Below are 72,089 nucleotides of genomic sequence, written 5' to 3'. Positions count from 1 at the left end.
AAAACCAAAGTCTATTATCCATTAACTTATACTCGTTATATTCCTATAACTTAAATAGTGTAAAGTCTATAAGGTCTTTACTAGTTGCCGTTTATATATTAATCCCGTTCCTCTATTATTCTATTTCTACCTTCTAGTCTATAGGTATAGCCATCTTAAAAGAAATAAGGAAGATGCGTAGAATAGTTTAGGGGACGGTTTAAGTGGTCGTTTAAGGGATAGTTTAAGTGGTAGTTAGGGTAGTCGCGTTTTTAGTATGGTCGCGTTCTTAACGTAGTTACGTTGTCACGGCACTGACCTGACGCATACTGTTTCATACTGTCTCGTACTATTCCCTACTGTTGGCTAGCCCACCACTAGCGACTTGGCGGCCGGCCCTACTATTTATATATAATACCCCCTTTCCACCTTCTTCCCCTCTTTATACTATAACGTAGTTATTCAGTCTACTTTATTGCAGCACTGTGATAGTTTGTGGTATCTTTAATTTGCGCCCCATCGTAATCACTAATTCCCTATACCCTAGCCAATTAACCTCCGCCCTAGAGCAATTGCGACCTATACGCGCCTCTGCTAAAACCAACACGTCCCTAGTATAGTCCTAGAACAATCCTTAGTTTTTACCTAGCGCCTAGATAGGCGACACTAATAACGCTGAAATGGCCGAAACCTAGAACCCCCGCGACGTTTTCGTAGACCTATTTATAGAGATATACCCCAATATCGCGTGGACAATCCGCCGCTTCCCACCGTACCCTAAAACCTTTAAGCCTAGCAAAGCTTACCTTACCCTTATTAACTATACCAATGAGTTCCTTAACAATATTAAAGTAGGACTATAGTGTATATATAACACAAACACCGCTAATAAGAAAGCTAACGAAAACCTTAGTGCCTTTATTGCTTCCTAGATAGGAACTATTAACTCCTAGGCAGAGACTATTACCATTCTAAAATAATTAACCCCTATAATAACGGTAGTAACCTAGCAGAAAAAACGGAGATCTAAAGACCCGCTAATATTTAGCGGAAAAGGCACCCTACTAAAATGATAAGCTAATTTTAAGACCTGGTATATTAAGATTAAGGGAGTCTTTAACTAGGACTAGGATTACTTTAACACAGTTTAGTCCTAGATCCTTTATATCTCGGATATACTAGAGGATAAGGCCTATAAGTTTATTAAGTAGGGCCTAGAGCTTATATACGAGAACCTAAATAACACATCTACGTGGAAATAGCCTACTAAGGAAGATATGCTTAAAGACCTTACTGCCTACTACGAGGTCCTTAACATAACCCAGGTCGCAAAGAATAAGCTTAACTATTTCCCCTAAGGCGAGCGTAATTACTAGTCCTAAAAGGGAGAGCTTAATAAGTTAATAGTCTGCGCTAAGAAGACAGACGAATAGAAGGTGGACCTACTTTAAAAGTTTATCTCTCCAAAGATGGAAGAGCTGGTACTTAAACTGGCCTATAAAATTAACGACAGCGACTATACAGGTTGGAGTAAGTAGATGGATATGTTTGCTAAGAACCTCGCGAACTATATACACCAAGCTAACCTTAAAAAGAACGCTAACCACTACCTACCTACCTAAGCCCCTGCCCCTATGTTAACCCCGACCCTAGTAGTAACTAAAGAACCTATAAACCTTAATAGAATCTTAAACACGGAGCGTAAGCGCCGCGTTAATAATAGACTGTGCCTTACCTGTGGCCTACCTGGCCACTAGAAGGATGCCTATAACCCTACTAAGATAGCAAACCTAGTCCTAATACTACCCTGTTAAATAACGCGAATAAATAACCGTAGACGCGGCGACCGTGGAGTCTATTATAGACGCGGTAACCGCGGAGCCTATTATAGCCGCGGCGGATAACCCCCCCCCTTTAACCCTACGGCTTAGTTACTCCAAACTATACCCTATATAGGAGCCTAACCCGTTAATAACACCTAGTATTAGCGACTTCGCGCTAGCGAATATAAATACGGCTACGTTGTTAGTGAGGTATCGTCTTCTTATACCCTAACTAAAATAGAGATAGATACCGCTAGCTAGATGGATACTAGACCACCCTACCAAGACAGCCCTGTACCCCAGTCGTTAAAAGGCAGACCCTTAGACTAAGTTGCGCCTAAGGGTCTAAACTATATAAGGAGGAAGATGAGAAGATTAGGTCCCTGTTACTAGATTAATCAGTTCTTTCTATTAGTAAACTACTACTTAATCTTAGATTAGTAAACAGTAATAAGAAATTAATCCTTATTTAAACCTAACTCTCCTTATTACGTAACCTATACCCCTAAGTTTATATTAATATAGTAAGCCTAGTAGACTCTAGTAGTACTGTAATAGTATTTACCGACGCAGAGTCTATTATAAGAAAGTATAATGTTATAACTAAGAAGCTGCTAGTACCTAGGCCACTACGCCTCGCAGACAGCATCCTAACTTTGCTTATTATAGACTACTTTACCGCCTAAATGTTAATCAGCCTCCATACTAAAGCTATACTCTTTTTTATTACTAAACTCTCGCCTACTACCCTAATTATCCTAGGTATACCCTAGCTTTAGAAGTATAAGCCCCGTCCTAGCTTTAGGAAACTTAAGATCCGCTTTAACTTAGACTACTACTCTAGGCACTACCTCCTATAGGGGATAGCTAACATTAGCAGGGACGCCCTATATGGATACTTAGCACTACTAAGCCTAATGCCTAGGACTATATATAAAGCCCTAATAATAGAAGACGTTCCTAATAAAGGGGAGCCTATATAGCTGTAAAGAAACGAGATAGTAGAAGACTAGACTAACCTAGCACTTAAGACCAAAACGACGGGCTAGCCAGCCCTGCCGAGACCAAGGAAGAAGGTCCGCTTCACGCCGCCACTACTAAAAAACTAACCCTAACCTAGGCACCATTTAAACCCCAGCCGCCTAGCCCGACATCTAGAACTAAGCTATATGCTATATACGCATACTACAGCTCGCGTTATAGCAAGGACTAGCTATAAAACTACCGAGACCTAGATAATAGAAACCGCGCCACCGTAACGCCTAACCTTATACCCGTCTCCCGCGCGTACTATATAGGGCCGCCGCCTCGTTTCCGCCCCCCTGGGCCAACTAAGCTATATTAGCCTAGCTATAGCACTGGAGAGCTAGACACGCCCTAACCTAGACGATATTAAATATACCTATGCTATTAATTTTACCTAGTTCTGTAAATAAAAAGACGTAAAGGTAATAAGGATCTATATAGCGAAGCTAGTAGAACTAGTTAAATAAGATAAGCACTAATAGCTGCTTAAAGAGCTGCCTATAGGCCTAATAGAAGTACCGAACCTATTAGAAAGGTCTTTCCGCTGGCTAGTAGAAGGCGACTATATAATAAAGGAAGCCTATAAAGCGCTCCCCCCCTATTTCTATAACTTCCTTAAGACAAATCTAAAAACTAAACCCGAGCTTTTACGTTGGAAGATAGTTAACACTAATGTTAAAAAATTCCTAAAAGGTAAACCAGGATTAACCTGCGAAGATATTCTATAACGCCTACTAAAGGAGTTTAGTAAATATATTAAGCACTTCCTCCTTAAGAATATAGATAAGCTGCCTCCTTACCAACCATAGGACTATAAAATTAAGATTACCCCTAGAAACTAGGCCCCGTACTATAAAAATAGACCACTTTTATCTGCTAAACTTAGGTATATAAAGAAGTAGATTAATAAGATGCTAGATAAGGGTTTTATCCGCGAATTAACCTTACTAGCTACTGTACTACTCCTCCTCGCTACTAAGCCTAGCGGTAGTATATAAATCTGCTATAACTACTAAGGCCTAAATATAGTTACTATTAAGAATTAATACCCACTACCACTAATTCGTAAGACATTTAACGCACTTTATAGCGCTAAGTACTTTATTAAACTTAATATAATTATTACGTTTAACTAGATCCGGATTGCGGAGGGCTATAAGTGGCTTATAGTATTTATTACCCAGTTTGGACTCTATAAGATACTAGTTATACTATTCGGCCTCTATAACGCACCCGCTACGTTTTAAAACTATATTAACTATATTCTATATAACGCCCTTAATAACTACTGCACTGCCTACCTTAATAACGTCCTTATCTTTTTTAAAACACGCGCTAAGTACACTAAGTATATAAATAAAGTTATCTAAAGACTTGGTAATGCTAGACTTTAGATTAATATTAATAAGTCTAAGTTCTACTCTACTAAAACAAAATACCTTAGCTTAATTATCTCGACTAATAGTATAACTATAAACCCTAAGAAGATATAGGCCTTATAGGAATGGAAGGACCCAATATTAATTAAAGAACTATAACAATTTCTTGGCTTCGCGAACTTCTACTAACAATTTATCCAAGGCTACTCTGCTATTGCTATACCTATAACAAAACTTCTAAAGAAGGATATTGGATGGCTATAGGGACTAGAATAAGCTAAATCGTTTAAGGCCCTTAAGGGAGCCTTTACTTCAGCACTAGTACTAGCATACTATAACTATATAAAGAAAACAGTGGTAGAGATAGATGTATTAAATTAGGCTTCCGGCGAAGTCCTTTCCCAATATAATAATAATAGAAAATCAAGATTGGTTGTATTCTTCTCTATAAAGCACTCTACGCTAGAATATAACTATAAGATCTACGATAAAGAACTCCTAGCTATTATTAAGGCTTTAGAGGAATGGCGTCCTAAGCTGTAAGGGACTAAGGAGCTATTTGAAATTATCACCAACTATAAAAACCTATAGATATTTATAACTACTAAGTAGCTAAACCAGCGCTAAGTTTAGTAGGTAGAGTTTCTTTTATAGTTTAACTTTGTAATTATATACAGACCCAGCAGCAAAGCTATACTCCCTAATACCCTAAGCCAGCTACTAGGAATAAGGCCTAAGGACGCTAATAATAAACGCCTCCGCTACTGAGCCTAAGTCGTTATACCGCCCTAGAAAGTTAACCCTATAATCTTAAAAGAATTACTATATAAGTCCCGTAACTCTAATAACGTGGAGTTTATAGCCGCTCTAGACCCTAAAATAGCCGAAAAGTTACTAGATAAGTTAATCTGGCTAGGATACTAGGAGAACGAACTTGTAAGAGATATAGTAGCAGCCCTACGTAATTAGAAAGCTCGCTATTAGCTAAAGAAAATTAGGAAATTACTCCGTTATAATAAGTTAGAATGCAGTATTATTAATAAACAGATCTACTTCCGCCAACGTCTCTTTGTCCCTAATACCCTAGACCTCTACCTAGAAGTTACCTATCGCTCTTATAGCAGCGGCCCTACTAGTTACCCCGGCTGGGTTAAGACTCTTAACCTCTTAAACTAAACATACTAGTAGCCAAAAATCTCCTAGTTTACGGCTACCTTCGTTAAAGACTGTGCCCTATACTTTTGCACTAAGACCCCCCGTTCTACCCCGCCTGGTTTCCTAAAGCTACTAGAATTACCTACCTACCTATAGACCGATATCTTAATTAACTATATCACAACGCTGCTAGTATGCTAACGCTACGGCAAGGTATATAAATATATCTTTATTATTATAGACCGCCTAACTAAAATGCGATACCTTATTTTAGTAACAGGACTCTTAATAGAGGAGTTAGTTAATGGCTTTGTTAATAATATATATAAGCTCTACGGTGCACTAAGTACGATTATCTCTAATTACGGCACATAATTTATTAGCGACTTCTGGCGATAACTAAGTAAACGCCTTAAGATAACCTTATAACTAAGCTTAGCCTAGTACCTAGAAATAGACGGCCAAACTAAAATTATTAACGCCGCCATAAATAAATACCTTTATGCTTTTGTTAGCTTTATATAGGATAACTAGGTTAACTACCTACCGCTTACTAAGTTTGCTATAAATAACCAAGTTAACGAGAGCACAGGTATCTCCCTATTTTTTATAAACTATAGCTTTAACCCTTGCCTCAGAATTAAGCCTGCTGGCCCCTACCTACTAATACTATTAGTATAAGTAAAGAAGGAGTTCTTCCGCGCAGACTCTATAGCCAACCGCTTTAAGCGGATATTAATATAGCTTAAGGCCCTAGCNNNNATTTTATAGNAANGCTATAAAGATAATNCTAATACCNNTAGNGANNAGAGCGCNTTATTCTANAAAGGTAATATAGTTATAGTTAGCTTAGAAAATATAAAGATAAATAGACCTAAGAAGAAATAGGACGATAAATAGAACGGCCCGTACCCTATACTTATAGTATACTAAGGGGCAGTTATAGTAGACCTTCTAGACTATATCTAAGTAAATAAATCCTTTTATATATCTAAGGTCCGCCTCTAGGCTACTAAAGAGATCCCTAGCTAAGTAAATATTAATATTATAGAGCGCCATAATATATAAGGACGAGTGGTAGAGAGAGATAATAACGGTAATATAGAAGATAAATAGGAGTTTAAGAAAATCCTTAATGTATATAACGAAGACCCCTAGGGCCTAACTTATAAGATTAAATGGAAATATTATAAGGATATAACCTAGCAGCTAGAGGAAGACCTAAAGGGTTATAAATAAGCTATATAGCGCTTCTATAAGCAATACCCTAAGAAGCTAGGACCCCTAGACTGGGTATAAGATAAGGAAAAGTCACGCTAAGGTCGCGGCCGACTACCGCATTAAAATTTGTGGTGGTTAAGATATTATAGAACTTTAACCAGCGGTTAAAGTTGTCTAATTGGCTAAATTTTCGCCAAGAAACGCTACACGGACTAATTTAGGTGGTGGTATAGAGTTCTGCCGACCTTACTTACTAAACTAACTAATTAGGATTTTCTATACCTGGCATAGAAAATCGCCATTAGCTTAGTTAAGGGCGGTAAGCGGAACTAATATCTTTACGGTAGAAAATAGGCAACCCTATATACTACCTATTTTTAAGTTATCTATTTAGTTTAGGGACTAAACCGTTTAGGGGAGAGAAGTACTATTACAGCACTGACCTAACGCATACTGTTTTATACTATCTCGTACTATTCCCTACTATTAGCTGGCCCACTACTAGCGACTTAGCGGCCGGCCCTACTATTTATATACAATACCCCCTTTCCACCTTCTTCCCCTCTTTATACCACAACGTAGTTATTTAGTCTACTTTATTGCAGCACTGTAATATACGTTAACTATTAATATAGTAGTCTGTCTCTGGTTAAGGTAGAGCATTAGACGTCTTTTAAATCTAGGGTAGATTTAAGGTATTTCCGGGTAAGATAGAGCGTTAGACGTCTTCTAAATCTAAAGTACTTTAATTCTCTTTAACTAAAATAGGGCCTTTATAAGGTAGAGCGTAAACGTCTTTTAAGCAAGTGCGTATCTCCTAATCTATGCGCGCTTACTAATTAGTATTAGTATAACTTTTATAACGTATAAAATATATATATTACAATGATATATACTATACGGTGTTATAGATAGATAATTAATTCTCTAAGATCTACGCGTCGCGAGAGGTAAGGCTTGTCGCGTGTTCTCCTGTGACCTCTATCAACCAATTACGATTTTCTATACCCGGCATGGAAAATCGCCATTAGCTCGCTTACTACTAGCGCCTTAGCCGCCCTTATGATATATCTAACACTTCTAGCTATAGTTAAAGACTATCGCAATATATATATACTAATAGGTATTAAGGAACTTAAGCCTAATCTAGAGTAAGCCTCTAAATAGGATACTTACGCCTATTAAAGGAAAGTCGGATCTATACTCTATACAGCTAATATCACTTATTTAGATATAGCGAGAATAGTAAGTAAGCTATTAGAATTCTTATAAAATCCGTTACTACAGTACTACGTCAAAAGTTTGGGTCGCTTACCTAATTCCCTACCAAAAACCACTAAACTTACCACCTTTTGGTTTAAAAGCTCAACAATAAATATTTTAAATAAGTAAAAAAACTTAAGAAATAAAAAAAACTATATATAAAAATATCCTCTATATTATTTTAACTATTTATTAAAAAGTATATATTAATTAAATGGGGTACGGCGCTGGAGCTTTTTGGTTTTCGTCGAACTTCGGCAAGATTTCGGTAAATTTACTAATAAATCCAACAAGGCGTAGGGAGGTCCTACCTTCCAGCTCTATTAGACGGTAAAAAAAATTTTTAAGAAGGAATTTTTTAGGTAAGCTAATAGAAAAGGTAATAATTTATCTTATTTAAAACTTTTATAGATTTTTATTATATAGAAGTGACTCTACTTACTTACAAAGATCGAGAGTTTTGTTGGTTTTTGGTGGTGCATTGACCAGGCGACCCAAACTTTTGACGACTGACTGTAATTTACGGAGGTCGTTGCATAAGTTCTTGCACCTTCCTAATTAGGAAATTAAGCGACTGCGCACGCGCAATCACGGGTGCGCAGCTATCAGCCTACCCCACGTAAATTTAGGCACGATCCCGCTACAAATGCGTAATTTTTAGCACTGCTACATAAGCTGTAATACCGGCTGCGTAAATTACAGCACTCATAAATTTTAATAAATTTTAAGTTATAATAACTACTTTAATACGATTAATTATATAATGGTTTTAACTTAGAATTCATATAGAGTTTATAGGATTTTATATAAAAATATAAAAATACTTATTTAATAATATACTAAGAGAGTTAGTAACTTAACTTCCTAATTAGGAAGGTGCAAGAACTTATAACAGCGACCTCCGTACAACGCAGCTGCTATAAGGGTAATTCCCTACCTTACTTAAACCAAGACTCTTACGATTAAGTACTTAAAGGAGAATATAATGGACCAGATCTTTATAAGGGTAAGCGATATATTATTTAGAGACAATCTAGTTAGTTAATAAGAGTGATTTAATGTTTCAATGTAGCATTGATTCTCTTTGAGGTTGTCTCGACTAAGATTATGCTTCATCTCTTGCATGATCGTCCTAGTGTTCTTTCCGTAGAGACCGAACAGCTGTCGCATCACATTTGCTGGCAGCGTGGTTTTTAATAAGCGAAATACCAGCCAATAAAATATTGGCATTTGCCAATATTTGCAGCGCCAATATTAAATATTGGCAATAGTTTAGACCAAATTATTATAATAGAAGTACAGTGCCTCGCCATAAGTTTGTGCACACCCGAAATCTTACCAAAATTAACAACTCCGTCTGACCACCATATAACACCGCAGCAATTAAATACAGCCAATTTGATATATGAATAATTTAATTATAGTTAATACTTTGTCTGCCAGCCATGTGCTTTTCGTACTGCGCGTAGTCGTTTTTCCATACTGTCGATTAAGCTCCATAGTAGGCCTTAATCAAGGGCCATCCACGCCTCCTTGCACGCCTTAATTAAATAATCTAAGTCTTCACGACTGCGTCCTATTTATTTAAGCTCTGGATAAAGCTTAATAACCTTCTTCTTTAGGGCCCACTAAAGGTTTTTAATTAGATTTAAATTGGGGGAGTAGGGAGGGAACTCTAAGGTCCAAACGCCGTGCGTTTTAAGCCATTTCTTTATAAGATTTAAGTTATGGATTAGAGCGTTATCCATTTAATAGATGTTAAGAGGTTCGTAGATCGGAATAAGGCCCTCCTCTAAGGCCCAGATGTAGCTTCGGGCGCTGTAGCCGTGCTTTCGCGCCAAGGGGTCCCTTTCCATAGCAATTAACTCCGATCGGCCGTCGTACCAGAAGACGGCGTAGATCATCTACGTAAGGGTCTTCCCTAGAGATACTTCCTCAATCTTATTGTGGTCCCATTTTTCTAAAGATACTTAGAAAACCTAAGTAGGCTTCTTTCCTGCTTCGCGTTTATATAAACATTCATTAGAAAACTTAACGCGTGTCTATAGAAATCCTTTAAACTTCTAAGCCCAGCGAAGCCTCTTACGGGCTACCACTGGCGTTAGCTTTGGTCTCTTCTTTGTAAGCTACTTCGTAATATAGAATTTACTAAGGAATCGTTATAAAGTCCTATATAATACGTTAATACCGGCCGCTTTGCATTTAAGAGCCGCATACTTAATACGAGGGTGCTTTCGGACAATATAAAGGACTAGACGCTTTTAGTAACGAGTAAGCTTCTCAGGCGCACCAGATCGAGGTAAGGAGTTAACTATTTAGTGGTCGTTCCAGCGTTGAATTATGTTGTAAACTACACGACAACTGCAGTGATATTTGGACGCGATTTTAGTCTTTTTTTCACCCGCTTCTACAGAGGAAAGAATTCCAGCTCGTTGCGCATCTGAAAGCTCACCACCAGGCCTTCTATTTCCACTAATTACTGTGCCAAAGGAGCGTTGCATTGATGCGTTGTAAGTGGTAGGATTTAGTAAGAATATCGCGATCGTGTTGTTTTGGTTCGCGTGTGCACGGACTTTTGGCGAGGCACTGTATACTTATTCTAAAAATAAAGATTATATAAATTATTGGCATATATTGGCAGTTTTTATAATAGTATTTTAATTTCTTGCCTGCACAAAGCTCTGCGCAAAGCTATGTGTACGAAGGCTCTGCGCGAAGCTCTACAGAAGCTCTGCACGAAGCTCTGCACGAAGCTCTGCACGAAGCTCTACAGAAGCTCTGCACGAAGCTCTGCACGAAGCTCTACAGAAGCTCTGCACGAAGCTCTGCACGAAGCTCTACAGAAGCTCTGCACGAAGCTCTGCACGAAGCTCTGCACGAAGCTCTGCACGAAGCTCTGCGTAAAGCTTTGCACGAAGCTCTGCTTACGGAGGCTCTGCACGACGGCTCTGCGTATGACGGCTCTGCGTATGACGGCTCTACTGCAGAGGCTCTATATAAAGCTTTGTGTAGATCTCCGTGTAGAGCTTCGTGCGGAGCCTCTGTACGCAGAGCTTCGTGCAGAGCTTCGTGCAAGAGCTTCGTGCAGAGCTTCGTGCAGAGCTTCGTGCAGAGCTTCGTGCAGAGCTTCGTGCAGAGCTTCGTGCAGAGCTTCGTGTAGAGCTTCGTGTAGAGCTTCGTGTAGAGCTTCGTGTAGAGCTTCGTGTAGAGCTTCGTGCAGAGCTTTATATAGTCTCCGTACGTAGGGCTTCGCAATTATAGAGCTTTTATACACGGAGCCTCTATATAGTATAATAGCGTTTAATTAAAAATATATAACTACCTAGCTAATAAATATAAATTTTAAGTATTAAATTTACCTTATTATACTTTTAAATAGAGGTTTTATCTAGCTTTAGATAGCTATACAGTTTCCCTCTTATATATATATACCTATATAGACCTACTATATAGACCCTAATAGGAGCTATAACAGTATAATTAAATATCTTATCTTATCTTATATCTCTAAATAATATATTATTTAATTATTTATATATTATTTATTGCTTAACGTCTAATTTAGATCCCTATTAGGCTTACGCGGACTACTCCTTATATATATATAGGGAGAAAACTCTATTTAAGAAAACCCTATAATCTATCTCCTCGCCTTTTAGGACTTACCTATAGGTCGCCTATAAGTCACCTATCCCTTATAACGTTAGGGTCCTTAAAGTAAGTAGTCTATATAGGAACACCACTTATTTTTAAGTATAGGTACTAAATTCAGCTAATCTAATTAGTTGGTTCTTATGGATAACCTAAGAACCCGAATTAACGTTGTAAGGGATAGTGCTCTACTACCTTACTTTTTAACCTCCTTAGGAACTACTACTGCCGTAATAAGCCTATAAACGCGCTAGCATTATATACTTTACTCTACTACTATAGAGTTATTAGGGGGCGCCTATTACTATTTCCTTTATAATCTAGAACTAGTTTAGTATTATTTAGCTAATAAGCTACTAGGTAGCCGCCTTAAGGCCTTTTTATATTAAGAGTAGTGTATTATAGTTCTCTATACTAGCTACTAAAAGTATTACTTCTTAGCTAGTGCGTAAAGGGCATAATAGTATTACGTATTTTAGTGTCTATCTTAGCTAGCTATATTTACACCTTAGGCTACCTACTAGGGCACCCACCTAGTAAAGCTAATCTTTTAGTCCTATTATTCCTATCCTTAAGAGTATTACTATTATATTTTCTACCTTTATTAGGCCTTCTTAGAGCCCTTAAATATTTATCTCCTATAGCGTTAACTATACTACAGCTTAGGTTCCTCTTACCTAAGTTAGCTTCTAGACCTTTAACTTCTATATATCTCTCTAGCGCTAGTCTAACCAGTATTATATTACGGTAGATGGTTTCCTAGTATTCTTTTATACTCTACTTTAGCTCCTTTTTCTCCCTTATTATTATCTTTACTAGCTTCTTACGCTTTAATTATTTATAAAAGCTTATTAATATTTTAGATATTAATATTTATTTATTTAATAAATAGGTATATTATTATTATTATTTATTACTTAATATCTAATTTAGATTTCTATTAGGCCTATACAGACTGCTCCTTATATATATGTAAGGAAAAAGCCCTATTTAAGAAACCCTTATAATCCATCTCCCCACCTTTTAGGACTCGCCTATAAGTCGCCTATAAGTTACCTACAGTGCTTTACTACCTTACTTTTTAATATCCTTAAGAACTACTGCTGCCGTAATAAGCCTACGGGCGCGTTAGTATTATATATTTTTAAGTTAATTAATTAAATTATATAATAACTTATTGTTTGTATTAATTTAATAATATAAGTAAGTTATATCCAGGGGCACGAAATACGTATAGTATTATATGCTCTTTTAGATTAGTGGTAACTGTTAATTTTATTAAGGTAGACTACGTAGTCTATATACTGACGCGCCCTCCCCCCTAATTAGTTATAAGCAAGTAGTTAGTGCACTAAACGCGTAGACACGCGTTTAGTATACTAGGTGCTGTAATCATACACTAGCGGCACTTAAAGATAGACCTACTTGTATATAGCCCCCGTGATTACTTTAATAGAACCGTAAAATATAAAAGAAATATATAGAAAATCCCTCCCGAGGTGCCTTCTAGGCTGCCTTCTAAACGGTGCTTTAAGCTGGCCGTAAGTCCTACTTACGGCCCGTAAAATAAACCGTACGGCTTTCCGACGGATTATAAATAAACCATTCGGCCTTCTAACGGGCCGTAAATGAACCGCAAGTGCTCCGTTAGTCTCGTTCCACCCATTTTATAACCTTTAGATTAAGCTTATTTGTATTAATTAGGGGTTTAAGAGCTTAGCATAGCTTTGCCTTAGTTATAGCGTCCGCTAGGTTATCTCCGCTGCTAATCCATTTAACCTCTATAATCTCACGTCGTTTATAAGCCTAATATAAGTATATTAGGTCGACTATAAGTCTCTTCTCTTATATCGTACCTAGTTTAACTATATAGTCGTAGAGGGACTTTAAATTGGTGTATAGAACTAGGGGTAATTGCTCTAATTATAGGATCTTCTAGATTATTAACTTAATTACGGCTCCTATATTAAAGCTATAAGCTAATATATATAGCTTAGAAGCTAGTATACTGCGGGTTACTTATTTACACTTAATTAAAGACTAGTAGATTATATTTACATCCTAATTATAGTCCATAAGTACAATTATAAAGCCAATTTGTGATAATAGGTCCCTATTATTAGCGAAGGAGGTATCTATAAATACTAGTAAGCTAAGGGAATTTAGGTCTAGTGGTACAAAAGTAAGTCCTCTTGTTACATTATTAGTTTGCCACTAAATGCATTTATTAAGCTACTTAATATTTTCCTCTTACGGATCTATTACCTAGGCCGTAAAGGATAGATTATAGGCAGATTTAGGTTGACAGACTATAGCAATATAGGCGCCTCTTGCACGCTATATAACGTATTAGTCCTTTATATTTACGGTTTTATAGGTCTCTCTATAGAAACTAGTAAGGTCTATAGGCTTTACTATAATAAGCCTTAGGTTTTAAGCTTGGCGTTCCTAAGTTAGCTAAATTAGGTTGCCCTTTTATGTAATTAAGCCTCTATTAAACTTAATTAGAGTCTATTTAGTTAACCGCTCTTACGGCTTTGCCAAGAACTTTACCTCTTATAGTTTAGTCTCTTTAATATCTACAAAAGTCCAGTCCGCTAAGAAGAGGGTATTATCTATTTAGAGTCCAATAATACTAAGGCCATTTAATAGGGTATATAGGAGGCAGGGGTTATAGGTCAACTATTCTATTTTAAGTTTACTAATATAATGCTAGTAATACGTTTTAAACCAGTAGTTTCTAGCTTCTAGTACTTCGTAAAGGGGTTTTATAACCTATAAAATTGTTCCTAGTTATAAATTAAGCTTAATGGGTAGTTATATAAAGATGTCTCTACCTAGGTAGGTATTAGACTATATATAGGCTTGCGAGATATCCCGTAAGTAGAGGGCTATAGGTTTAGTTTGCTATAGTCTAGGCGTAAGTATAAGTATAATCCGTTAACTAACCTGTTAAATTATAGGCAATTATATAAGAACTAAGTCCTTTCCCTAGTCGTTATAAGCTTATATAATAAGCCTTAATTTTTTAAAGGCTTTATTAGTACTAAGGTGCTTAATTTTGTTAATAAAGCGTAAGTTAAATATACGGACGCCTTACGGAACGTCTCTCTCCGCTACGGCTGTAAAAACACCCTTTTTAAGTAGTTTATTAATCTCCTTACGTTATAAGTCCGTAAAAAGTGTTTTCTATACTAGAACTAATATATCTATAGGTAGAAGTTGCCTTACGGATATACCTATAGAGGTTAGGTAATTTTTTATTATAGGGTTTTTAGTTACGGGGTGCTTTCAGGGGCGTCCTTAACCACGCTTTACGGCAGGTTTAGTAAGTTTAGTAGGTTTCTAAGGGACTTTTAAAGTAGGCAGGGGTGCTTCCAGTTTATTTAGTTTGGCAGATGCTTCTAGTTTATCTAGTTTAACGTTATAAGTATATTTAGACCGAAAATAGGGTTTTACGGACGTGCTTCTAAAGCTAGTTAGTCCGCTAAGAAGTTATATATAGCACGTTTTGTTTTCTACAGCTAGTAAATAATAAGGTCCAGTCCAGTTACCGCTCTTACGCTATATAAGGACTTTAGAATTAAGCGGGAGGTTATAAACTAAGGTTGTATTAGGTCCATTACGGTAATATAGGGCGCTATTAACAGCTTACTTGGCCCGTAATTTAACTATTTCGGCCATTGCCTTCTATATTACAGCTGCTTGTTCCGTAATAAATAGGGTAAAAAGGCCTAGGTTACTTATCCTTAGGTAGGCTTTATAAACTAAAAGGGTAGGTACTAGTCCGTTAGGGCCAGCGGTGTTATTAACGGCTTTTACAGTTATCTATAAAGCCAGTTCCTTTTAAATATCCTTATACTCGTCTATAATAATCTAGTAAGCTCTTTATAAAGCTAGGTAAGCTTACTTAATAAGTCTAATAAACTAGTGTGTTAGCGACTTAGTTAATCGAGACATTAGTACGGCAAAAGGGTCGCGCAAGCCTATACAATTGGATTGTCTATAAATAAGAATCTAAAGCTAGGGAAAGGAAAGGAGAAGAAGAGTAGCGCCGCTTAATGTTATATAAGATCTTCGCGTCACGTGACCGCAATATGCGGTAATCTGTAGCAACTTGCTAGTGTAAAGATCTGCTAAGTTCTGCCAACCGAGTTCTGCCAGTGCTATAACATTACCTCCCCCTTTAGTAAAGCCTACCCTTAGGCTTTATATGTCTATATTACTCCTATAGGGCGTTCTTATCTTTATATTCTTCTAGTAACCTATTATCTTTACTATACTAGCACTCTATTTACTTATCTAGGTACTTTAGGGGTCCTATATTAGCGACTTAGTCAATTAAAACATTAGTACGGTAAAAGGGTCGCGCAAGCCTATATGATTAGATTGTTTATAAACGAGAATCTAAAGCTAGGGAAAGGAAAGGAGAAGAAGAGTAGCGCCCCTCGATATTATATAAGATCTTCGCGTTACGTGACCGTAATATGCGGCAATCTGTGGCAACTTGCTAGTGCGAAGATCTACTAAGTTCTGCTAAACGAGTTCTGCCAGTGCCGTAACATTACTCCCCCCTTTAGTAAAGCCTGCCCTTAGGCTTTATGTGTCCGTATTACTCCTATAGGGCATTCTTATCTTTATATTCTTCCGGTAGCCTATTGTCTTTACTATACTAGTACTCTATTTACTTATTTAGGTACTTTAGAGGTTCTAGTTTATTAGGGTAACGGCTATAGAATTTTTAAAGCTTATAGGGACTGCTAATAAAGTTCTATGTAGAGTACCAGGGAGGGTCTAGGTTATAGCCTTTCTAACTAACGCAGTACTTTAGCGTTTTCCTTACTAGTTTATAGGCCAGTACTTCTTTAATCTCCTATTTATTGTTGCTACTGACTTAAATTAGTAGGGGAGGTTTGTTCTTTTATCTAGGTAATAAGTTGTTTATAGCTTTCCGTAGTTTATCTAATAAGAAAACGGGGTAAACCTTAATTAAATCCGGGAGCTTTACTTTATATAAGTTACCTATCTTCTTAAGGACCTTATACGGTCCCGCTATCTAATAGTCTAGCTTACGGCTAGGCCGTTCCATCTTTTAGTTCTTTATTATAACCTAGACTATATCGCCTATAGTAAAGTCAGGTTCGCGCCTATACTTATTTACCTACTATACTATTAATTTTTAGGCCTTTTTTAAATTTATACGGGCTACTATCTAGGCTTCCTCTAAGCGCTTAGCGTACTGCTAGGCTTCCTTATAAGACAGTTTCTCGCGTACGGTCCATAGTCCTTCTGGTCTATCCTAGTTAAAGCTTATCTAGGGTAAATACCCTATTTCTAGTTAGATAGGTGCAAATCCCGTAAAGTTATAGGGTAGGGTCGCCTAGGCGTAGTTTATTAGGGGTAGTAGTTCGCCCCAGTTATCTTAAAAGTAGTTAATAAAAGGCCGGAGTCTCTAATCCAAATATTAATTTATAATCTCCGTCTGGCCGTCTGTCTGGGGGTAATATACTATAAAGAGCTTTAGCCTAATACCTAAAATCCGGGTAAACTCGTTCTAAAAGGCTAATATAAATTACAGGCTGTAATCGGATACTATAGTATCTAGTAGTCCGTAAATACGGTAGATGTAGTAAATATATAGTTAGGCCGCCTTTTTAGCATTAATATTCTTATAATAGGGGATTAAGAACGGGCGCTTGCTAAAGTAGTTAACTAGAATTATAACTATATTATATCCGTCGCGGTCTATAGGTAGCTTATAAAAGTCTATAAAGATATACTACTAGGGGCGGTTGGGTATTAGGAGAGGTTTTAATAATCCTAGGGTCTTATCTTATAGAATCGTGGACCTACGGCAGTTATTACAGTTCTATACGTAACGGTTAATATCTATAACTATTCTGGGCTAGTAATAACGGTTACTAATAATCTTATAGGTCTTATTTTTTCTAGGGTAGGCTATAGAGACCTAGGTATGTGCTTTAGTAATAAGCTAGGTTTATAAGTTCCGTTCCTCTACTACTACTAGCCATTTTTAGTACTTAAGCAGTCTATTTTTAAGGGACCATAGGCTAGTAACATTCTTTACCTTTTCGCGGTATTCCTATAGAGAAGGGTCCATACGGTTTACTTATAGTAGTTTATTAATAAGGTTAAATTCCGTAGGGTTAATAGGACATATCTTAGCGCTTAAAGATTTAGTACTTAGTTCTTCCCGTATCTAGGGGTTAAGGTGCTCTAGTTATAGTAGCGTCTAGGTTTATAATAAGATCTTCACAGCCATCTGGTTATTTAGGTCCTATTTACATCTTATAAAAGCGTCCGCACGGTTAGTGGCGCCTGGCCTATATATAATTAGGAAGTTAAACTAGAATAAAACATTTACCTAGCGCGCTTACTAGGCCGTAAGGGCCTTAGTTATTATAAAGTATTCTAGGGCCTTATAATCCGAAACTACCTAAATAGGCTTAGGAGTCCCTTTTAGCTATACTCACCAGTGCTAAAAGCTAGAGATAATAGCCAACATTTCTTTATTGTGGATTAGGTAGTTTAGCTCAGCATCTATTATAGTCTTTAAGTAGTAAGCAATAGGGTGCCATTCTCCGTCCGTCTACTTCTAGGAATAAACGCCAGCAATAACACTATTTAAGGCATCCGTTTCTAGCATTAAGGGCCATTCTAAGTTAAAGTGGCTAAGTAAGGGAGCGGAGACTAGTCGTTTCTTAAGCTTACTAAAAGCCTACTTATATATAGTGTTAAAGTAAAAGGGCTAGTCCTTTATAATAAGGCGGCTAAGGGGCTAAGTAATTCTGCTATAATTTTTAATAAAGTGTCGGTAGAAGTTATAGAAGCCTAAGAATAACTATATCCCTTTTACGGTCCGTAGTAGTTCCCACTAATTAATTACAGCTGTCTTTTTCAGGTTAGCCTTAATTCCGTCCATACTAATAATAAACCCTAAGTACTTTATACACTTTATACTAAATTTTAACTTCTTAATATTAGCCTAGAGGCTAGCCTTATAGAGTCGTTATAGGACCTTATAGACGTGCTCCTTATATTCTAACTTATTCTTAGAGTAAATTATAATATTATTTAGGTAGGCCGTATAGAAGTCGTTAAGGTAGTTAAAGAGTATATTATTTATATATCGTTAGTATATAGCTAATCTGTTAGTTAGTTTAAAAGGAAGTACTTTATATTTATACAATCTATATTAAGTCTAAAATGTAGTAAAATCTATAAATCTGGGGTTTATTTTAATTCAGTAAAAAGCCTAACAGATATTAAGCTTTATAAATACCTTAGCTCTATTTATTTGGGCTAGTGTCTTATTAAGTAGGGGCAGCAAATAACGGTCTTTGCGGGTTATATTATTAAGCTTATAGTAGTTAATATAGAAATAAAGTCCTCCGTTTAGCTTTCTTATAAAGAAAATAGGGGAGGTAAATGGGGCCTAGCTAGGCTTAATAAACCCCTTTACTAGGTTATTAACAAGGTACTACTTAGTAGCCTATAACTTAGCAATAGATTATTTACGGAGGGGGGTATAGCTAAGGGCGTTTTCCTTATCTAACTTAATCTTAATTTTATAGTTATATAGTCGGTGCAGTAGAAGTATATTAAATGCTGCCTTAGAGAATACGTCCTTAAACTTTTAGTATTAATAGGGTAGTTTCTGTTCTACTAGCTCCTTATCCATAAGCTCGCTTTCCTTTTCCTTAAGTATTTAGTTAATTTTGTATAAGCTAGTCGTAAAAGTAATAGTGTTAGGCTAGACTAAGTTCTGGTAAAATCCTACGGCGCTAATATAGCAGATATTAACTAGTGGGAGGTCTATAGATTTCCTTATAGCTGTTTACTAGACCGTATTTTACGGTTTAGGGTTTATAATCTTTCTTAGCTCCTATTCTATCTTTCGCAAGTTATCCCTTTAGTTTATTAGTTTAGTATAGCGTCTAACGTTCCTTACTATTCTTTATAGCTATATAGGGCCTAAGCTCTCTATAGGGGGCTTTTTTAGTTATTACTAACTTCTTAGGTCTTTAATGCGGGTAGCGTAATATAGGTAGTCTGGGGGTGGCGTAGTATACAGATCCGTTACAAATTAAGCTATACGTCTTTCTTAAAGGCCTAGTCCCTACGCATAGCATTAGCCTAGTAAATAGTATTAATCTAGGGCCGTATGAGATTTTCTATTATAATGCTAATTTCTTTTATAAAGGAAGGAGTTAGGGGTAAGGTTTTGGGCTAAATAAGCTATCTACTCTATATACCTAGCTATAGGCCTAAATAGGCTAGCCATTTTCTCTTTAAGATTATATTATAGCTTCCTAGGTCTATAATAAGGAAGGGGACATTATACTGCCTTTATCCGTTAATATAAAGGTAAATTCATAATATAGTTATAATAGGTAGTCCTACCTATCCGTTATACCCATAAATAGGAATTAGCTTAGGCAGTTCTTCTAAAGGCGTATTTAAAAAGTTAGCTAGTTTTACAGCGTACTTTATATTAATTAAGGTAAAGGCATTTACTCCTAAGTTAGCTAAAGCAGAGGTTAAAACTTAATATTTATTACGGAATAAAGTATAAGGGATAGTGCAGCTTCTTCTACTAACTAGCTGACCTAGATTAACATATAATATATTAATTCCTTTTAACCCTAGGGAGGAGTCTTCTCCTAAAGTTCCTTTTTTTCTAACTTTATGCTATCCTCCTAAATTAATAGGACCTTGTTTATCTTTACCTTTATTAGGTAGTTCCTTATAAGGTAGCTAGGTTAACCGTATAAGAAGCAAGCTCTTTAATCGCTAAGGGCCTATATATAGGGGTCGCTGTATATAGGCTAGGTGTACACTAGACCCATAATAGGGGTAGCTATATAGCTAGCTGCTAGGTTAACTATAGGCTAAGCGGCTAGTACTATAAGGGTTACCAATTATACCAGGGCATTACAGGCCGTTCTTATAGTACTTATAGCCTGGTTTATAAGGTTTCTAGTTTTTAGCCAATTAGCGCGTGCCTTAATTTAATAGAGGCCTTAGTTAATAGCTAGGCAATAGTCCGTAAGTTCTTTTAATATCTATGCCGTAGTATAAGCTGGTAATACGGCCCGCTGTAGGTCTAGGGTAAGCTTATTAAAGAGGTCTAGCAGTAGGTCTTCTTAGGGGATCTAGGCCTATCCGGCCAGGTGTAAAAAGCGGGTCTAGAAGGCTAAAAAGGTCTCCGCTATTTTTATATTTAGACTTTTATAGCTAAGGCAGGCATTCTATACCCTAAAAGAGTCCTTATAAATAGAAAACAGGTAGTTAATTATTTCTTCCTCTAAGATAAAAGGGTTTACTAAGTCTGTAGTATATTATAGGCGTAAATACATCTAGGCGTCTCCGCTAGTACGGCCAAAGATATAGGCTATCTTAGCTCGGGGGGTAAGAAAGTAGTTAGCATTAACTTTAAGCTTATCCCGTAATTAAAGCTTCTAGTTATTAAATATTAGGTCTATTCCATTTGTAAATAGCGGGGGATCCGCGACCTTTACTAACTACTTCAGTGCTATATAGGCCTTAATGGATCCACTAAGGCGCTAAAATAGGGCCTAAAGAACTATAGCAAGTCTTTAGTTATCTAATAATGACTTATTATTAGATATAGGGGTATCTCTAGCTTTAAGCAGCTCTTATAGTTATTTAATTTCGGCATTAGCTGCCGCAAGCTCCGCCTAGGGGGTTAAAACATTAATTATTTCTTCGCCTAAGGTATTTAAGGGTCCTACAGCTGCTTTGCCTACTACTATATTTCGTGGCATAGTGGTAGGGGTATTAGGTAATTCTAAATAATTTCTTTAGTAGTTCTAGTCTATGCGTATCTTATAGGTCCTTTCCTTAGGGTCTTATTCTATGTTCTTATCCTATTTATAGTCTTATAGATATATTTAAGTTCCTTCTTAGGAAGAGAGAGTAGAAGGAGCTTTAGATAATATTAGCGACTCAGTTAATCGAGATATTAGCACGGCAAAAGGGTCGCGCAAGCCTATACGATTGGATTGTCTATAAACGAGAATCTAAAGCTAGGGAAAGGAAAGGAGAAGAAGAGCAGCGCCGCTCGATATTATATAAGATCTTCGCGTCACGTGACCGCAATATACGGCAATCTGTAGTAACTTGCTAGTGCGAAGATCTACTAAGTTCTACCAACTGAGTTCTGCTAGTGCCGTAACATAGTGCGCCTTAACTAGAACGGCTTTTATTAAAATAGCCATAGCTATAGCGTACTGTTAGAATTCCTTACTAATAAAGTTCCTACCGGCGTTATAGGTAATATACTTAGGGGGTTTAACGTATATATTAATCTAGTAGGTCCGTAAAATATCCTAAGTATATTTTATAAATATATTTTATAACTAACGGGCGGCCTAATAGCGGGTTGCCTCGTTAATTATGTATAATACTAGGCTGCCGTTAATATACATAATGTTTACGTACACTAAGTGGTTGAAATTAAGGTCTTTATAAAGAGTGAACTTAAATCAGCCTAAGGAACGTCCGTATTTCTAGCAGAAGGAGCAGTATTTAGTTTGGTAGTTAATTGCCTTCTTATTAATGTCGTTATGTCTAGAGCGTTTAAGGACTCTACATAGCTTTTCAGCTAATAGGTAGCCAAAACGGCAGTATAGGCAATGGATTTCAGTCCTAGTAAGGTAGCATAGGTTATAGTTAAAAGACTCCTAAATATAGGTCCGTAAAGTCTCTCCATATATAAGGAACGGATGTCCAAATTGTTGAATAATTAGTAGGGTAATATACTTGCTTCCTAGGGCAGTTATAGGGCCAATTAAGGTATCCGTAATATTTTTATAGTAAACCTATAACCTATCTATATCCGTAAGGCAAAGTAGAAAAGGGATATCTGCTTTTACTATATAGAAGTTAACTAGGCCAATTAGAGTCTTAACTGCGACTAATCTAATTAATGCGGTTAAGCCGATGCCAAATTAGACATTTATGGCCTAGTTTATATAATATTAATATCCATATTATTATTTATAGTGGTCTTATATACAAGGTATTATCTATAACCTATAGTAGACTTCTTAGAGGCACCTATATCGATTATAACGCTATAGAATTCTTTAGGGGTATAGCGTTCTGTAGTAATATATGCAAATAGGTCCTGTTCGCGGTCTATAACGTCCGTAATAGGTCCAACAGGTATACTTATAGGTTAGTTTTTGGGTGCGATTAAATATATAAAGGAGCGGTCGGCTAATACGGTCGTAATATTAAAGGCTTAGCCGTCTATAAAAGGTCTAAAAGTAGTTAGGAATGTCTCTAAGGTCTCCTATTCCTAAGTATTTAAGTTAAAGTTAATTATAAGGGCTTCCATTAACTTATTAAGAGACTTCTCTACTTCCTCTCCTTTATAGTCTAAAATAAACTAGTTAATCCGATTATTAAATCTCTTCTTAGACTTATTACGTTCTTCCTAGGTATGCCTTATAGACTAATATCCTTCCTTACCGCATATAAAGCACTTCTAGCCGGTTCGTCTATAGGGGTATACTTTTATACGGGAGTTACTATAGGGGTTATAGGTAGGACTTAGTCGGTGCGGGTATTACTGGCGGTAGCGGTAGTCCGTAAAGTAGGTATCTAAGTTAGTTTATAGGTTTTATAGGTCTGTAATAAAGGCTTAAGTACTACTTAGTAGGTTTAAAACTTTATATATTGTAATAGAGGACCGTAAATTATTAATAAAGCCAGTTAAGGTGTCTATAGGCTTATAATAGGTATATTTACAAAGCTCTACTTCCTAGTAAGCTATAATAAGTTTATTATGCAGAAAGTCGTCTATTTAAAGCTTAATATTAAGGCCGTACTATAGGTGCTAAAGGTCTTTAATAAGAATTTACAGGTACTCTATGTTACGGCTTAAATAAATGCCTCTAAACCGAAGCTTAAACGAATGCTATATTACGAAGATACTAAGCTAAAGAGAAGGAAAAAAGGGGTCGCTAGGACTGATGTAAATAAATATATAGGGTAAGCCGCTAAGGCGCTAGCTTTAGGCGGGCTAATTATAGGTCGGCAGAATATAGTAGAATTTAGTAGGTAACGTGCAATAGCGCCGTTATATTACCTCCCTCTTTAAAAGAAAGCCTGCCTTTAGGCTTAGTTAGAAATAGGGTAGCACTAGGCTTATAAATATAGGATTATAAAATATAAGATAAGGAGATAAAGGGGATACAAGTACGTCCAGACTAAGTATAAAGGGGAATTGTAGGCTAAGTGGAAGCACTAGGCTAGAAAGAGTAGCCGCTAAAAGTCTTAGCACGGATCTAACTAATTAGATAACTTTAACCGGCGGTTAAAGTTCTTAGATATCTGAAATTTTACGGTACTGGCAGAAAACGGCAGAATATAGCAGAATTTTGGCAGATAGCTGTATTAGGGCTTTGGGGCGTTTTTGTCCCTATATTCTTCCGGTAACTTATTATCTTTATTATACTAGCATTCTATCTATTTATCTAGGTACTTTAGGGGTCTAAGCTTTTAGGGTATTAGTTATAGAATTCTTTAAGCTTTTAGGGGTAGCCTATAAAGTTCTATATAGGGTACCAGGTTAGGTTAGGATTATAGCCCTTCTATTAGATACGGTATTTTAGTATTCCCCATACTATCTTATAGGCTAGTATTTTATTAACCTCCTATTTATTATTACCGTTTACTTAAACTAGTAGGGGAGGCTCGTTCTTTTATCTAGGCAATAGGTTGTTTATAGCTTTCTATAACTTATCTAGTAAGAAAATAGGGTAAACCCTAATTAAATCTAGGAGCTTTATCTTATACAAGTTGCCTATCTTTTTAAGAACCTTATACGGTCCTGCTATTTAGTAGTCCAGCTTATAGTTAGGTTGATCGGTCTTCTAATTCCTTATTATAACCTAGACTATATTACTAGGGGCAAAATCAGGCTCTTAACGGTGTTTGTTCGCCTACTATTCTATTAACCTCTAAGCTTTTTCCAGGTTCTCACGGGCTACCGTCTAGGCCTCCTTTAATTGTTTAGCGTACTATTAGGCCTTAGTATAGGATAGCTTCTCTTATATAGTCTAGGGTTCTTCTAGCCTTTTCCAATTAAAGCTTATATAGGGTAAGTATTCTATTTCTAGCTAAATTAGGGCAAACCCTGTGGAGTTATAAGGTAAGGTTACTTACGCGTAGTCTATTAAGGGTAGTAGTTTAGACTAGTTGTCCTGGAAATAGTTAATAAAGGGCCTAAGCCTCTAGTCTAGGTATTAATTTACAATCTTTATCTAACCGTCTGTCTAGGGGTAATAAGCCGTAAAAAGCTTTAGCTTAATGCCTAGGATTTAGGTAAACTTATTCTAAAAGGCCGATATAAACTATAGCCTGTAATTAGACATAATAGTATTTAGTAGTCTATAGATTTAGTAGACGTAATAGATATATAGCTAGGCTACCTTTTTAGTATCGATATTCTTATAATAGGGAATTAAAAACGGGCGTTTACTAAAGCGGTTAACTATAACTATAACTATATCGTATCCGTTATGGTCCCTAGGTAGTTTATAAAAGTCTATAAAGATATACTGCTAAGGGCGCTTTAGTATTAAGAGTGGCTTAAGCAGTCCTAGGGTCCTATCCCGTGGGATTATAGCTCTTTAGTAGTCTTCGCAGTTCTATATATATCGATTAATATTTACAACTATTCTCGGCTAGTAGTAATAGTAGTTAATAATTTTACAGGTCTTATTCTTGCCAGAGTATACCGTAAAGACTTAGTAATAAGCTTTATAGATTAATTTAGTCTATAGATTGTTAACGTTAGAGACTATAAGCCGCTCCTAGTATAGGAGCAATCCTTCTTCCGTCTTAAAATTAGGGTCTTTTTTTACGGCTTATTTTCGGAGGGCCCTTAGGGCGTTAGCTATACGGTTTACAGTTAAAAGGTAGTTAATTAGCCCTATTAGCTTATTTAAGGACTCCTCTATTAGTATTAGCTCGTTTTATTAGGAGTCTAGCTCCTTAAGGATCCGCGGGTTAAGCTGTTCTAGATAGAGGAGGGCACGCGTCTAATATTGGGTCTTTAGCTTATCCTAGGGTCCTATATTTTATTCCCTTTAGGTTAAGATATTAGACTTAGAGTTTTGCTTATTAGAACGATATATAATTATAAAAAAGAATTAGGAGAGTATTTTAGCCCACTAGGCTTATTATTTAGTAAGCTACTTTATAGTTATAAAGTACTTTAAGGCTTTGTAATTTATATATATCTTAATCCAGGAGTTTATACCTTTAAGCTCTGCGCGCTATTAGGAGAGTAATTAAATAATAGCTAGTATTTCTTTATTATATACTTTATAGTTACACTTAGCTAAGTCTATTATCTTTAAGAAGAAAGCTATAGGGTACCATTTACCGTCTAGATATAACTGTAATAGGATTCCCACTACGACCCTATTAGAGGCGTCCGTTTCTAGCATTAATTTAAGGTCCAGGTTATAGTAATAAAGGATTAAGAAAGAGATAAGCCGATTCTTTATCTCTTTAAAGGCTTCTATATAGCTATTATTAAAGATAAAAGACGTGTCCTTCCTAGTTAGTTATATAAGAGGTTTTACCATAATTTTATAGTTACGGATAAACTAGTAGTAGAAGTTATAAAAGCTAAGGAAGGATTAGATTTCTTTTACTATATAAGGGGGCTTCTAGTTACGGATTGCCTTTACCTTCTTAGGGTTAACCTTAATTCCTTTTATAGTTACGATAAACCCGAGATATTTTATATGTTTTACCCCAAACTTGCATTTTTTAATATTAACTTGTAAGCCTATATTTTATAGTCTCTCTAGGACCTTCTTAATATAGACTTAATACTTAAGTTTGTTGTCCGAGTATATAAGAATATCGTCTAGGTATACCGTGCAGAATTTATTAAGGTAATTAAAAAGAACGTTATTTATATACCTTTGGTATATAGCCGGTCCGTTTATTAGTTTAAAAGGAAGAATTTTATATTTATAGGAACCATAACAGGTACGGAACGTTGTTAAATCTTTAGATGTAAGGTCTATTCTAATTCGGTAAAAAGCTTAGCAGATATTAAGTTTAGTAAAGATCTTTACCTAGCTTAGACGTATAAGGGTCTCATTAATTAAAGGAATAGGATACTAGTCCTTTTAAGTAATAGCGTTTAGCTTTTAATAGTTAATATAAAAACGAAGGCCTCTATTAGGCTTTTTTATAAATAGGATAGGGGAAATAAAAGGGGCTTATTTTGGCTTAATAAACCCTTTATCCAGGTTGTTAGTTAAGTACTACTTTATTACTTTTAGCTTATCCATTAATTAATAGTAGAGGGGGCTATAGCCTAGTAAGTTATTGGCTTTTAATTAAATCTTATAATTATATGTCCGGTAGGGGGGTAACTTATCTAAGGCCGCCTTTAAGAATATATCCTTATAGTCTATATAAATAGTAAAAAGAAGGTATTTAACTAGTTCCTTATCGGTTTCCTTAGCTAGCCTTTCCTCTCTATTATTAATAATTTAGTTAATCTTATATAGGCTTATTATAAAGACCTTATTATCCTTCTAGTATATATTAAAATAGAACGCTATAGCGCTAATTGCAGCAATATCTATAGTGGGGGGGTTGCCTAATAATAGGGGCGTATGTAACTTTAGGGACTTCCAGGGTACTAGCGTTATTATTACCCCTTTTAGCTCCTATTGTATCTTTTAAAGGTCATCCCTTATATCCTATTAATACGTTCTTTTTTATACTAGTTAGATTTATGCAATTTGGACGTTATATACGTTACTATCTATCCCGCTTCTATATATAGAGTCCTCTTTAAATATAGCGCTTTAGAAGAGTATCTTTATTAATATAGAGTTCTTTCTAGCTTCGCAGCAGGCGTTTTCTTAGGCAAAGGCTAGGTTATAGGCCTGGACATCCTACTAGTAGGTAGGGTTAGCCCTTACGGCTAGTGTCTTATAGTTAATTCGGATCTCCCTAATAAAGGAGGGTAACCTTAGTCTATCCTCCGGCTAGATAAACTATCTTTATTATATATTTAACTAAATATTAAAATAGGACATCTATTTTTGTCTAAGGATTATATTATAGGACCCTAGGTTTAGGATATAAAAGGGGATACTATATTAGCGTCGTCCGTTAAGAGCAATATATAACTTTAAGATATGGGTAACAGGCTAACCGGCTTAGCCGTTATAGCCTTTTACCTAAATAGGCTTCTCTAGTTGGATGGCTTCTGTATTTAGAAACTTGGTAACATTATTTACATAGGCAGTATTTATAAAGGTAAAGCTATTTACTCTAGTATTAATAAGGGCGGTTATATTAACTCTATATCTATTTTAAAATACTATATATAAAACCGTAAAATGCTTTCCACCTATTAATTAACTAAGATTAATCTCTTTAAGATTAATAGGGTACCCTAAGGGGGAGTCTTTCCCTAGGGTTTTTCTTTTCCCGACTTATTAGACGTTTTTCCTTCCTCTATCTCTTTAATATTGCCTATATCCTTTAGCTCCGGGTAGAGTAAGGCAAAGTAACCCTACTTATTATAGTTGTAGTACGTAGCCAAGGTAGGGTTAATTAGAGTATTACGGCGAATACTAGTTAATGGCGTAGTATATAACTAATCAGGCGAGGCTTACTAGTGCGTAGTTATAACCGCCTTTAGCGTAAAAGTAGTTATAACTTATCTTCCTGCTCTAGCTCCTATAGGTATAGCTAGCGAGTTCCGATTATTATAGAGTTGCTTTTACTAATTAGGGTAGGCATTAATCCGCTTTAGTTCTAAGTCTAATAATAAGCAATAAGCTGCGAGTCTTTTATAGGTTAGTAGGTTATTTAAGGTTATAGCAATCTTTTCTTATAGGCGGATTATTAGCTTATTGTATAGGTCTAATTAGTAGTTCTTAAGGGGAACCTAGCCTTCTTCTATAAGGTATAGGAATTAAATCTAGAATTTAGCAAAGGGTTAGTTTAGTTTTATTATTAGGCGATTATAGTTATAACAGGCATCCTATACTTTGTTTGGGTTAATATAGATAGCCGCTAGGTGCCGTATTATCTTATTAACAGATATAAATCGGATAGGGGAGTCGTCCTTAAACTTGGCTTAAAGGTGCCGTTAGACGTCCCCAGTGGTTTAACCAAAGAGGTAGAGTATTTTGGCTTCTTTAGAAAGGAAATAGTTATAGTTAACGCGGAGCTTTCCTTATACTTAAATCCTCTAATTTTTAAAGGTAGGGTCTATCCCGTTAGATAGTAGTAGGGGGTTAGGGAGCTTAACGGACTTTAATTACTTTATTATTGTATCCGTACTCCCTAGTATATCGCATTTAGTAGAGTAAACAGGTTAGCTAGGGCTTTAAAAAGGGGAAGCTAGGCTATTTTATAGGGCTGTAAAGCTTTCTAGGATCTCTTATAGGGTCTCTTATATATTTCTTACTTTAAGACAATTGGCTTCCTAGCTGGCTGCGAGGGCGTAAATCTGCTCACGTATGTCTACAATATTATCATTATCTTCGATTTCTGATCCTAGTTGGATCTTAGGTTCCTCTCGGGTAGAGGCAGCTCTCTTAGATAAGCTTGCTTTAGGTGCTATTATTAGCTTCCTAAGGTTCGTCGGTATTATATGCTTTAGTTTTAATTCTGGGGGTATAGGTCTAGTCCTGTCTAGCTTATAAAGTAAAATATTATCTAGGCCTTCCCAGGCAATATAGAGTTGTTTTAGTATCTAAGTATAGCGTGTTAATGCGTCGTTGCAGATAAAGATCTTTGGGGTAGGATATTATTGAGGCCTTCCCAGGTAGGGTAGGGTAAGCGTAGTATAATATTACGGCTTAAATAAATGCCTCTAAACTAAAGCTTAAACGAATACTATATTATAAAGATACTAAGCTAAAGAGAAGGAAAAAAGGGGTTGCTAGGACTGATGTAAACAAATATATAGGGTAAGCCGCTAAGGCGCTAGCTTTAGGCGGGCTAATCATAGGTTGGTAGAATATAGCAGAATTTAGCAGGTAACGTGCAATAGCGCCGTTACACTCTATAGTCGATTTTTCGGTATTCTTATTAATTACGGTCCGTAACTTAATCGCATTCTATTATATAAGGATGTTACGCTTATATTCTAGCCCTTTAAAGTAGTTACGTATAGCTTTATATAGCTTATTAAAGGGAGCACTAAGGGGGTTGCTCTTAAGGTTAGTATAATAGTGGTTAAGGGCTAGGCCGCGTAGTATAGTAGAGTAGGCTTAGCTAAACTCCTATTTAGAAATATTAGCCTTCTAACAGAGGTCCGTAAAGATAGTCAGTTTAAAGTTAAAGTTGTTATTTTTACCGCTATACTTAGATTTATCGGTATAGAGCTTAGCTAGGTTAGCTAGCTCCTTACTATAGGTCTTTACTTAGGTAGTTTATAGATCTATAACTTAAGTAATAGAAGGGTTTTAGTCCGTATTTTAGTTTACGGGAGTATTATAGTTTGTAACTTAAGTACTAGGTATACTTTAGCCCGTAAGATTAATTCTAATATCTCTTTAGTCTATAGGACAAATTTAGTTAAATAGGTCGTCTATAAGACCGGAGATTCTATTAAGTTTAAAAGAGGCAAAGAGTCCGCTGGTTTTGATATAATCCAAGATCCACCCTTTAGTCTGTTCCATTTGGTCCTCCTTACGTAGTATATCGTACAGAAACCGTATAATAGTAACTCGCCTGTCCTTTTTAACCTATACACCTTAGTTACGCAAGAGGGTTTATAGGTTGTAGGTAGCTATAAGGTTGCAAGCATTAAAGATAGCTTCCGTAAAGTCCGTAAAGTCTTCTTTATATTATTCCCATAGATCGTCATTTAAAAGCTTAAATTTTCCGTATTTAAGGGTTTTAAAATTAATATAGTCGTTAACGGTATTTATAGACGTAAGGTCAACTCCCTAACTCCACTTCTTTTAACCCTTATTAATTTACTTACTTATATCTGCCATATTATATAGCGTAGTATATCTATATAAACTGTAACGGGTTAAAAGGAGCTTATAGCGGGTGGAGGGGGTCTTATAACGGGTCCGTAATAGTTTAAAAGGTCTTATAATAGTCCGTAAAGGCGATTAATAGGTCCGTAATGGTTCGCAGGAGGGTAAGGGGCAGGGTGGTTTTAGATAAATCTTATCGCGATAAGTCTTAGCATACCCCAAATAAATTTTCTGTCGCCTTCTTCTTCCTTATTATCGTATAAATATGGCTTTAGAAGTAGAATTAGAAGCTCTTAACTCTATTAATACCTCTAAATTAAAAAATATAAGAGGTTGCTCAGCCCTTTTAATATAGGAGCATGCCTGTCCACTAGGTAGTAATAAGCCTATATAAAATAAAAAAGCCCGTCTTTTATTCTATTATAAACATTGTATAGAGTTATACGCTACACAGTTAACTTCCAACTTCTAAAACCACTTAGCGTTAAAGTATGGTATTATAGTTAAGCCTAAAACTAGTTATATGAAAGAAGCAATACGGGATTAATTAAAAGACCTTTACCTTAAAGCGTCGTCTTAAAATAAGACAGAAGAGCTAGATTTAGAAGTACTCCAAGCGGTCCTAAATAAGGAAGTTATTAATAAGGCCCTTATTACATTAATTGTTATATAAAACTTACTATTTTAGATAGTCGAGTAGCTAGAGTTCTATATTCTTCTACAGTTAATTAATCCTAAAGTAGACGGCCATATAACTATAGCCCATTTAGTAGTTAGTAAAAAGATTTATAACTTATAGCTATTATAAAAGGATATTATATAAAAGAGGCTGCAGTCTGCACTAATAAGTATTTATCTCTCCGTTAATATCTAGACCTCTCTAAATAATTACCTTCTCCTTATAATTTGCGGCTATTTTATTAATAGCCAGGAAAAGCTTATAAACGCTCTTCTCGGCCTTTATACGGTAGCCTCTTATAGTAGGGACAAGTAATAGAATACTCTCCTTTTAGTACTTAAGGACTACGGGATTATATAAAAGCTGGGTGCCGTTATATCTAATAACCATACTATAAATAATAAGCTTTATCGTATAATAAGCGACTAGCTTCTTTAGGAAGAAGAAATTAAATAAAATCCTATTTACCAACGAATCCGCTGTTAGGGCTATATTCTTAACCTTACTATATAAGCTTTCCTCTTTAAAAACTTAATTAGTCTTAATAATATTAAGTCGTACGAAGAAGGAAAAGAGTTAGATCTAAAAGAGGAGAAAGAGAAAAGTAATATATTTTAGAAACTTGGCGCACTTAAAAAGCTTTATAACATTACTATATATACCTATAGCTTAGCTAGTTATATAAGGGAGTTTAAAGGCCTTATAGGGAGAAGAATTCCGCTTAATAATCGTACGAGATAGAATAGCTAGTATTTTATACTCAGCGTAGCAATTTAGAAAGAGTCTGCCTTTAATACGTATACTAAGCATAACCTTAATATACTTAAAAAGGACTATCTTAGTCTAAAGGACTGCGAGGCGCTTCGTATAATAAAAAGTTTTCTTTAAATATTCCACTAAGCAACCCTAAAATGTTAAGGATATAAAGCAACGCTTAAGAATGTACTCTTTATAATAGATATTATAATTAAGCACCTTAATAAATCCTAAGTTAGTTTATCTCCCCTCTCTATTTCCTAATTTAGCTAATATTATATAATAGAAGGAGTATATATCTGATAAGGAGTTCTCTAAGCGCATTATATTACGGACGCTTTAAGTACAATGTTATAACTACTTGGAGAGGAGTCGGAAGAAGCTAGTTAGTTAATGCAAGCACGGTTTAGGATGGAGCCGGTAGAACCATGTGATGAAGAATGGTAAGCGAGTTATATGATATGCTACGTATTAAACAAGAGGAATAAGAGGAACTTACGTACCTTATATATAACACGTACATTACGTATAAGAAGGATTTTATAGGAGTACGGTTATGTATTTAAGGACCCTTAGTCCCTACCTAGATAGTTCCTTTCTTGTAGTAATTCTCAGAATATAATTAGAGTTAATCTATTAGGCAACCACTCCACCAGTTATTATTACGTTATTAACTTACTTATAATACCTATATACCTAGCCTATTAATAAAACCTATTATAGTACTTACTATAAAGTTCCGTTATATAATTACTACCATAGTTACGGTTTTAAGAAGTCGAATAACATGCCACTAAAAGCAGCCACTACAACGCCATTGACGGCGGCAACTACCTCAAGATTAGGAAACGACATTAGTATGGCAGACACTGACTTACAGCAACTAGTGACGGTTAGACAGTTGCAAGAGATAGTTAATCAGTTAACGGAAAATAACGTAATACTTGAAAATAGGATTAATGGGATAGGAGCAGTAAAGATTAAGTTACCTTTAATTAAAAGATTCTTAGGGGAGAGATTGAAGTTTAAAGGATTCCTTATATAAATACATTTTAAGGTTTTATAGAAAGGAGCTAAGCTACTAATACCTATAGATTAAGTAGCGTACGCAGGATTGTTCTTATCGGGAAGAGTACTTAAATGGTTTAAGCCTTACCTTATAGAGATATAAGTAAATAGAATAACGACTATAAACTAAGAAGTACGGTTTATGTTCTTAAGCTAGAGCGGATTTATAAAGCGACTTATATAAATGTTCAGAAATCTAAAGGTAATAACTACGGCGGAAAGAAAACTCTAAAATATTACGTAATAAACCTTAGCAATTAAATATACAACGCAGTTCCAAACGCTAGCAATATAAGTTAAGTGGAATAATAAGACGCTTATGGCACAGTATAAACAGGGACTTAAGGCTAAAGTTTAGGATGTAATTATTTTAATAGAAGATGCAGACACCCTAAGGGAATTAATAGATTAAGTAATAAAGATTAATAATAGGATCTACTAAAGGGAACAGGCTAAGAAGGGTTAGGATAGAGTTCTATAGTTATATAAGGCGTAGAGTACGCAACAACCAAAGCTAAGTTAGAAACTATGGTATAGTGCAGAGCTAATAGACCTAAGCGGTACTAAAGAAACCTATAAGAGATAAAGTAAAAAACTATAAAAACCTAAAGGTTAAGGATCTAGTGATTATAGGACTAAGGAGCATAGGCTAAACCAGGGATCTTAGTAGTAGAAGACGTTTAGGCGGACTTTATAGTAAAGTTAATGGTTTAGAAACGGAGCTTATATAAATTGTAGGAAATAAGGGCATTTCGCGAGGGATTATAAAGATAGTTAGAGTTACTATATAATAAAGGGAACCTAACTAGCAGAAGACACATACGTATAAAGGGACAATAGTGTACTGCGAGGAACAAAAGAGTGTTTAATTAGAAGTTTTGCGTTTTATTATAATAACGCATGTCAAATTTATAAAGACGCTAAGTATAACGCAAGCTATTAGCCATAAGAGCTAAAGTTAAAAGGACTTAAAGGAACTAGAGAGTTAGATAAAGAATAAGATTAACTCTATAAGCTAGATTAAGATATTATAGCAACGTATAGATAGTAATTAGTAATAATAATAATGGAGTTAGAGTACTTATTAATTAGCAGCAATAAGGATAGTAAAGGAACTAACTAGGGGTATCTAAACCTTAATAACGCGATAGAAGTAGAGACTAAGACCACTATAGAGTAAGGTTTAGTAACGGGCATTATAACACCATTAGATACGGCATTTATCGCTTTATAAGATAGAAGGAGTAATATCTAAAGAAGATTAAGCAAGCAGACGACTGCTAGTGCTAGCTTACCACTTGATAAAGGTAAAAGGCTAAAGGCTTAAGATTCTTAAGACGAGATAAGAGACGACTAAGATTCTTAAAATGAGATGAGGTATACCTAAGGACCCATAATAGACGAAAACCGATAGAGTAGAGTAGTAGCTTAGTTTAAAGATATATAAATAAGCTTAGGATAGAGTTTCCTAAAGGCATAAGACTTTTAGGATAAGATAAGAACACCTTAGACGCCTAATTAGACTAAGGTGGGAGCTAAGCTTAAGTTAGAAGCGAGCTTAAGATTAAAGAATCTAAGGGACTAAAGATTTGGAGAATAAATAAGGGTACCTATAAGTAAGAGGCAAGAGGCTTCTTTATAGATTAGGGAATCTATAATATAAATAGTAGTTAGATTAGGAGACAAGTATATAAACCTAGAGGACTTATTAGAGGAATATAGTGTTTAGCCTAAAGATCGAAAAGTTAATACTAAGATTAAGAAGTATGAAGACTTTAAGGATCTACTTATAAGACGCGAAAGGAAAGAAACTATGGCAGAATTTAGAGCGAGAATTGCTATATAGCAAGAATAGAAACTAGATAAGAGATCTAGTATATTAGGACGTATAAGGGACAGAGCACCTATATAAAGAATCACTAATAGGCCTAAAGCAGGTATACTAAGAGCTAAGTAGCTTACCGAACTAGAACAAGAAGAGGATTTAGGGATTCTAACTAGGTTTAAGGAACGATATATAAAAGGCTATTACGATACAGTAATAAAGAGATATTTCCTTATAGACGAGCTATATATACTTAAAGGGCTATACTAAAAGTAGTATAAATAACGACACAATAACGAGTGGGAAGATTTCTATATATAGCTAGATAAAAAAGTTATCTAAGACCACCCGATTATAGAGAAGGCTATAATATATATTAAAGGAGCCTTAATTATAATGTTAAAGGATCTAAAGGAGCAATTAGAGGACTAAAAAAGTGAAAGATAAATCTTAGTACCTATAAATAAAGTTATAACGCTTAGATTAATATATAAAAGGTTTAAACTTAAGGATAAAGATAAGCCGAGAGTTAACCTAAGACACTAAGCATATTATATACTATCGTGGATAGTATATATAGATAATATATATAACATGCATAGAGCACCTAAGGACAAAAATTGGAAGTATTTAATAATAATGTATTAGATGACGGATAAGGCGAAATATTAAAACGTTAAGTATATATATAGTTAGTACCTAGTAGAGGTTTAAAAATAAAGGGACTTAATACTTTAACTAAAAAGATTTCTTATAGAAGAATACCTAGATGGACAATAGTGGTAGGAATGCCTAAAAAATACGTATTTATAGTATATTAAAAACAAAAAGCGAACTAAATATTAGCCTAAGTTAGATTAAGTATAAACGGGATTAAGCAGCTAATAGTTAGGAAAAGTAGAGGCCTATAGGACTAGAGGGAACTAGTAGTAGAGCCTTAGACCCTTAAAGGAATTTAAGGATAATACCTAAATTTACGAGTTAAGTAGTAAGATTAATAGTTTGAGGTATTAATAGATAGTGGAGCAATAAAGAACTATATCTCGCTAGCAGTAGTTAAAAGAATGGGATTACTATATAGGAAAAAGGAATATCCTTACCTATTAGTAATAATTTTAGGAGATCTGATAGCCTATAGAGGAGGCATTATTAATCTTAAAATAGGACCTATTTAGTTAACTATTAAAGGGAGATAGACTAAGATGTCTTTTAATATATTACCATTAGGGAATAATAAGGCAGTACTAGGAATGCCTTAGTTATAGGAATACAATCTAAAGATTAATTAGATTATAGGTTAGGTTAATATTAGGGATACTTAACGCCGCAAGATGTAATAATAAGCTAAGTTAATATAGTACTAAGCAGGAGCGACCTACGAGAAAATAGAAAAAGGACTAAGCTATATACTAAAGAGATACCATAAGTACGGTAAGAAACTATAGTTACTANGAAGTAAAAAGCTATTAGAGTATATAGTATAGGACTATAAAATAGAATTAGAACTAGGAATAAGTCTAAGGTTTTTTCTAATTTATAAGCTTATTAAAGAAGAAGGTAGAGCGCTAAAAGAGTTTATTTAAGAAAACTTATAAAAGGGATACATTAGACTATCGCAGTTATTAGCGGGTTATCTAGTACTGTTTATACTAAAGAAAAATAGTAAACTAAGGCTATGTATTAACTATAGATAGTTAAACAGCATTATAAGAAAGGATAGGTATCCTTTACCCTTAATTAGCGAAATCTAAGATAGGATAGGCAATATATAAATCTTTATAAAGATAGATTTAAGATAGGCGTACTATTAGATTAGAATTAAGGAAGGTAATAAATAGAAGGCAGCCTTTAGGTTAAAGGAAGGATTGTATAAACTATTAGTTATATAATTCAGGCTTATAAACGTACTAGTAACATTCTAAAAGCGAATTAACAATATATTAGGAGAATACTTAGATAAATTTGTTATAGTATATTTTAACGATATTATTATCTACTTAATAACTAAGGAAGAATATAGAGAACACATTAAATAGGTCTTAAAGAGACTATAAGAAGAACAGATGCTAGTAGCAATTAAGAAATGCGAGTTTTTAACTAGGAAGACCGATTTTATTAGATTTATTATTAAACTAGGCTAACTTAGCATAGATCTAAAAAAGATTAAGGCTATAGTAAATTAGTAAGAACTAGAGAACGTTATACAGTTAAGATCGTTCCTAAGGTTTTATAATTACTATAGAAGGTTTATAGCGTAATAGTTAAAGGATATTAAGCCATTTACGCAATTAACAAAGAAAGAAGAACTATAGTTATGGGGAAAGGAATAATAAGAACTATTTAAGGAAGTTAAGAGGTTATTTACCTAGGAGCCAGTTCTTAAAATCTATTAACTAAGACTAGAGACGGTTGTAGAAATAGATATATTAGACTTTATACTAGGAGCATACTTTATATAAAAGTATCTAGATAAATAGCACCTAGTAGTATACTATAGTCAGAAGATAACACTACTAGAGTTAAACTATAACATCTATAATAAGGAGTTATTAGGTATAATTGCAGCATTAAAGAAATAGAGAGCATTCTTATAAGGTATAGAAAAACTATTTATAGTTAAAACGGATTATAAGAACCTAATAGGATTTCTAATAATAAAGGAACTTAACTAAAGATAGGTTAGATAGGCGGAGATACTTATAGAATACCATTTTAAGATTTAGTATACTAAGGGTATAGATAATACGCGAGCCAATGCGTTAGGTTAAAAAGCTAAACTATAAAATAATAAAAAGCCATTAGGGGCTTTACTGCGAAAAGATATAGATGGATTAATTAGGTACAATTATCCAAAGATTATAGCAACTTAAGAAAATAAGTTAGAAAGAGTCTATAAGATACTAAAAAGCTTTTAGGTATAAAGAATTCTAAAAGTATAGCTAGAAGATCTATAAATGGATATATACAAAAACTAAGAAGTAAAGTATATCTTAAGAAGCATAGTAGAGAACTTTATGGAAGATTTCTATAAGGGACTAACTTAAGGACATAACGGAGCTATAGGCTTAGTGTTAAGACTTTAGGAGGAGTATATTATTAATAGAATCTAGAGGATAGCTAGGAAGGTTATTAAAGAGTATTTAGATTGCTAAAGGAATAAACTAATAAGGCATAAGCCATATAAAGGGCTATAACCTATTAAAATACCAGAGAGACTATAGGAGGTTATATTATAGGACTTTATTATTAAGTTACTAAAGTTAAGATATTCTATTACTAGATAAGATTATGACGCGATCTTAGTAATAGTAGATAAGCTTACGAAGTGGGGATACTTTATAGCGTATATAGAAGAAATTTTAGCGGAAGATGTCGCTAGAATCTATATTAAAGAAGTGTTTATAAGATATGGAGTATTAAATAAGATTATATTAGACAGAGATCTAAGATTCGTAGTAGCATTTTAGGAGGTATTTTTAGCGGAGTAAGGAGTTTAAGCAGCAACTTCTACTATATATTATCCGCAGATAGACGGTTAAACGGAAAGATTAAATTAGATACTAGAGCAGTATCTAAGGCATTATATCAATTATATATAGAATAATTAGGTATTACTGTTACTAGTTATATAGTTTATATATAATACAACACCACAGAAAGGAATAGGTACTTTACTATTTAAGGCGAATTATAGATATAAGCTAAGAATATTATTATTGCTATATTAAGCAAAGAAGACAAGTAGTATAGCTAAGCAGAAAATGGAGACTTTAATAAATCTTTATATAAACCTTATAGAAACAGCTAAGGTAGTATAACAGAGAATAAAAAGATACTACGACGCTAAGAGATCTAAGGGACTAGATCTTAAGGAGGGAAATAAAGTATGGCTACTATATAAGAATTTTAAGAGTTAATAACTAAGTAAAAAGTTAGACTATGTTAAACTAGGACCTTTCAAAATTACGTAAAGAATTTCATTGGTTATATTTAAGTTAAACCTACTAGCTAAAATGAAGATCTACCCTATATAGCATATTGTAATGCTAGAGCTAGTATATAGGAATGTTAAGCTACTAGTCTATAAGGTAGATATATATAGAGGATAAGAAGAAGATAAATGGTAAGTTTTGAAGATTATTAGTTATAAGGATATTAATAATAAAATATAGTACGAGGTTAAGTAAATAGGCTATAATAAGACTACCTAGGAACTACTAAAGAATTTAAAGAATGCTATAGGAAAGGTATAGGAGTATTAGAAGAGAATAGGTTAGGCAATATTAATAAAGAAGAATCGCCAAAGAATGAGTTACCTAAGGGGGACCCAGGAAGAGCGACTGCTAAACTACTTAGAGTTATTCCCCTTACTGGAAGAGAGTTGGTTCTCTTATTACTAAGTTCCTATAGACCTTATTTTATAAGTTTCTACTCCTTAAAACGGACCTTCTTATATACTTTCTTAAGACGAAGTAGCCGAGTAGATGCCGCGATACGAGCATCTAGGGCTTTCTATTCCGCATCTTAAGAACGCTTAAACTTAGCAAGGGCCTACGCCAGGTTACTATTAAGCTTCGCAGCAGCAGATTAAACATAAAACCCTATAATAAATTACTTAGGGAACTTAGAGACTATTAAGAGTTATAGGACGCGTATATTTAGCGTTAGAAGTAGAACGAACGTCACAAGAGGAACAAACGTTTACTTTAGTACACTCTAAGCAAGAGGATGGTTGCCGAGACGAAGGACTCGCCAGCGTAACGCAAACTAACCCCTCTTTTGCACAATAAGAATACAAAGATAGTATAATTTTACCAAGTAATAATATAGCAGCAATAGTACGGGTATAACGTTGCGCGTATAAAGAAGAAGACGCTTTAGGTATAATAAATAACAATATTAACTAAATTAATTAGACGGCCATTATACCTCTAGTAAACAACTTAGAGATGCTAGGAATCTTTAAGGACGAAAATAAAGAGGAGGGAGATGGTATTACGGACGCTTTAAGTACAATATTATAACTACTTAGAGAGGAGTTAAAAGAAGCTAGTTAGTTAATATAAGCACGGTCTAGGATGGAGCCAGTAGAACTATATAATAAAGAATAGTAAGCAAGTTATATAATATACTACGTATTAAACAAAAGGAATAAGAGGAACTTATATACCTTATATATAACACGTATATTATATATAAGAAGGATTTTATAGGAGTACGGTTGTATATTTAAGGACCCTTAGTCCCTACCTAAATAGTTCCTTTCTTATAGTGATTCTCAGAATATAATTGGAGTTAATCTGTTAGGCAACCACTCCACTAGTTATTATTACGTTGTTGACTTACTTGCAATACCTATATACCTAGCCCATTGACAGAACCCATTGTAGTACTTGCTATAAGGTTCCGTTACACATTAGAAATGCTTAGAATACCTTTAATAGGTATTACCATAAAATAGATAACTCGCCCCTTTACGCCGCTGCACTTATTCTTTATCTAGCCCATTATATAAGATATATTAAGCAGGTTTAGAAGAAGGAGTAGCGTAAGCCTGCACTTAACAGCGTTAAAGAGCTTTAGGAAAGATATCGGAATAGGAGTTTTACGCTTAGAAGTATATTGTTATATAAAAAGCTAGCTCTAGCTCTAGCTTAAGACCTTAATCAGTTTAATAAGATTGCCGAGGATCTTAATAGCATAATATTTCGACCAAAAAGTCAGGACGAGTATAAGGACTTTATCTCTAAGACGCCGTATAAGATTTTAATAACTGCACTTTAGTAGTGGTCTTAAGAACAGCAACAAAAGCGCTAGCTACGGCTCTCGCTTATAGCAATCGAAATTCTCTTAATTCTAGCAATAAGCAATAAGCTAGAAAGAGTCTTTTTAGGAGGACGTTATATAGTATTATAGAAGAAAATGCAGATAGATCCTAAAACTCTTAAGAAAACAAAGTGTTTAAAGAATTGGTATTAGAGAAGAACTATAAGAGAAATAAGTAATTTTTCTTTAAGTATTTAGCTATTATATAGTTAGGGGGGGAAGGTCTATAATATCCGCGATATCCGCAATATCCGTAATATCCGCAATATCTATAATATCTGCAATATCTGCAATATCCGCAATATCTGCGGTATCCGCAATATCTGCAATATCNATAATATCTACAATATCCGCAATATCTACCAAATTCTGCCTGGTTGNGGTAGAAAAGCTCCGCATAGGGCACTTTTATCCTTATCGATTGCGATATTTATGCATATTCTATTAGATAAAGGATATTTTATGCTCGCTTATTCGCATTATCCAAAACCACCCTAATAAGGGGTTCCGTAAAGATCTATATTCGCGTTTATAAACTTTTAGTAAACCGTACTAAGACTTAAATAAGTATATAGAGATGGTGATTTAGTCCGTAATCCCCAACTTCCGACCTTCTAGCAGGTCGTACTAGGATTAAACGGGTGGTCGCTATTATATACCGCTTGGGGGAGGTATTAAGTAATTGCTAATCTGTGCGCGCTTACTGATCAGTGTTTGTATTAATTTAATAATATAAGTAAGTTATATCCAGGGGCACGAAATACGTATAGTATTGTATACTCTTTTGGATTAGTAGTGACTGTCAATTCTATTAAGGTAGACTACGTAGTCTATATACTAACGCGCCCTCCCCCCTAATTAGTTATAAGTAAGTGGTTGGTGCACCAAACGCGTAGACACGCGTTTGGTATACTAGGTGCTGTAATTATATATTTATAAAGCAGTATATAAACTAATTTAGCTACTACTACCTCTACTTATTACCTATAAGCTGCCTCTATAGGTATACCTATACCTACGCCTATAGAGCTATATTTTTTATATAGTAGGCAGTAATTACTTATTAGTTTTTAAGCAGACAATTAATATTATATAGCCCTACCCTTTAATAAACTTATAGATATTATTAAAAGTAAAGCTTATATAATTATATAGCTTTAATAGAGGTAAATTAAAAGCTATAGTAGATATAGAGAAAATAGAGTAAATATAAGGTATTAATTTAGATATAGGTATATAATAGTTACTCGCGGATATATATAATATTTTAATGTAAAGAGGAAGGATCTAAGTTTATTTATATAGGCAGTATATATATATTATTTAGAGGGTGTATATATATTAATTAGGGGATATATATATATTATTTAGAGGATATACAACTAGCAGGGCCAAAACTTAAAGGGGTGCCAAGAAGATCTGCAAATATTACAAATATCGCCAATACTCGCCAATACTCGCCAATATTGATTAGTAACAATATTGATCAATATTATTGGCAGTATTGATATTGAAAACCACGCTGTTTGCTGGTTCCTTAAGATACTTCACATCTTCGAACAGAGTATAGAGGGTAGGAATCAAATACTTGATGTTTTGGAGATTTCTCCAGATCATTTGCCGGTTCGCTGGGTCTTTGATCGACTGAAAGAGTTCGCCCTTGTCGAACGGCTTCCTAAGGGCGTCCAAGTCCTCGTTACATGTACCGGGTGCTCGGCCTTGTAGAAAGTCAGCCGATGGTCGGTCCAAACCGCTGTACAACTCCGTTTTGCTTCCAAATAGTGTTGTAAGTACGTCATAGATAGTTTGAAGGTAACATAATATTAACTTGCTTACAATTAGCGGGATATATCGAATGACACTGTCTTAACATACCTCATCGCATTTGTTGATCCACTTATGGCATATCTGAAAGCCACACCAAAGGCCCGGAAACACTGCCAGAGCATCTAGCTTGGCAGCAATTGGCGCATGCTTTAGCAATTGCTTGAGATCGCTTCGTTTGTCCTTGCTCAGACGGTTCCACATACATTTCAGAGCGAATGACGTTCCAGCTGATCGAGTAGTTAGCATCAGCATCGTGTAGTATCTGATCTTCAGGTATATTTCGCCATCTGAGAAGTTCACCGAGTTTAAGTATTCGTCAGATAAAGCCTTTTGTAAGTCCTCACTCCCATCTAGAAAGATATTAATACTGCTTACATATGTTCCAGCGATCGTACTAACCTTTGAGATATAGATCGACGGCCTACCACCTGTCTTCCTGACTTAGGACTGTTTTGCCTGCCTCAGCACGAAGACGGCCGTCAAGGCATTCAATACTAAAGTTTGCATCAAATTTCAGCTCTGGCGGTCCTTTCTTCGGATTTTCTAACAGAGTTTTAGCGTTCACTCCGTTCGATATGCTTATAGCGTCGTCCAATGTCGTTTGATCTATGATGGCTGGAATGTGATTCTTCGGTTCTAGTCGACGGCAACCTCGCTCTTTGAACTTCCCTTCCAGCTCTTCTATTAGTTTACTATCATCGCGTTTTCGATCATGAACATGGACAAAGCGAAGATGCTAAAGTTTGATCTTGGCGGTTCCTCTGAAGAATACGTTCCTATTAGTACTGAGCTTGGACTCGATGTTCTGTACTTCTTGATCCATTTTGCAAAGGATAGATCAATCAAAACTTGATCCATCATCTTGCTTTCTTCTCGGACCTCCTTGATGTTTTCGACAGTAAGAGAGGGGGGGGGGTCGGTTCTAAACCCCCTTAGCTGCCTCCAGACTGGTCCCATTTCTGGGCCCCTTCCAAGAACACACCATAATAACAAAACTTCATGGCAGTTTGGCTTAAGAAGCTCTGGAAATTCAAGTTTTAAGAAGTTAAGTTTTTCGTATTTACACAATGGCCTTTATCCAAGGGAAGCGGGACACCAGATTTCCTGGCAGTGATCTTTTCAATATAAGCAAGGAGTTAGCGCTCCCACGCGATGGTAAGGTGGAAACCACGAAAGTTCTTGAAGTACCTAAACCAAATTACTCGAAATTGAACTTACGCGAGGTCCCTAGACTGAACACATTTGCTAAGTTGAACACGCCGGCTAGATCGAACACGCCTGCTACCCTTCCACCGCCTGAGGCATTTCCGCACATTAATGAAGCATCGCCATTGGTATACTATGAGAAAGCATACGGGATTGAGCTGGGCGGTTCTGTTATAAGAGTTTGTCTGGTCCCGGAAACTGAGGACATGTTTACCATGCGCAGTCTTTCAGGCCCCGATGCAAAGCAGAAGCTAAACTTGCTGCGTCGGTTGAAACACGTTAATATCCTGACACCACTCGTATTGTTCTCTCATGATAACGAGTACTCCATCATTTCCGAAGATGCAGAAGTGTCATTAGAGGAGTTGATAATCGCTCGCCCCAACGAGATCCAATTAGCGGCGATTATAACCCAGGTAGAGTTGTTTGAACTCTTAACTAACATCACGACAGTGCTAACTAAAGTCAGGTTCTTGACTTGTTAGTATACTTTCAGTCAAAGGGACTGGTTCATGGTGGTATCACCCGGTCAAATATCCTTTTGACTAAAAAAGGGGTGGGCAAAGTTGGTACGTCAATCGAGTTGAGTAGAGCTCTCTTACTAACAACGCATCCGCTTCAGCAAATCCAGAAAATTGTATTGATATGGATTTGAAGAATAGTCGAACTGATGTACGAGCATTAGGCGAAGTAATGGAACAGCTAATGGAGAATAAGGCTGGATACCCAACAAACTGGTCAGTTGAAGCAGTTGATTTCTTAACGTTGACAAAAACTAAGTCCGCAGAACAACTATCCACGGTGAGTAATCCTATTAGCAGCTCATTAGGAGATGCGCTAATGATAATGATGCAGCACCAGCTTTTGAAAAAGTCGAGAATTGCAACGCTTGTCCGGTTGGTTTCACTTGCCCAAGTTTCTGCTCGCCGGTTCTGGAATGTATAAGTGACAGGTGAAGGTACAGTACTGCAAGCAGGCTGGGCGAAGACACAGGCTCTGCCGAGCAGTTGGCCCGGTTTTGGGCCCCCCTCCCAACGGGCCTCGTTTTGGGCACCCTACTCTTCCGTGCCCACGTTCGGTCAATTTGCCATATGGATTAACTAAAGACTTGTTTAGATAGTTCCTACGGTTTCGCACGTTCTATGATATGCCTCCGAAGCACTATGCGGATTGGATTGAATCTATTACCCTAATGAATCTCTACCTAACTCGTTGTGTAGAATTGAAAGTTACATGGTTCTCTTTTGCGTCCTCTGCTACAGCTTGCCAGTTTGTACGGAGAATGCAAGCTCCCTCAAGTACCGCTATCCTACATCAACGGTTAGTGAACCAATGTCTATACAACAAGGGCATGAAACTCGTCTTACATGAGTAACGCAATGACTGACCCGGTCCAAAGACCATGGAGGCCCCATCCTAGCAAAAAACAGGCCCCAAGTGAAACAGGCATTGCAATTGCGTAATAGGCAAAGATATTGATGTATCCGCCAACCAATTGTCTGCCGCCCTAAGCCGCGCAGAATACCATTACACATTGTTGCCAAAGAATCAACTAACTGAAGAGCAATGCATATGGGTAGAACCGCTACAGTCAATACAATGACGTCTAGTTCCGATGTGAATAAACCTGGGATGTATGACTTAAACGAGAGAAGTAATGTGAAGTTATGATGCCTGTGGTGAAACCAGCACCGATGGCCACGACCGTAGCTACCCTAGCGGCCGGTATGAGTGACGCACCAATTAGTGTTGCGATACGAGTAGACGCAGCAATGCTAATTGGGAATGGTAGGTGGAACGCTAGGGTACATAAAGTAGAGAGAAGGCTTTGAGCAGCAAGGTGAGTCGTCGAAACAAGAACTCGGCTAGTATCATGACAAGGCCTGGCAATGCAAGTCGGATCATTGGAGCCCAGTTGTAGAAAGCGGCAGATGAGAACCCTCCCCAACACTCAAGGCCATTGACATAGTAAACATAGAGGAAAAGAAGAAGTGGCAGGAGAGTATCTGTGATCGCAACCGCAATTGGTGCTCCAATAAAACCCAACTTGAAGTACTAGAGAGATCAGGTTAAGCGGAGCTTTGCATGAACAAGGGCGGAACAAAGGACTAACCCATACAAGTAGCCAATTCAAAAAGAGGTTGAAAGGAGCGCCGATGAGAAGTACGTAGAGCGAAGCATTGAACAAACCCTGAGCTTGAACATAACGCTTCCCACTTTCGAAAATCGCATAACCTGGTGCTCCCCAAACTATTACTTTGAGGTAGAGCCCCGCAAGAAGAACTGTCTCATCATCTGGAACTATTTTCCTCAAGATTGCTGTCCCATTGAGCCATATGCCGCCGATTGGAATTGTTACCAACATTAAAAAGCAGATCATACGTTGGAGATGCACTCCTACCAGGTGCTTTCGCCCAGCCCCGTATGCTTGTCCGCAAAGTGTATCCAAGCTCGTCGCTAGTCCTTGGTACACTGAATATCCAGTGATTTTTGCGGTCACTAACGGTTGTTAGGTGCCAGTTTCTACGAGAGATTGCCCACGTACTTGACGCTAAGCTAACAGCTGCCAGTTCCACTTCCCCAATATGCCCTACAACAAATATACTGGCGACTGTAAGAGAGTACTGAAGGAGAAATGCCAGTATTAACGGCGCCGAAGTTTGTACTAGTATTCTCGCTTCCTGCTGTACGGTTGACTGCCGGTCCCAAGTGATGGATTCATCCAGCTCAAGGAAAACGAATTCCTGGCTGATTAGCGTAGCCACGCTCGAGCTGAGCCACAGCTAAGAGATCTAATGAGACTGTGACTGAATTTGGGTCATTGGTCCAGCTCCAAGTATCGAACGAACGACAGACGGACGTAAGAGGGAATCTCGAGCGAATAGTTGACTACTCCATAAGACTGACATGCGGTTTTGGAAAAATAATGTGCAGATCGGGAAATGACTTTTCCGACTCGGAGTGCGGCAAAACATTTGTCAACGTCAATCTTCACGTCACAATGTCGTCGCAGCCATCATAATAAGCATCCCAAACGCATCACAGCTTACCATCCATGCGCTCAGATCTTTCATCCTCCCACCAGTTACCTTTCCCTTCCCAAGATCCCTCAAATCCTCGTACCTCAAATAGCTCCTCACTTCCCTTGCTCCCAACATCTTATCATACCCCTGCCTCCACTCTTCTTCTCCGTCAGCTTGCCAAAGCTGTTTGTGCGCCGGTAGTGGGAGGACCGAAAGCCCGACGTGAGATTTGGCTCTTTGCTCCGGCTTGATGTCAAATAGTAGGAAAAGAAGGAAGAGTAGCGTCACCGTCCTGTCCTCTTATCGTCAAAATTGGCTTTAGAAATGGTGGAACAGAAAGAAGCAACCTTCGCTTTGACTCTAGCAACACCCATTCCTTCCAATCCGGTCGCCAGCCTTCCACCTCAGCCGGGCAAAGAAATTGCCGTTGCTCGGCTTTGATCGCAATTTTCTGCAAATATCAATTCATTTTCGCGATCATTCATGCGTTCTCGAGGCTGGGATATCTTACCGTCATCGCATGAACAAGTTCGTGGTCGAATTCGACGGAAAATGAGTCCTGATCGAAGATTCTGAGGAGAATGTACAGGGTGATCGCTTGGAGCATTGAAAGCGTAGTCCAATCATCCGCATCTTCAAGTTTTTTCATGGATTGGTCTATTTCCATCGTTATAGCGCGCCAGATGAACGGGCTTGTTGCGGCTGTCTTGCTGGCATATAGAGAAATGATTGATTTGCAAATTTCCAGTGGAGCAGAAGAAGGGAGGGAGGGACCTTGAGGTGGTAGAAAGACGAGGTGGATGAAAGGAGGTAAGCTGGAAGTTGCGAGAAGTGTGGCGTAGGATTGTATGTTCTGCAAGAGGAAGGTTCGGCCAATTTGGGAGCCGCTCGAGAGGTGAGAGTGAATGAAAGGGCTCCGAGGCGTGAGAAGGGAGGTGGATTGAGATCGATAGTCAAAATCTAGCGGTCGGAGGACCAGATAGGGAGTGTGGAACATGCAGTCTGCCGGTATTGAGAGCGTTGACTCGAGGGTTAGGCCTGGTAAAGGAGCAGACGAGAACCAGTCGTGCGAAAACTCGTTTCCAGCGCCGTTGGAATATAAATTGACACCAACGTCCGAGCCTTCAAGTTCATCTACACCCCCAGCATCAGGCTCCCACCCGAATACGGTGTTCTGATACAAAAGTTCCGCTTCCACGGTCAAGTCTCTCGATTGGTCGACATTTGAGTTGAGCAAAGCCTGACTGTTACGACTCGGAGAGGCGTCCCATAAAATGTCGTTTTGACCTCCTAGTTTCGAAGTCTCGACAAGCATAGCATCAGCAGACCTTCGCTCATTCAGCGGTGGAGATGCAAGCTGCAAGGCCAAGTTCTCACTCCGCCGAGTCAACTCGTACACACAAACCAGACCTTTGTCTACGCAGCGACAACATTGTGGGAATTCCGAATTGCATTTTACCTTTGCTTTTCGACACGCTGCGCATGACTTTCTTACCATTGGAAGATTGTCCCCTATTTTCTTACGGCAATACAGCACGTGGCGGTTACGTGATGGCCCTAGAAGGTTGTCAGCCTTGGAGCAAGACGGAATACCTAACAAAAGTCAGGGGTAAACGAGGAAGAAGCTAACGTTTCGTGAACGCCTTGGAGCAGATCTTGCAGCGGAACGGCTCGGATTCAGTGACATTCTGCTGGCCGGGAATTATAGCGGTTACTTCCGGGGCTGGATCCATTTTGACTTAACATGGGGGCTTTTCGACACTTTGGTTATAGCACCAGGCCGGAACAGTCCGGCCATTGAAGATACTACGACTTTCGGAAAGACTGTCGTACTGTACATGGAGATGCAGCGGAGTGATGTGATGGTAAATCGCGGTGCACAATGCTACGCCATATCCGTGCCAAGGCTGATGATGTATTATGTAATCACCAGCCTTGGCACGGACATGTTCTCTTCCATCATCTCGCCAGAACCGACAAGTATCCAGTCTCAACCGTTTTGAACAAGGTGCTTCTTCTCTTCTTAAATACTTCAACTTAATAGAATGTGGCGTTGCGATGTAGCGAGTAGCTCTAAGGCGCCGATTCAGGGCCTCGTTATCTCCGATCGTCTACGGTGATATTTTGTCTTTTTCCGTGTCGTTTTTCCGCCGACATCCACTTCCGACGGTGAAGTGCCTCACGCATCACTAGTGTACAGTACAATTCGGATTTCATTGTATAGTTCGAGTTAAATTTGCGGAAATTTTTGGTCTTGTTCAAATGTTCTTTCAACTGTATTTAAGATGGCATTCAATCCTCCTTCTAGTTCTATCATTCAATTCATCATTACAGATTCCATTCGTCTTATTCCTACCAAGCTCGTCAATTATTTGGGAATACTACCGTCGATACTTCTTCATCACAATTTATCATGGCAGGAGATCTCATCCTCGTAAGGGCCACTCTCAAGCGGCGTTGAAGAAGGATTGCTCACATCTCGCAGGTCACCGGTGTATCTGGATATATTGGATTTAAGACGCTGATTCTATCTCTTGAAAGTGGATTCAAAGTACGCGCTGTTATCCGGAAAGCTGAACAGGCGAAGAAACTCGAGTCACACGGTCGTGTCGCACCCCACGTCAATAATCTCCAATGGGTCGTCATTCCGGATCTTTCAGAAACAGACTTCTACGATCCTCACCTTAAAGGCGGTGTCACTGGCATTCTTCACGTGGCGTCCCCACTTGCAAAGGAGGTGAACGAACCTCTGTCATCTACCCGATCAAAAACAAGCTAATCTGCCCCAGACCGATGATTACGACCGCGATATCATCTCACCTGCCATAAAAATAACCATCGCGGTCCTCAACGCCGCCCACCGCACTCCCTCAGTCAAACGGGTAGTGATTACTTCCTCGGCTGTCACCCTCGTCTCCTTTGCCTGGATGTTCGGTCCTGCGCCTCCCAGCCCAGACCTCACACTCTTCACCGCAGCCGACATCAGCTCCGTACCTGCAGAAGCATCCTCGGCAATGGAAGCTTATTTTGCATCCAAAACTCTCTCGCGCATGGCTACAAAGGAATTTATGGAGAAGGAGAAGCCGAGCTTTGAATTCGTGAACCTGCTGCCCACAATGGTTTTTGGGCCGGATGAACTGGCTACTAATGTTCAGGAATTGATGACAAACGCTTCCGGACTCGTGCTGCGAGCACTCATGGACGTCAAATTGCCTCCGATGATTGGTGCAACAGTACATGTGGACGATGTGGCGAGGGCGCACATCGACGGCTTGAAATCCTCTGTCCCGGGGAACAGAGACTATATTTTGAGCTCGGATGTTCCGGAGGGCATCTGCTGGGATGACGCGGAAAGGGCTGTAAAGAGCCACTTTCCGGAAGCCGTGGAGAAAGGGATCTTGAAGTTGGAAGGCAGCATGCCTTTGAAACCTTGGAGATTGGATACTAAGGAGACGGAAGACGCGTTTGGCTGGAAGCCTATATCCTATGAGGAGACGGTGAAGGAGCTAGTTGAGCAGTACTTAGGGCTTGTCGAAGCGGAGAAAAAGTGACCATGGCCTATTTCTTTTCTTCCTAGCCAACTGTGCGTCGAGTTCTTTGTATGTTAGAATTATCAATGTACCCCAGTATGGATTTCCTCCTCGACTTGAGGAGTCTCGAGTCCATCTTCTTGAGAAGGGGTAGCTTCGTTGTCAGAACATTCTTGTCCAACAACTACTGCCCTTGGCTCCATCGGACTTTACCCCTGAAGTTGGTTTGGTATCAAAGATATCCAATCTGAGCTTCGGATGTTCAATTTCTGATATTTCCAATAATGTAAGAAGCTCTCCGGGATCCGTGATGGGGTACTCTCGATCAGCTCGTTGCTAATGACCCGCTCTAAGGGCCTTATGAGCTAACCGTTGAAGCTGCATGATGCAACGCTGGTTTGTCGAGAGTGCCTTGGAGGATGATGTTTTCCCATGCGGGGATCTCGAAAATAGAGAGAATTCCCCAGCGCAAACAACTTGGAAGTACTCCATGTGCCCATGTTCGCCATCCAGTAGAGACCTGGCAGAGGGGCATCGCGCATCACGGATCAGCGGAGTTGTTGCGTACTGCGACGCTTTAGGGGAGACGACGAGACGAGATCTTTCTTCCAGCCTGCCCAGATACTACTCCAAGGCCTGGGCTAGCTAGCTATGGGCCGTATGAAGGGAATAGAAGAAGGCGGTTTAAATTGCAAAGCCCAATTTTATTGTGGCTGTGAACTAAGGAATGTGACCGTGTCGCCGCGCGCCGGGTGTGATCCTGCGGTTAGGCAGCTGTACTAATCAGCGCTCGAGAACGCCGCAAAGGCTGGGATGGATTGGCTGTGAATGGCCAGCAATTTGACGGTTGGCGTGGTTGCCTTGCGGAATGCGGAATTTTTTTCAGCATTTAAACCTCCTTCGGAACGCAAATACTGAGTACTTTCCGGAAATCCATTTCATTATGTGGTACACTCTATTTCACCCGGGAAAAGTGAAATTGGCCGTACCAGTGACTTGAGTTCCGGCTACCACGTACCGTCCGGAGATGGGTCCATTGAACACTGCGCCGCTGGACGAAGCAGCTCTACGATTGCTTACTTCAGGCGAGGATGCTTCCGATGTATCAACATCCGAATCGCGACTCTCATACTCTACAATCCATCTCTGTAGTACGCCTCGAACATGGCCATAGCCTGCATCTGCTCTGATCTATTTTTCCAATTTTTGGATGGACGAGGTGATATGGTGGCGTTGTAGGGCGGTAATGCTGTTGCGACGTCAAATCTGCACTCCACGCGGTCCGCAGAAAACAGAGAGTCAGCAGCGAGCCTTTTGTAATATGTTAATGATATGCCTATCCGGGTGTTTACGAGTAGCTACAGAACCGAACCTTGATACAACTGATGAATGTTATCAACGCGTGCAGTCTCCAGGTCAGTGCGAAGTCAAAGTACCTCGGATTCGTTCCAGCACGGCGGGTGTTCCATCACGGAGGGGGGGAGGTTAATCTCACTAATTCTGACCTGAAAATAGTGGAATGATCCTGAGTGGCTGATCTTCTTCCTCTTGGTAATTCTGGCAGATCTCGCAAGGAATGTGCTTTGAGGCCTTGATCCGAGAGAAGCTGGCCCACTTGTCCTTCAACCATGATCGCTTTTGCTCCCTCCGTTTGCACTCACCACAGATCTCTAATACCATCTTTGGGTTCCGTTCATCGATGGTGTGGGTTATTTGAACGTATCCACCTTGGTTAGGCCGCAACTGGTACAGGACGGGACAGGGTTGGGAATATACTCCGCCGTGGTTTGTGCAGCAAGAAGGGCAGTGGTTTTCAGCAGCCGTACACATCTTGTCTTGATTGCGGTGTTTCGTTATGCGGAGGCGACAAGAACGTAATTCCGAGTCGGGAGGGTCCTGCGTTCAGGAAGAGCCACAGCACACAGAATCTCTATGTGTGTCCGGAGGTTTGGGTTGAGGTACTGTTGCATAGTGTTGACACGACCTTGGGGTGTGTCGCAGGCGGACGTCTCTTGGGAAAATACAGCAAAATCACCCATAGAGAAATTGCGATTTGAGCAGTTGAACGTAGTATCGTGTTCAATCTGCCAACTTCTTCTCTAGAGACAAATCAAGTTTCGAATCTGACACGTGAATTTTGCTATGGGATAACCAGCCTTTTGCGAAGTGTTTCTGCATACGGAAATTGAAATAAGATTTCAATAGTCGAGCCTTTCGGCCTCCAGTAATTCATGTGCCTAGGACACTCCGTAATTACTTGCATTTTGCAACGTCTCTTCATAGCAATATTCGATTTGTTTTAAAGCTCTCTGCTGTTCATCTCTTTCCTCTTCCATCATCTCAATCATCCTTGTCTTTGGAGATGGTGGCAGGGTCTTCTGAATTGTGATACCAGTATTGGCATCCTGCATATCCTTTTGGTGGGGTTCTTCGTCATCTCCTTGCTCCAGCATACCTGAGGTATCGGAATCAGATTGAGCTGCATCGAATCGATCGCCCGTCACTTCTATGGTCAGCTACTGTTTTGTAAATTCTCACTTAAGAATTCTTACAATGCAACTGATTCAGGAATTTCGTAAGGCCAAAGATTTCACTCGGTGGTTTGGCTGCATCATCACGCGTGGCACGCTCGATTTGTCTTTCGCGTTGTGCATAGGCGTGGACGTCGTGCATCATGTCGGTAAATTGCCTATGCTCGGGAACATGTTCTGACGTTGTCCTATAGCATTCAAGGGTACGATCTGACACAAGGGTACCTGCTAATCATTAGGATGAGAATCTGAGAGCCAGGACCGCTTCTTACCCCAGCAATTGTCTTTGAAGGCCTCGAGAATCTTAGGCTCCAAGCGATATCGAGGTTTAAGGGACAACAGGGTCATCATAATTACAGGACGAGTGTTAATATGGAGAAAACAGCCAGCAGAAATCCTCTCTGCGATCTTAACTTCTTCATCAGTAGGTTCTGTTGGTGTATTCGTAAATGTCTTGCGGAGCTGAAGAACACGGAGACAGAGACCGCGTCTCTCCGAATCTTCGGCAAATGGAGGATACAACTCATACAAACCATACTCAATTAACTTGTCCAGCGTAGTAGTTATGATCGTGTCACTGGATAGCCTGCCCTGTGACAGATATTCGCCGTAGTAGTAATCGTGTCCCAATTTGCCCGTACTTTCAATGTTGTACGCTTGAAGTAAAGCGACAGCAGGCAGGAATGTTCCTCGAGGGACTTTTCGAGTATCCAGAATTGAGATGTATATTGACTCTGGTGTGGAAGCTGGCCGATCAGTTGCCTCTCGACGGATAGCGTGCTGGGCCGCAAAGAGAAACGAGTTCGTCCATGACGTCAAGTTATCGTCCGTACGATTCTGCCATAACAAATGACTTTTGAGCATCTCGACAGCCTCTTTCCAGTATCGACCTAAGATATCACTCTGATCTAAGTGATTTTTCACCGCAGCCGATGCGATAAAAGTCCTGGTGGTGGTGCCGCTGGATCGAGGTGAAGAGGTGCGGAATAAGTAATGGGGAATGCAATCAAAATATTCTGAAAGACCCCCTAGCCTACCACAAGGCATGAAAACGGTCGCGTCCAAGTGCTCACTATCTTGTGCCATTGTTGCTGCAAGGTGGTGTTACGCAGACTCTCACTGTACACTTGGTAAGTGCTATCGAGCTTTCACCGGAGACGATTGCCCCACATCATATCACGCAGGTCTTCGCCTCAAGTTAGACCGGTTCAGCCACATCGAAGATGCCCAGCAACATTTCGAGTACGAGCCACATCCTACGCCGAGAGTACCCGAGCCTAGAATACGCCGCTAGTTTACATAAGGCTGCATCCGGGCTTGTCGCGCTAGCCGGGTAAGTTCGTCGTCTGATTGGAGGTACCGTCCTTTGTGGCGAAACATCCCGCGTAGCCTTATGCACCACAGATGGAAGGCTGTCGACATCGTAGTGACACTAAAGGACTTCGGCGAGATGCTTTTCAAAGCTTCAAATCCTGGCAGACGACAATCGTGGCGTTGTGGGGAAGCAGGCCGATGGCGACATGGAAGTTGACGAGCCGCAAGTCCGGCAACAACATGGGCAGAAGAAGGTAATTTTTGGGAGAAAAGAGACTCCCGGATTCAGTAGTAGCTAAAGATTGAGACACACTACAAATTGGATGAATGATAGGATTTTTACCAACTTGACGTGTCTGCGAAGTCTAAGTACCCATGGTCATGGCCCTTCATTCAGGGAGGCCCTTCACTCAGGGATGGAGGTTACCATTTCAGATATTAAACTGCACTATCCAGGGATACCTGTTTTCCAGTTGAAAAGAACCAATCATCTGTGACACCAACACGAACTCTTTAGCTCGAGACTGGGACCTTCGGAAACTTCATCGCCCGGAAGGCAGTGGCTGGTAGAAATTAAGCTTATGACAGCGCTAGAGCGAGCGGAACTGTGCAAATCCGCGCCTATTACACCAGTGAAGAACAACCAACACGATTGAGTTATAAACCAATTAGGTTGCGGCTCCATATCATTGCGTCATTTAAAGTTTTGTGGCTGAAGGTTCCAAATGCTCGGATACCGGGGACCCTTGTCACCCGGCGATAAATTTAGCGCAGACATATTAGGGTCCCAAAACTGGCCTCCCCCCAAGAAGTATACAGAAGCGCCTAATGTCCTGGAATTGGGTCTTTGGGGGGGAGGGGGGGCCCGGAATTGGATCCCTCAAGAAACGAACATAATAGATGGCACCTCTATTCTTAGATTCTAGGAATTCGTGTTTTTCGTTATCCCTAGCTCAATCGATTTGGCACATATCGTTATACACTTTTGCTTTTACCTTTGGGAACAAGATCCTTAATTAATAACACTTTTGCATCATGCCCCCAAGAACTCTTAGAAAGAAGCCCAGATCCCAAGCAGGTATCCCTAAGGAGAGATGGCGCCCCAGTGAAGATGCCAAACTCTTGGAACTTGTTAAAACTGACATAACATAGAAAGAGATCGGTGCTGAAGTAGGACGGAGTGAACAAGCATGCACAAAGCGCTATTATAGTACTCTTATCACAAAGTCTGTGGATGACTTGACGAGAACGAGGATAGTGCGATTATACAAACATGCGGAACGTTGATCCCCCAACGTAAATTTTGACCCGAGTTTATAAGTAATAAGCCAATCAATTTTAGAGCTTTATTATATAGACTTTAATTAATATATATAGAGATAAGGTTTTCTAGGGGGAGACCCCCTAGGACCCCCCTATATAGAGCTTTTGCTTAATTTAGAAGTAGTAATAAGATTAAGGCGCCTTAGTCACTGCTAGGTAAGGATCTACTATAGTAACTAAGGCGCCCTACTTAAGCTGGGCTTAAGGATTATATTGGTCACGAATTGTAAGGGGATCTTGTAGACAGGGGGCTATAAGGACACGATTGTGGAACAGGATAGATTGGTGAGAGAGACGAATCCTTAAGGAGGTAAGGCCTCTGGGATCGTGGAGACTATATACTACGGGCACGTGCCTCCGGCACGTGACCGGCGACCATCCAAGGGGCGTCCGGGGGTTGTCCTGAGGGCAACCCGAGGTATCCGCAATAATATCCCTTATATTACCCCCCCCCTTCTTACGGTCGGCCCCCGATTGCCATTACCTTGCGGTAGGGAGATTATAAGGGCTCGTCCTAGAAGAGGTTCGGAGGGATATTAGAGAGGTGTCGGCATGCCGCTATATATCATCTATCTATCTAACCCCTGCTTTAAACTCCTAAAAAACCTTAATAAGGAAAAAATATAACTAGAGAAAAGACGTAAGGATTACTAGGAGACCTATTGGAAGCCTACTAGAAGCATACTAGTAACTACCTAGGCTAACATAGGGATTTTTATGCAACTTTACTTCTAAGCCTTTATACCAGTCTATAATTAATCACGAGTATTATAGGTAATTTAGTGTTCTAGTATAGTTCCGTAGAACCTTTTAGTATAGGATTTAATATACAGAGCCTTAGCTTGCCGTCGTCTTTAACTGCTGAGATATAGTCTATAATTCTTTCTTATAATCCTTTTTTTATAATCCTCTGCGTTACTAACGTATTGCTCCCACATTTGCCCTTAGGCTATTAGATGCGGTTAAGGTATTAATTAGTTAGTTAAAGAGACTTATCTCTTAAGATTTGGTATATATACTTTTAAATCTGGTGGTCCTGTGCTATATATTTGGCGTAGCTTTACTGCCTAGCAAACAGGGACATTTCGCGATAGCAATTGTAGCTATTATACGATTATTAAGAACGTCTATAACGTTGTTCTTTAATACTATAGTATCATTTTAGGTCTAATTTAACCTATATACGTCTTTAATTTAACGTCTTAATTGCCTTCCCCCGGCCGCGTAGTTAGTTTTTGTAAGGAAGTAATAGTTAAATAACTTATACGCGTGTTTCCTTTTTTCTAAATAACGCTATTATAACGGAGTTATATTGGCAAGGTTGCGGCTATTTACTAGAAGGGTATTAGACGGTAAAGTATAAGGACACCTTTGCTTATTAAGCTGCTCCTTTTCCTTAATACCTTACTTTCCCATTATTAACCTTCGTCTAATTTTAGACGTATCTTTAATATATTATTAAGATTTTCTTCTTTTCCATTAATAATTTAATATGCCTCTTTGTTCTCCTGCTAACTATTCTTTTAAGTAGATTCTATAGTGTATCCTAGTCTTACCTTTGCATATAGAACCCTAACCTCCGCTAACTCGCAACTGGTACTGGTCCTACCTAAATAATTTTGCCTATATGTCTTTAAAAGACCAGAAATCTAATAATAGGATTCTGGAGGCTTGTAATAAGACGCACTGCGTTAGATCTAATACCTTTAGTCCTTATAATTAATGTATGCGTACTAAGAGCGGCAGTTACGTTAAGGTGAGCTTTTCTATCTTTAATAGATTTCTATTACTGACTTTAAGCTTTAATAGCCTGGGCCTAAGTAGCGATGTTCCTTTAATGTCCTTAACTACTATATTGCCTGGGCTCTCTCTTATTCTAGCGTAAATGCTAAATAACTTAGCCGAATTTAAGACTATGCTACGGCCATCTATACTGCCTATAATTCTTAGTAAGCTAGCCAGTAACGCCTAATGCGAGAGTAAGGTTGGTATACTAAGGATAGGGTAAGGGATAGGGGTAATGAGAAGAAGGTTGCCATCTATTATAGGAAGGAGTTTGTGCATACGCGTTAAGTTTCAAAAGAGCATAATATAATAAGGTATTAGGTAGGTTACCCTTTAGGTACCTAGCGGATAGGTAACTAATAGTTGCCATAGCAAGGTCTCAGTAGTTCTAGACTATGCTAGCCAGCTAACGTCTCTGTTTATTCTAGGCTTAAGCGTATCTTTATTAACTATAAGCTTACGCCGTAAGAGCTTCGTTAGTATTAGTTTAGACCTAATATTGGTGTTAAGCGTTTAAGAGTCTCTACTCTAGCTACACCTTATCGTCCTGCCCCTATTTTTATGCCTACTTATACGCCTACTAAGGCATCTAGATCCCATTCTTGTTAGCCATCACTTAGTAGCCCGATGGATACTAATCCTACTCCTAATAATAATAAGGCGTAGTAGCTTTTCAGATTAGGCATTTATAGTTTGGACTTTTAGGATTCGTTCTTATATATAGTAGTAATTAAGGACCTTAATTAGGTGCTTGGGAAGGCCTTATAAGGCTTTTGGAAAGGGCTTAGAAGCCCTAGGAATAATATTCCTAGTATAGATTAATAAATGGGAATGTAATTCTAGCAAAATGCCCTATTAACTCTATGCTATATACGTAAAAAGGCTAAGGACCCGTCCTGCCTTGGGCCGTAGCCCTATCCCTATGGTTTCCGGAGCCTATCCGTTCCATATCCGATTTAACCTATTTACTCTTTTCGCAAGCTTTCTTCCTAGGTTGCGATAATACCGTAGTATTAGAGCGCTTTCTGCGACTTATAGATTGTGGACCTTAGTCCTAATATTCTTTTAGAATATCTTTGTAATAATTAAAGTAATCCTCTGGTTCCTATATAGAGTCCTTAGTGGGCTAGCCTAGCCATTTAACTTTAAATTAAAGCTTATTCTTAATAGACTTATGGCGTAGTATAGCTTTAACCTTATACCGCTCGCCTACTACCTTAGGGTGTTTAATTGGGCCTAGACGGAAGTTCTTTTCTAGTAGTAGTCTATGCTATAGCTCTAGTAGGTTTATGTAAAACACTAGATATATACGGGCTATAGATAGGGGTAGCTAGAGACAATAGGCTAGCTTACTAATTTATTCCTTAACTTAGAAGGGACCTAGGTATCTTATATTAAGCTTCTTTAATAGTTAATGGGTCTTAATATTCGTTAAACGTAATAGAACCTTATTGCCTATTCTAAAATGCTTATCCTAGTGCTTGCGGTTATACTAAAGTCTCTATTGCTCTTGGGCATTTTATAGGCTCTGCTTCGTATACTTCTATTACTTTTCCTATTCCTAGAGGTATCCTTATACTCTCTAGTAGATGTCCTTAGACTTCCTAGTAGGATCCCATAACTAATTATACGGCCTTAGCTAGTAATTGTCGGGTATACTATTAAACCTAAATAGTCGAACGCTATAGGTAATCTAGATTGGTGCATACTTATATAATGCATATTACTTTAAATTATAAGCGTACTCCGCGTACGGAAGTAGCTCGCACCAGTTATCTTACTAGTAGTTTAAATACATCTGTAGGTAAGACTCCAGTTCCTGGTTCTAGTGTTCCGTTTACCTATCCGTCTATAGGTGGAAAGCCGTACTATACCAGTGGTCTATCTTTAAATGGAAGCATAGGTCTGACTAGTATTGGCTTATAAAGACGCTACCCCTATTAGTAATAATGGAGTATAGCTAATCTACTTTAAGAAAGTATTTTTCCTTAATTAGGTTGGTGAGCTCTTATGCGTTAATCGTCTTATTAATAGGAAGGTATTAGACGTACTTTAAAAACCTATTAATAAGTACGAGAACCGAATTATATATTCGTCCTTAGCTATCTTTAGATGGCGGGAGATCCGTAATAAAGTCTATGGCGTAATATTACTATAGCTTACTAGCGGGGGGAACTGATTTAAGTAGACCCTATAGCTTGTGCCTGCGGATCTTATATACTTAATACTTCTTATAATGGCTAATATACTCCTTTACTTCCTAATTAAGCCTTAGCTAATAGTATTTGCGTTAAAGTAATTCTACTGTCTTTATTTGACCATAGTGGCCGCCTAGAGGATCATTATAATTCTTTATAAGAATCTTCTGTCGTAGATTTACTTCTTATGGTACCTAAACCTTGCCACCTTTATATAGTAGGCCCATCGGGTCTAGTTCCTAATGGTGGCGCCTAGTAGCTTCCTTTTTGTTACGTTTCCAGTTTACTTCCGTATTAAGGATAGTATAGAAAGCATCCCTCCGTTATACCTCACAGATGAGATCCGTTAACCTTTTGGATGGTTCCTAGGTAAAAGCTGTTTTATCCTATACTGCTTTAAGTATAAAACTAGATGGTACTATAGATCTTACAACTCTTTAATGCGTATACGTTAGGAAGGCCGCTATAAGGTTAAAGTCCTTTAGTTATTATAGGGCTCCGAGTTCCGATTGCTCTATAGCTTTGCTATTAGCTTAAGGGGATAGCTTAGTAATTAGGGATAGTATATTACTAGGTTCCAAGAATGTATTAGGGACGTCCTGTCTAGGTATATTTGGACCCTTATTAGTAACGGACCGGGTACTAGCCGGAACGTTAGTGGAAACCAATAGGGTTTATACCGCCTAAGACTTAGTGTATAGAGCTGTGGGTGCTTAAGTATCCTACACCTGGAGCTTATTCTATAATATAGGGAGTAAGATATCTATTATCTGTTTTCCTTCTCCTGTTTTAAAGCCTTTAGTATAATCTAGCCGTCGTGACGGTCTATTAGCAGGGTTGTTTTCCCCTAGCTTATATTTAATCTCAAAATTAAATCGCGTAAGCTCTTCTACCTATCTGGCTTATTAAGGTGTAAGCTTCTTTATAGTTATAAAGTAGCGTAGATTATAGTGATCTGAGAGTATATAAGTGGTATAGCTCGCGTGCTTAAGGCAGTGTCGCCACTATTTAAAGCAGTTAACTATAGCTAGCAGTTCCTTATCGTGGGTATAATACCTAACTTTAGGTCCCTGGAATTTTCTGTTATAAAATACTACTGGTCTCTAATAGAGCTGGGTAGTGTTTAGATACCTGTTGGGTTATAATAGGATACCGGCGAGGGCAAAATTCGATATATTAGTGATTATTATTAATAGCTAATCTAGGTTAAAATGCCGCAGCAATAGAGCTTCTATAAACTTTATATAAAGTTCCTAAAAGGCCTTCTAGACCTTTCTAGGCCATAACTATAGCTTATACCATTTAGTTAGTTCCTTCTTAGTTTTCTTCCTTACCGCCTTTAAGCTTTTTGCTTCTTAGGTTAAGTCTTAGGAAGCTTTTATAATATAGTCGGATAGGTATTAGGCGACGTCTGAGTAGTTATAGATAAAGCGCCTATAGAAATTAGTAAAGCCTAGGAACACTTAAATATCCTAGTAGCTCTTTAGCTCTAGCTACTCCTAAATTATCTATACCTATATTGGGTCCATAACTACACCTATAGGCGTTACAATATAACCTAGGAACTTAACCTACTTAGTATTAAAGATATACTTTAACGCCTTGGCGTAGAGGCCCTAATTATCTAAACGTTCCAGTACTTCGCGGACGTGTTACTCGTATTAATCCTCGTCTTTTAAGTAGATTAAGATGTTATCTAAATAGACAACATATATACGGTTAACTAGTCCCCCTAAGGCTCTATAAATATATAATTGGAATGTTATAGGCGCATTAGCTAGCCTAAAAGGTATTACTAGATACTTAAAGTGGCCGTATTAGGTCTTAAAAGCGGTCTTTTACTTATCCCCTTCTTTAATATAAAGCTTATAGTAGGCGTCTTATAGATCTAGCTTTGTAAAGATCTTCGCCCTAGATAGTTAATCCAGTATTTTACTAACTAGTAGTAGCAGGTAACGGTTCTTAATTATAATCTTATTAAGACCGCGATAGTCTATATATAGCCTTATAGTTCTATCTAGTTTTAGAATAAAGAGGATTAGTACGCCTAACGGTGACTTATTAGGCCAGATCCACCCCTTTTCCAGTAACCCATTAAGGTACTCCTATAGGATCTTAAGCTCTTTACGCGAGAGATTATAAATAGGGAGGTTTGGCGGTTATTTACCTTCTTCCAAATTAATTGCATAATCGTACTTCAAGTTTTACGGTAGGGCTTTAGCTCTCCTGCCTAAAAATACCCTTAGTAAGTCCCTTAGGCCTATTGGAATATTTAATAAATCGGGGTCGCGTTCATTCTCTATATTATTATTAGGTAGATTCCGGAGCTCCCTTAGGATACTCATAGGCAGCGTTATGCGCTATAGTAGTTGCTTGTATATGGTTACCACCGTACATTAAACCGTTTCATACGGTAGCCAGTAGAGGGCAGGGAACTCCTTAACGCAGCGTTTAAGGTGCTGTAGTATACTTTCTATATATTACTTAAGCTAGAGTAACCTGTAGCGGTTAAAGTATCTTATAAGATCCTTAAGATCGCCGCCTCCCTATAATATCTCCGCGACCTATCCGGCAGTTCCCCGTAAAGTCTCCATTATAAAGGGGTTATCACCTATACTAGGCTCTATACCTATCTTGCTATTAAATAGGGGTTAAATCCGATACTTCTTTGGGTATAGAGCGTATACTATTTTACCTAGGGCTACATTCTCTAGAATATCCTTTAGGCTTATTAGTAATATACGCCCTTCCAAATCTTTATTATTCCACTATTTAAAGGCTCTAGTCTTAAAGCGTATCTTAAAATCTGCTTCTATAAGCTAAGGGTATCTAAAAATAAGGTTATAACCTATAAAGTTAGCCGCCTAAAAGGGTTACGGGCCGACTACCTTAGTGCGGTTATATATATCGGCTACTAACACTATAAGCTTATAGGCACTGTATAGTTTAATCTAATGCTTATCTAGGAAGCCTATAATAGGTTTCCGCTACCTTTATAATAGGATAAGTTTATACTCTTTTACCAAATTATATCGTATAAGATTAATTTCGGCGCCGCTGTTATATAGTACTTGGAACTATTATACCTTACCTATAGGGAGTGTTATTTCCAGCTTAATAGCAATACGGAGAGTCTCTCCTTCCGTATCTTACCCTAGTTATAGCCGAAAGAGGTCCGCGACTAGGGCTTTTCTTTTTTTAGATTATTAGTGCGGTTATCGCCCTGCTTATTTTTCTAATAGGATTTACCTTTAGAGTTTTCTCTTAACTTCTTAGAGTGTTCCCGTAAAGGTGCTAGATAGGTATTAGGTTAACCCTAGGAGTCTTTCCCATTATTTAAGGTTCCTAACTTTAACCCTTCTAAAGTTTTCTTTAAGAACGGCTTCTTTAAAGGTTAAGTCTGCCCTATATTACTACTAGAGTGTCCGCGCTTCTAGTAACCCCTTAGCTTCCTACTAGAAGAGGTCTAGTTCTTTACTGTATCTTTAGCGTTTAAAACTGCTCGATTAAAATCCGTATATATAATAATCCGCGATAGGGCTCACACGCGCTTTATTTCGTTATAAATTGCTAGCTTAATTCTAGCCTAAATAAACCCGATCTTCTCCTTCTTATAGATACTATTATCCTTATTTTTAAAGGGCTTTAGATTTATCTACTAAGCACGAGTTTCTATAAAGTTTATAAACTAGCGGAAGTTATAGCGGTCTAGCTGTATCCCATTCAGAATAGCTCTGTATTATTATATTGTATAATATATAGATCTTAAGTCCATTTCTTTAGGAAGGTTTATAGCTATGGCCATATAGTAATTTACTCTTTATTAAGCTAATTAAGTGCGATTTAGTTTAGCAATTAGTCTTTAATCTTGCTAATAATCCAGTGTATACGCTCTTTAGTATTATCTCGTATTATTAGCATCTTAAAGAAGTTATCTACCTTACAAACCTAATCGTCTAACTACTAGGCGTTAGGTTTATAGCGGAGTTCTAAACTACCGGAGGCCTTAGCCAGTCGGTCTATGTCCTTTTTTCATTTATAGCGTAGATAACTCTCCGAGTCTTCTATACTTTTTTAGGTAAATACTAGGTAGCTCCCGGGAAGCCCTTAGCCTTAACTAGGTTATAAAAGAATTTATCTAGCTTAGATTAGACCCTACTAGATCTAGATTTGCCCTTAGAGGGTTCTAATATATTTATTAGTAACTTCCTCCCGTATAGCTTCCGAGAGCCTTACGATAGCTTCCTAATATCTATCTTAAAGGAGATTAGTGTGGGGCTCTTAACCTTCCAAACTCGGGCCTAGGGAGGCTCCTACTATAGAGGTAGTATTAGTACTAGTAGCTAGTATAGGCTTCCTAACGGGGCTTAGGTCTTAAGTTAGTAATTGGCTTAGATTACCTAAAGGGGTAGGCCCGCTTAGCTTGTAAGTAGTCTATATACCGCCACTATACCAATTATAGGCCGGTGGTCTTCTAGGAGGGTTCCGGTTAGTTCCCTAGTCAGATATATTAGTATATTCCTCTAGCATTTCTAGCTTAGGGGAAGATCTTAGAGTTGCCTCTAGCGCTTAATCTTCTAATTAGCCTAGGTGGGGCCGGAGGGGTTCTAGCTACTTTTTAGCGATATTATAACCGTCGTAGAGGGTGTCTATATTTTCCTTAGCGTTGCCGGTAACTATAGGTATACGAGAGTCTTTAAGCTTTTAGAGTATCTAGGTATTAGGGCTCGTTTAGCCGTCTTGCCTAAAGGGTTGTATTATCGCAATCTCTTGCTATTAGAGGGACCTTTCTGCCTTTACGCGACGGCTTTCTATAAGGTATCCGTGGAGTTTCCGTTTAGGTTATTGCGAGATTTTAAGGGAGGATAGTAGTTGTAAATAAAAGATATAAACAAATAATCTGGTCCTTAAAGCCGACTACCCTTCTAAAAAAGAGTAGGAAGGATTCGAATGTGAGGGGATCTTATAGACAGGGGGCTATAAGGACACGATTGTGGAACAGGATAGATTGGTAAGAGAGACGAATCCTTAAGGAGGTAAGGCCTCTGGGATTGTGGAGACTATATACTACGGGCACGTGCCTCCGGCACGTGACCGGCGACTATCCGAGGGGCGTCCGGGGGTTGTCCTAAGGGCAACCCGAGGTGTCCGCAATAATATCCCTTATACGAATCTAGTATATATTTGGACTACAGAGCTTTAATATAGAGCCCTCTACGTAGGATCTAATATAGTAGATTATAATTCTAATTTAAAGCTTTATATACTAAATATTTTTAATACCTAATAATTAAATCGCCGCATAGCTGGAATTAAAGTAAGTTTATTACCCCAACTTAATTAAATACGCGTGTAGGAAGAGATATAACTATATACAAACGTCTGACATAATTAAGTAACCACGTTATTACCTACCTAGTTCAGACGTATAACAACGTAATAGCTTAGCGATAACGTAATAGCTTGGCGCCGAGTAATAGGAGGGGGGAAGAGGGGGAGGAGATTAGGGGTGGCCCGGCCACTGTAAGAAGGTCGTAATATTAGTATAGTATTAAACTTTAAAAATTGTATCCTGGGAGCTTAATTAATAACCCCTATATAAAACATTAATAACGTTTAATTATAGAGCTTTAAACCGGTAGATCTTCTAGGAATACTTATTATAAGCAGCTCCGAGTATAAAATCTAGAATATTTAGTAGTAGTATGAGTATGGGACAGGGGTACATATTTGCGTTCCTAAATATTATTATATAACGCAATTTTTGGGTAATAAAAACCGCTATTAACGTTACTTAACTAACACCTACTAGAGGTTCCTCCGTCCTTTCTATTTCCTCTCTTACCTATCTCCTCGTCTAATGCTGTCCATATCGCTATATTAACCAATAGATCCCTTAATAGAGACTAGGGAGGGGTATTAGAGCGCCTCTAGCTCTTATAAGGAAGAAGAAAGAAGAAGAGAGGAAGGTATAGAAAAGGGAGTATTTATAAATAGGAGAAGGCCTATAAACGGGAGATTAGGCAGCTATAATATAGATATTAATATTGCTCGACTAACACCTACCAGACACCCCTCCGTCCTTCCTGTCTTCTCTCTCACCCATCTCCTCGTTAGATACTATCTATATCGCCATATTAACTAATAGATCCCTTAGTAGGGACTAGGGAGGGGTATTAGAGCACCTCTAGCTCTTATAAGGAAGAAGAAAGAAGAAGAAAGAAAGGTATAGAAGAGGAAGTATTTATAGACGGGAGGAGGCCTGCGAACAGGAGATTAGGCAGCCATAATATAGACATTAACGTTGCTTAACTAACACTTACTAGACGCCCCTCCGTCCTTCCTGTCTCCTCTCTCACCCGTCTCCTTATTAGATACTATTTATATCGCCACGTCAACTAATAGATCCCTTAGTAGGGACTGGGGAGGAGTATTGGAGTACCTCTAGCTCTTATAAGGAAGAAGAAAAGAAGAGAGAAAAGTATAGAGGAGGGAGCATTTATAGACGGGAGGAGGCCCTATAAGCACGTGATTTAGTAAGTACTAATAGTATAAGATTCTCGTATAAGATGGGCTTAATTACTTACCAAAATACGGAGTATCTCTATCACTGCAGTGGCTACTACAGTAGTAGAAACGCCTTAAATATTTAATATAACCGACTACTAAGGCTATTAATAAGTAAAAGGTAGGCTACCAATGTAGTGCGAACGATGTAGTTATTATTATTTATAGCCTGTTTTTGCTTCTAGTGTACGCGTAAATCGTCCTTATATTTGGCGTAGAGCTAGTTATAGGCAGTAAGCTGGTTTGGGTCTAGCTTTGCTATTAATATAGCCGTAGGTAGTATGTCCCTTAGTATAGGCCGACTTAGTAGTTCTAGCTTTAGAAGATCGTCTTTCTTCTTAAATAGGTCGATATACTGCTATACCTCGTTAGTTTTAGCTATGTCTTAGATAATAAAGAACTATTAAATTCAATTAGATGGCTTATTAAGGATAAGATTAATTTTTAATTTAGTAGAGGTTATTATTTTTAGAATTTAATAGGTTAGGAAGGGTCCAGGTTAGGGTCCAGCTAGCGTCTTAGCAAAACCTTATTTGGATGTTCTAAACTTTTAATTTAATTCGTCAGTTTAGATCACTAAAATCTAAAATTTTGTCACGGGGAGCGCGATTAATAACCCCTACTAATAGCTCTAACCACGTCTAATTTTTAATTTATAAATCGGCAGATTTATAGGTAATAGTTATTGTAAGTAGCTCTAGGTGTAGTATATATAAAATCTTAACTATAGTGTAGAGAAGTCGTGGCTACTAATATACGGTCCTAAGTATTCTTAAAGGTTACGTAACTTCTTATATAAGCAATATTTCCGCCCTTTAAAAAAATTAAAAAATTCCAAAAATCGATTAACGCTATAGATAGTAGCAATATTAATCCGGTAGTACTACTAATTCTCCCTATACACCACTATATGTATATCTAACAGCTCTAAAAGCGGTAAAAAGGTAGGACGGATAGGGGGGTTAAAATTTAGAAAATTGGATTTTGCGGTTAAGCTGTTTAAAAGTTAGGAAACTAAGACAAATGCTATATTCTCTACTTACCTCTAAGCCAGTATATAATTTCCTAATTAGGAAAAATTATTTATAAGTAGTTGCTACTGCCTCCGTGCAAAATCTTCTTATTATACCTCTTTAGTCTTACTTATAGATGACTAAAATCGTTCTATATCGAACCTACGTTTAAATATAAGCCCTAAAAGCTTCTTAACTCGTAAGATTGCTATATAGGTCAGCCCAGCTGTCTTATTCTTTTCCTTAACATCTAGAACTACTTAATTAAGTATTAGGCCCTGGCTTTTATATATAGTAAGAGCAAAAGCCAGAGTAATTAGAAATTGATGCCGTAAGCAAGAGCCTCTTATACCCTCCTACTTATAAAGTACAGAAAATATAGGGACAAACTTTTTACTATCCTGCCGAGTAAATAGGGCAGGTCCGTTATACCCATTTACCGTAACTAGTAGTAACTAAGGCTGATCCTTTTTAATATCCGCGTGTCCCTTCTATACGACATCTTTAACTATACTAGTAGTACCGTTTACTAAGCCTAGTTTAACCCAGATATTCTATATTAGTATTACTTTCGCGCTAATATATAGGGCTAGATTTTCTATAGTATTGTACTAATTAGGAGTGACTTTCCGTATACCTACACTAGTATTAACTGACTTAATAGCCACTACTAGCTGTAAAAGGTCGCGAAGCCGAGTAGTGTTATACTTACCTATAGCAGCGCGTGTGCCATATAGCCGAATTATATTGTTAAAGCCCGCAACCTTATTAGTGGATAGGCCCTACTTATACCTAGTTAAAAGAAGCTTCTAGGTTAATTTACTTATAGAATCACTACGTAGCTCTATAAGGGCGGTCCTAAATGCAAAGCTTTTAGCGTTATCACCGCCCTGCCGCATAACTTAATCTAGGATAGCTGTTCGGTTAATCGCCTTATAGGCTCCCTTTCCATAGCTAGCGAGCTCTAATGGCCTAGCGGGTAGATTACTATATAAGGCCGCCTAACCTATAGGGGGAAGCTAATGGAAATCGCCTACTAGCAAGATATTCAAGCCTCTAAAATAGTCGTTATTATACGCAGGGTAGATCTAACGGAGGCGGTAATCAATCTAGGCCAGATATACTTGCCCGATTATAGATTTCTCGTTAAGGATAAAATAGTAAATATCCTTAAAAGCTTATTATAGAGGCGTAAGACTAGTAGTAGGCAATTTCTTAAACGGACGGTTTACCGGCAACCTTAATAAATCGTATATAGTTCTACTATTAATACTAAAGGCAGCTACCCTAGTAGGGGCAGCTTAAGCCAATGGTGACGGCTTACTATTAGCCCTTACTATATTACAGAGCGTAGTAGAGAGAACAGCAATAAGATACAATTTACCGGTTTCTACTTCTCCATTAACATTAATCCGCAGTAGGGGGGGCTAAGGCTTACTTAGATCTACCTATAGTAATTAACTACAACATTATAGATATAACGCTAACCTAGTTATAAGGAGGACGGAGTTGCTATTTGGGATAGGCGGCTCTACGGTAGAGGCTGTAGCCATACTTCCTATTAATAAGTCCTCTTATTAAGCTCTGGGTACATACCCCAATACATACTTTAGTTGTAGTTATAATTAAGCTCCCTATTACTAAGCCTATTAGGATCCTTAATTTTAACTCTATTAGTATTTTAAACGCGGGCATGTAGGGCCTTAAAGGACTAATATAGCTCTAAGTCGTCTGCGAAATCGCCCTAAACTTATTAATATTATTAGCAGTTTTGTGACCTTCCTCTAGTTTCTAATTACAGAAGTAGTTAGGTAGGTGCTAATAGGAGTTAACGTAAGCCTAATAGGAAGCCACATAATTAGGGGCCCTAAATTTATTAGTATAAGTAGCCACTTCCTTATACTCCCTCTATAGGTAATAAAGAATAAGCTTTATATAGTAGAACTTAGGATACTACGGATAGGAACGATCGCCGTTATATCGCGGAAAGTATGATATAACTTAAAGCCTTGCTCTTAGCCGACGCTTATAAGTAGAGTAATTAAAATAGAGTAGAAAATTAAGGAAAGTAACATCCTCTACCCCATCTAGGCGGTGCTTATATTTCTTATAGTTAGACAGTCCGTACCCTCTTAGTTGCCCATCCTTAAGCTTATATATAGCGCTTCGGTCGTCCTCCTAGCAGTAGTCCAAAGTTACTATATTCCTTAAGCCTTTAAAAAGGGGAATGTTAAGAAGCAGATAGTATACCTCCTATACTAACCAATCGCGTTTGGTAATAAGCTTATTTATAAACTTAGCTACTATTAAACTAAAGGTATAAAGACTGTTGGCGTGCGGCTATACTAATTAGAGTAACTCCTAGTAGGAAGTCGACTTCTTCTCTTCTTTACTGCAATATTTGCCTATATAGTTAACTATTACTAATATACTTATAGCGGGCGACGTATTAATATTTGCTATCCACGCCAGTATTATAGCTGAATTGTAGCTATTAAGAAGCTTATCGTTACGCTGTGGATAGAACATCTAGTAATATGGGTTTTAATCCTTTAATATAGCGGCCTCATTATAGAGAGAGCGTAGAAAGTAAAAGCGGCACTCCTTTACTCCAGCGGAGCCTTTCTTTAATCTTAAGCAGTAAGATTCAGTATAATTACGGTGCCGTTAAAATCGATTAAGGCAGGCAGTAAGAAGCTTACTGGTATTAAGCTATTCTTTATAGCCAAAAGTAGAAGGATATTAAAGATTAGGAGGCCTAGATTAATTAGGATTTATCACGGATATAAAAGCAGCCCAGTACTTAGTAAAAGCCGCCTTTAATTCACCAGTTGACGGATCTAGCCTTAGGGCTATTAAACTCTATAAGAAGCCATATATATAGCCGCTACCTTACGCCTACCACTTATATCGGGACCAAAAGTCAGTGCCATTAAATAGACCTATAAGCATGTGCTTCCTAAACAGATTAAAGCGGCGATATAGCCAGTAAGCAGCAATATGTGGGTTATTATTAAGATTCTAAGAAGTAATCTAGTAGCACTAAGCCTTATTAGCAGCCTTATATTCGTTAAATTAAGGTATATAAGAGTATAGATTATATTAATGTAGATTAGTAGCGCTAAGTATAAAGAATAAAGACCCGCTCTTAATATTTTTAGTATAAGCTATAAGCTTATTTCTCTTCTGCTTCTAGTAAGGCCTAGTGCCCTTAAGCTTCCGTATATACTGTACAATCTTATTTAGAACCTAGTTACCCCCACTACTATTTATAAGATTATTAAGCTTATCTAAAGATAGACTATTTTTATTTAATCGGCTGCAAAGGAAGCGGGTAGCGTTAAGGGCTTACTCTCTTATAATCCAATTAAACACATAGTAGCGAAATAAGGGGTGGCGGCCAAACTGACCGTCCTAATACTTAAGCATATGCTTGGCGTACGCAGCTAGGGTAACTATACGGCTTCGTGGCATATTAAAGTCGGCTTTACCATAAGGAAATAGAGTAGGAAAGGCGCCGCGTATAATAAAACTAGCTAATCGCTTAGAGAGAGGTGTCTGCCGCACAGTAGGAACCTCTAGGCCTGTTCGTAGGTCTTATTAGTGTTAAACCTTACAACCCAAAAGTTCTAATTTATTAAGGTTAGGTACTAGATTAGGAACTAAAGTATCTAGTACGTTGTCATTAAATTCGCCATCTAGTACATTACTACTAAGCTCGGCAGGCAGAGGATTAATAGCAGGAGGACGTTGTATAGGAGTAGAATTATTAGACTCCAACTTATTAATATAAGGTAGCTAATTTAATATAGAGCCATTTTTAGGTAAGCTGGTAAGCTAGGTGCTACATATTTCAACGTTACAATAATTAGGATAATTGGCCTTTAGAAAGTAAAGCTATAGTGCTATAATAGAGCGCCTTATAGTATACCGCTTAGTAAACCGCTAACTTAGGTATTGGCCACCCTCTACTACTATAGGCCTTACAACCAGTATATTGAGTTTAGTAGGTAGCCGTAATAGCTGCCTCTAAGTCTTTAATATATTCTGGCCAAAGCAGTAGACGTGGCCAGTATAGCGATATTACTGGCCGCGTACACGTATAACTTGCAGATAAACGTATACGCGCGCAATCAGAAGCTCCTCCACTGCGGTAAGTATAGGTAGGAAGCTAGGAATAGGCCCCGGATTGAGCTCGTTGCTTTCACTAAATAGGGAAGAAAGGGTTGGATCTTTAAGGCTATCGGCGTCCTTAATGCAGACTTTATATATACCTATATTATTACCCTCCATAGCTAGGCCCATTTGGAACCACCGCTCCTTATAGCGACTACACGTCTCTATACGTTTAGCCTATAGTATACTCCTAAACTTCTTAATTCGCTCCCAATTAACAGCCGAAATAGGTAGTAGTATAGCCATAGTTGGAGCTTGCCGTAAGGAAGGTGGTATTAGCCGTAGAGTTTACCTTAGAAGCTCAGACCAAGAAATCGATTGCGGATATTGGAATATCCGCACCGTCCGCTAAGCTGATTTAGGACGGTAATCGTTTTCTTAGTCTGAGGGACTTTAGCGAGATTTGCAGAAAACCTAAACACCGTTTATATGAGAAGACCTCATCAACTTTAACGAAATTGATCTACCCTCCCACAATACTTATCGACATAAAAATTACACTAAATTATAGAGAAAAGCCTACTCTATAAAGCTATGAGATCCTCAGCTCCTTATACCCGCGCGGATGGTAAGAGGAAGTCGTCGCCGTAGAGGGCCCCAATTTCTACCTCTGCACGGCCGAGCCGCCGCAAACGGCTGAACGCTTACGGCCTACCGCCGGCAGCCCTCTGCGTAGAGCTGTGGAGCTTTGCGAGAGCTCTTGCGGAACGAAGCTTTAGGGGGAGACTTGCACAGAGCTCCTGCCACGGAGCTTCTACCGAAGCTCTGAAAAAGCTCTGCCACGAAGCTCCGCACGAAGCTCCGCTCAAAGCTCCAACACGAAGCTCCGCTCAAAGCTCCGCCACGAAGCTCTGCTCGAAGCTCCGCACGAAAGCTCTGCTCGAATCTCCGCACGAAGCTCTGCT

The 72,089-nt window shown here is 37.9% G+C and overlaps 8 protein-coding genes across 8 annotated transcripts; 3 read left to right on the top strand and 5 right to left on the bottom strand.

The window, feature by feature from the left end:
- Positions 1-10,161: 10,161 nt before the first annotated feature.
- On the bottom strand, positions 10,162-10,351 carry K441DRAFT_719964 (uncharacterized protein; the record flags this gene model as incomplete). Its single annotated transcript, XM_067654035.1, has 1 exon — positions 10,162-10,351. Exon 1 carries the CDS (start codon positions 10,345-10,347, stop codon positions 10,162-10,164), a length of 186 nt encoding a protein of 61 aa, XP_067504180.1. The 5' UTR covers positions 10,348-10,351.
- Positions 10,352-31,120: 20,769 nt separating this feature from the next.
- On the top strand, positions 31,121-31,336 carry K441DRAFT_559759 (uncharacterized protein; the record flags this gene model as incomplete). Its single annotated transcript, XM_067643467.1, has 2 exons — positions 31,121-31,201; positions 31,238-31,336. Coding segments are annotated over 2 exons (180 nt in total), but the record flags the coding sequence as incomplete, so codon positions are not given.
- A 10,825-nt stretch (positions 31,337-42,161) lies between these two features.
- K441DRAFT_559443 (uncharacterized protein) lies at positions 42,162-43,179 on the bottom strand (the record flags this gene model as incomplete). The annotated part of the gene is made up of 3 exons (XM_067643454.1): positions 42,162-42,518; positions 42,567-42,888; positions 42,944-43,179. Coding segments are annotated over 3 exons (915 nt in total), but the record flags the coding sequence as incomplete, so codon positions are not given.
- A 406-nt stretch (positions 43,180-43,585) lies between these two features.
- K441DRAFT_677242 (uncharacterized protein) lies at positions 43,586-44,669 on the top strand (the record flags this gene model as incomplete). Its single annotated transcript, XM_067651044.1, has 4 exons — positions 43,586-44,140; positions 44,194-44,293; positions 44,410-44,525; positions 44,580-44,669. 4 exons carry the CDS (start codon positions 43,586-43,588, stop codon positions 44,667-44,669), a joined length of 861 nt encoding a protein of 286 aa, XP_067504177.1.
- Positions 44,670-45,615: 946 nt separating this feature from the next.
- K441DRAFT_108168 (uncharacterized protein) lies at positions 45,616-46,495 on the bottom strand. The gene is made up of 2 exons (XM_067639941.1): positions 46,270-46,495; positions 45,616-46,223 (listed from the first exon to the last, which is right to left on the bottom strand). Coding segments are annotated over exons 1-2 (549 nt in total). The 5' UTR covers positions 46,271-46,495; the 3' UTR covers positions 45,616-45,675.
- Positions 46,496-46,720: 225 nt separating this feature from the next.
- On the bottom strand, positions 46,721-48,480 carry K441DRAFT_559630 (uncharacterized protein; the record flags this gene model as incomplete). The annotated part of the gene is made up of 4 exons (XM_067643461.1): positions 46,721-47,039; positions 47,095-47,198; positions 47,259-48,304; positions 48,378-48,480. The coding sequence occupies 4 exons, from the start codon at positions 48,478-48,480 to the stop codon at positions 46,721-46,723; spliced, it is 1,572 nt and encodes a 523-aa protein (XP_067504175.1).
- Positions 48,481-48,740: 260 nt separating this feature from the next.
- K441DRAFT_659524 (putative 3-beta hydroxysteroid dehydrogenase/isomerase) lies at positions 48,741-50,483 on the top strand. The gene is made up of 3 exons (XM_067648552.1): positions 48,741-49,181; positions 49,233-49,484; positions 49,537-50,483. Exons 1-3 carry the CDS (start codon positions 49,161-49,163, stop codon positions 50,296-50,298), a joined length of 1,035 nt encoding a protein of 344 aa, XP_067504174.1. The 5' UTR covers positions 48,741-49,160; the 3' UTR covers positions 50,299-50,483.
- A 2,031-nt stretch (positions 50,484-52,514) lies between these two features.
- K441DRAFT_677239 (uncharacterized protein) lies at positions 52,515-53,894 on the bottom strand (the record flags this gene model as incomplete). Its single annotated transcript, XM_067651043.1, has 3 exons — positions 52,515-52,780; positions 52,830-53,018; positions 53,081-53,894. 3 exons carry the CDS (start codon positions 53,892-53,894, stop codon positions 52,515-52,517), a joined length of 1,269 nt encoding a protein of 422 aa, XP_067504173.1.
- Positions 53,895-72,089: the final 18,195 nt, after the last annotated feature.

This window comes from Cenococcum geophilum, assembly GCF_001692895.1.
Source record: "Cenococcum geophilum 1.58 unplaced genomic scaffold K441scaffold_20, whole genome shotgun sequence".
NCBI lineage: Eukaryota > Fungi > Ascomycota > Dothideomycetes > Gloniales > Gloniaceae > Cenococcum > Cenococcum geophilum.
The sequence above is the reverse complement of the archived record's forward strand: the minus strand, read 5'-3'. Positions and strand labels throughout refer to the sequence as shown.

Excerpts from the sequence above, each read along its gene's own strand:
- K441DRAFT_659524 (XM_067648552.1), top strand. The coding sequence starts at position 49,161 with ATGGCAGGAGATCTCATCCTC. Across the intron at positions 49,182-49,232 it reads TGGCAGGAGATCTCATCCTC|GTCACCGGTGTATCTGGATA; the intron begins GTAAGGGCCACT and ends CACATCTCGCAG. Across the intron at positions 49,485-49,536 it reads CGTCCCCACTTGCAAAGGAG|ACCGATGATTACGACCGCGA; the intron begins GTGAACGAACCT and ends AATCTGCCCCAG.